This window comes from Lotus japonicus, chromosome 4, assembly GCF_012489685.1.
Source record: "Lotus japonicus ecotype B-129 chromosome 4, LjGifu_v1.2".
In the NCBI taxonomy this organism is placed as follows: domain Eukaryota; kingdom Viridiplantae; phylum Streptophyta; class Magnoliopsida; order Fabales; family Fabaceae; genus Lotus; species Lotus japonicus.
The window spans coordinates 24,240,140-24,300,123 of record NC_080044.1 but is presented as its reverse complement, the minus strand read 5'-3'; the positions used below and the strand labels follow the sequence as shown (position 1 = coordinate 24,300,123).

The 59,984-nt window shown below is 36.9% G+C and overlaps 5 protein-coding genes across 6 annotated transcripts; 2 read left to right on the top strand and 3 right to left on the bottom strand.

Moving 5' to 3' along the window:
• Nucleotides 1-7,427: 7,427 nt before the first annotated feature.
• LOC130712517 (uncharacterized) lies at nucleotides 7,428-8,342 on the bottom strand. The gene has a single exon (XM_057562351.1). The coding sequence runs from the start codon at nucleotides 8,340-8,342 to the stop codon at nucleotides 7,428-7,430; it is 915 nt and encodes a 304-aa protein (XP_057418334.1).
• Nucleotides 8,343-11,258: 2,916 nt separating this feature from the next.
• LOC130711249 (uncharacterized) lies at nucleotides 11,259-14,461 on the top strand. The gene is made up of 4 exons (XM_057560787.1): nucleotides 11,259-11,877; nucleotides 12,075-12,615; nucleotides 13,437-13,689; nucleotides 14,023-14,461. Exons 1-4 carry the CDS (start codon nucleotides 11,447-11,449, stop codon nucleotides 14,157-14,159), a joined length of 1,362 nt encoding a protein of 453 aa, XP_057416770.1. The 5' UTR covers nucleotides 11,259-11,446; the 3' UTR covers nucleotides 14,160-14,461.
• Nucleotides 14,462-14,924: 463 nt separating this feature from the next.
• Nucleotides 14,925-20,995, bottom strand: LOC130711248 (plastidal glycolate/glycerate translocator 1, chloroplastic). Of its 2 annotated transcripts, XM_057560786.1 has the most exons (9): nucleotides 20,804-20,992; nucleotides 20,520-20,730; nucleotides 19,774-20,089; nucleotides 18,788-19,049; nucleotides 18,475-18,590; nucleotides 17,453-17,562; nucleotides 17,109-17,286; nucleotides 16,765-16,894; nucleotides 14,925-15,317 (listed from the first exon to the last, which is right to left on the bottom strand). In XM_057560786.1, exons 2-9 carry the CDS (start codon nucleotides 20,607-20,609, stop codon nucleotides 15,167-15,169), a joined length of 1,353 nt encoding a protein of 450 aa, XP_057416769.1. In that variant the 5' UTR covers nucleotides 20,610-20,730; nucleotides 20,804-20,992; the 3' UTR covers nucleotides 14,925-15,166. The 2 variants fall into 2 exon arrangements, with proteins under 2 accessions (XP_057416769.1, XP_057416768.1); XM_057560785.1 differs by having other exon boundaries at nucleotides 20,520-20,995.
• Nucleotides 20,996-27,241: 6,246 nt separating this feature from the next.
• LOC130712100 (bZIP transcription factor 16-like) lies at nucleotides 27,242-34,794 on the bottom strand. The gene is made up of 13 exons (XM_057561938.1): nucleotides 34,411-34,794; nucleotides 33,955-34,065; nucleotides 33,806-33,862; nucleotides 33,649-33,723; nucleotides 32,982-33,071; nucleotides 32,816-32,875; nucleotides 32,522-32,691; nucleotides 30,423-30,477; nucleotides 29,230-29,272; nucleotides 28,867-29,123; nucleotides 28,699-28,776; nucleotides 28,487-28,612; nucleotides 27,242-27,641 (listed from the first exon to the last, which is right to left on the bottom strand). Exons 2-13 carry the CDS (start codon nucleotides 34,021-34,023, stop codon nucleotides 27,525-27,527), a joined length of 1,197 nt encoding a protein of 398 aa, XP_057417921.1. The 5' UTR covers nucleotides 34,024-34,065; nucleotides 34,411-34,794; the 3' UTR covers nucleotides 27,242-27,524.
• A 16,106-nt stretch (nucleotides 34,795-50,900) lies between these two features.
• Nucleotides 50,901-56,944, top strand: LOC130713769 (uncharacterized). The gene is made up of 10 exons (XM_057563567.1): nucleotides 50,901-51,251; nucleotides 52,063-52,132; nucleotides 52,951-53,075; nucleotides 53,367-53,475; nucleotides 53,567-53,630; nucleotides 53,718-53,773; nucleotides 53,920-54,027; nucleotides 54,775-54,924; nucleotides 55,940-56,110; nucleotides 56,472-56,944. The coding sequence occupies exons 1-10, from the start codon at nucleotides 51,010-51,012 to the stop codon at nucleotides 56,703-56,705; spliced, it is 1,329 nt and encodes a 442-aa protein (XP_057419550.1). The 5' UTR covers nucleotides 50,901-51,009; the 3' UTR covers nucleotides 56,706-56,944.
• The last annotated feature ends 3,040 nt before the right edge of the window (nucleotides 56,945-59,984 follow it).

The window sequence follows — 59,984 nt, the reverse complement described above, 5'->3', positions numbered from 1 at the left end:
AACATATATCCATCAGAGCAAGTACACTAAAGAACTTCTGAAGAAGTTCAATATGCTGGAATCTACAGTGGCCAAGACTCCAATGCATCCAACATGCATTCTGGAAAAAGAAGATATAAGTGGTAAAGTATGTCAGAAGCTCTATCGTGGCATGATAGGTTCACTTCTATACTTAACTGCATCTAGGCCAGACATATTATTTAGTGTTCATTTATGTGCTCGTTTCCAATCAGATCCAAGGGAAACCCACTTAACTGCTGTTAAGAGGATCCTAAGATATCTGAAAGGCACCACTAACCTTGGCTTGATGTATAAGAAAACATCAGAGTATAAGCTTTCAGGTTATTGTGATGCTGATTATGCTGGAGATAGAACAGAGAGAAAAAGTACTTCTGGAAATTGTCAATTTCTGGGAAGCAATCTAGTCTCATGGGCAAGCAAGAGGCAATCAACCATTGCACTATCAACTGCAGAGGCAGAATATATCTCAGCAGCAATATGCAGCACTCAGATGCTCTGGATGAAACATCAGCTGGAGGATTATCAGATCCTTGAGAGCAATATCTCAATCTATTGTGATAACACTGCTGCAATCTCATTGAGTAAGAATCCTATCTTGCATTCAAGGGCAAAGCACATTGAGGTAAAGTATCATTTTATTAGAGATTATGTACAGAAGGGCGTACTTCTTCTGAAGTTTGTTGATACTGACCATCAATGGGCAGATATCTTTACAAAGCCCTTAGCTGAAGATAGATTTAATTTTATTCTGAAAAATCTAAACATGGACTTTTGTCCAGAGTGAAGATGGATCAGAACCTCTGACTATGATACTTCTTGATCAGAAGATGTCTAGTTCAGAAGGTAACTCAATCAGAGTATGTGTGCCCACTGGTACTGACTCTGAAGCTGAGACAACAACACGTGCGTCAGAATTTCTGATGCATAGTTCCTTGTGCCCGTGTGACAGTCTGTTATGATTGCGTGTAGATATGCTTATCCCCTGTGTGTGATTGTGTATTTTACTGTTACTATCTCTCTTTAATTTTCAACCGTTGATCTTAAAGTGTTTTTTGAATCAACAACGGTTATTTGATAAAACCCACTATACACACACGTTCTCTCTCACTTCCGGTTTTCACTCTCGCACTCTCTGCTTTTCAAAACCGCCTCCTTCTTGATTTCTCTCTCGATCTCTCCTCATCCTTCAAACTTCATCTTCTACCTCAAACCTTCAACCTCTTCAAAATGGTGAGACAAACCAGAAGATCTACTGCAGATGCACCTCAGTTCCCTCACATGGTAGTCGGTTTGGCAACGGGTCAACAGGGCTCTGAGAACCCAGCACAAGAACAAGCTCAAGCTCAAGAGGAGATTGTTCCTATTGCAGAACGGGGTTGTGCCGTTCACTGTGTATTTCCTCCTGAGGAACTCCAAGTCCTGGCAGAATGGAGATTCAACCTCGACAACTTGGCTGCAAATGGGTTTGATCTTCGTCCTGAAGTCCAAGCTCAAGGTTGGGGAAACTACTTTAATCGACATCGAGGACCGGTGTATGAGAAGCTGGTAAAGGAATTCTGGAAGCACGCCGACTGTGATGACACTCAGGTGGTCTCTTACATACTGGGTAGGAAGATCATCATCACGGAGAAGTCATTCGTGAATCTGCTAGGTGCAGAAACTGCTCATGGGTATCGGTTCTCACTGACGGAATCGAAGCTGAAACCCAGAACCAAGGACATAGTCAACAAGGCCCTGTACACCACCTTCAAACCGGGCAAGACGAGCTACAAGGTGATGGACCTTCACCCCAAACTCAGGATCTGGCACAAGATCCTGCTCAACTGCATCAATCAACGACCAAAGGGCAGTTCTCCAGACTACATCAACTTCAACCAGAAGGCGATGCTGTTCTTCATTCAAGACAAGGAGAAGATCTGCCTTCCCTACTTCTTGTTCTCCTATTTGAAGGAATGCATCCGGAAGTCTCGCACCACCGCCTCCATCAAGTCTGCAATCAAATATATCCCTTTTGGGAGGCTGCTCTCAGACTTTCTCATTGAAAGCAACTTGGTGCAAGATTTGCTCGATGCTGGTTGCACAGAGGACTTGAGCACAATTGTCAGCGATGTCTTCACTGCCAACTCTCTGAAGAAGATGGGTTTGGTCCAGAAGAAGATTGCTCCTGCTCATGAGGACACATCTTCTGAGATCAGAGGAAGAAGAATGCCTCTGAATGACTACCCTCTGTGGACTCAAGCAGACCATCCTGAAGCCATCAGATGCTATGTTGAAGACCTCAGGGCTCAAGGATTCGAGATTGACCTTGATGATTTTGTCAGCAGACTTCCACCAGCTCCAGAGTATTCTTCTCCTCCAAAGAAGAAAACCAAGAGGAAGATGGTTCTGGAAGAATCCTCAGAGGAATCTGATGTCCCTCTGGTCAAGAAACCGAAGAGCAAGCCTGCTGCTGATGATGGTGATGATAGTGAGGATGGTCCTCCAAAGAAGAAGCAGAAGAAAGTCAGAATTGTGGTGAAGCCTACTCGGGTGGAACCAGCTGCTGCAGAGGTCAGAAGGACTGAACCTCCTGCCAGAGTGACTCGATCATCAGCACATACAAGTAAGCCTGCACTTGCCTCTGATGATGATTTGAATTTATTTGATGCACTCCCAATTTCTGCCTTACTCCAACACTCTTCAAATCCCCTCACTCCTATTCCTGAAACCCAACCAGCCGCACAAACCACCACTCCACCACATTCCCCAAGATCTTCCTTCTTTCAACCTTCTCCTACTGAAGCACCTCTCTGGAATTTGCTTCAGAACCAACCCTCTAGGTCAGAAGATCCAACCTCTCTCCTTACCATTCCATATGACCCATCTCTTTCTGAACCACTCATCCAAAACCAACCAGAACCCAAACCAACAGAACCACAACCCAGAACGTCTGATCACTCTGCTCCCAGAGCATCAGCACGTCCTGCTGTCAGAACCACGGATACAGACTCTTCATCAGCCTTCACACCTGTATCCTTCCCCATCAATGTGATTGACTCTCCTCCATCCAATACCTCTGAATCAATTAGAAAATTCATGGAGGTTAGGAAAGAGAAGGTATCTGCCTTGGAAGAATATTACCTTACATGTCCAAGCCCTAGGCAATATCCTGGCCCTAGACCTGAACGTCTAGTTGACCCAGATGAACCTATCTTGGCCCATCCTATCCAAGAGGCAGATCCCCTAGTTCAACAAGCTCACCCTGTCCCTGACCAACAAGAGCCAATTCAACCAGACCCTGAACCCGAACAATCAGTATCTAACCAATCCTCGATTAGATCACCTCACCCTCTGGTTGAAACTTCAGACCCTCACCGTGGAACCTCTGAACCCAATGCTCCCATAATTAACATTGGTTCTCCACAAGGGGCCTCTGAAGCTCATAGCAGCAATCACCCAGCCTCTCCTGAGACCAACCTCTCCATAATTCCCTATACTCACCTTCAACCCACATCTCTCTCTGAGTGCATCAATATCTTCAATCATGAAGCTTCCTTGAGGCTCCGCAATGTGCACGGTCAGACTGACCTCAGTGAGAATGCTGAACATGTGGCTGATGAGTGGAACAATTTGAGCACTTGGCTGGTGGCTCAGTTTCCCATTATGCTGCAGCTCCTGCATGCAGAGGGAAGTCAGAGCATTGAGGCTGCAAAGCAAAGGCTTGCTAGGAGGGTGGCTCTTCACGAACTAGAACAGAGAAACAAGCTTCTTGAAGCCATTGAAGAAGCCAAGAGAAAGAAAGAACAAGAAGAAGAAGCTGCACGTCAAGCAGCAGCTAAGGCTGAACAAGCCAGACTTGAGGCAGAGCGTCTTGAAGCTGAGGCTGAGGCAGAGCGACTTGCACCAGTTATGTTTACTCCTGCTGCTTCTGCTTCCATTCCAGAACCTCAAGCTGCTCAGAACGTTCCTTCCAGCTCTACTCCGACAAGCTCATCCAGACTCGACATCATGGAACAACGTCTTGACACTCATGAATCCATGCTGATTGAGATGAAGCAAATGATGATGGAACTTCTGCGCCGCACTGACAAACCTTAGTCTTAGGATCTCTTCTTTTTCTTCTTTCGTTTACTTTGTTTTCCTTTTTGTTAAACTCTGTTTCTTTTTATTTATTTACTTATTTTCATTTGTTCGTTTGTGATTCTATATGCATCTATCTATATATATTTGTGTCACATATGCTTGCAAAACCTGTTTTATTCATAATTGTTCTATGTTTACATCATAATTCTTTCCATCATACATTATTCCCTATATCTAGAATGGAGGATCCTTCCTCATTCTTCTGCATTCTTGGCGCTGCTCCACTCTTTCCTTCTCCAGACGATCCAATGTATACTCTATGTTGCCGAGTTTGATGCTCTGCTCATCTTTTTCTAGACTATCTTCTGTCGTCTTAAGTCTCTTTTCCACAGTCTCCTTCTCTTCCAGCAGATTCAGCTCCCGCTGGCAAAGCCCCTGAATCTCCTCCACGAAGCAGAGGAACTCCTTCAGATCTTTCTCCATCTCTGGACCAAGATCTTCTTCCAGCAGTGTCTTCGTCAGCTCTTGTATGGTCTTTGTACCATCGGGATGTCTAATATTGAGGAACATATCTTCCTCAAACGCCTTCCTTCTGAGCTCTTCTAATGCCATTCTGTATGATGCCATTTTTTTTTTCTTCCTGAAAATTATTCGAGGTGTGAAGCTTACCTTTCTCTCCAACGTTTTTTTATAGGCTTCACTTTCTCTCTGAAAGTTAATGCTCCTACAGTTTCTCGAGGTTAAGTTCTTGGTAACTGACCCTTCTATTTACTCACTTGACCGGTGGTAAACGTTCATCCCTTGCATTAACTCTTCTATTTCTTATCGCCTAACTCTGAATCTTACATCGTCTTCATTTTCTTTAAACTTAGACCTTCTCTAAGGGGGAGTACCTTGTACTTCAAGCTAAGTTTTTCACACCCCAAGCTTTTTGCTTATGACAAAAAGGGGGAGTAAACCCAGTTTTTGATGTGTAAGATGTGTTAGTGTGACTTATTTTTCTTTTGGAGATTTTAAGAGTTCCACCTTCATGACCATAGATATGTCACTGGGCAAATACAAGGAATACATTTCACTTCTTCTGAAGTGATTCTAAGTTGACTCTGATACCCAAGACTCTGATACCTTGTCCATGACTCTGATCACTTATGCGCTCTGATTATTCGTTTTTCATCTATGTCATAAGCTTTTCACTCTGAACTCTTATATGTTTTAGCTCAGAATCTAGACTTTACTAACGTTTTCATCAAGTATTAGATTCAGGGGGAGCTAAGCTCAGAATCAAGCAGTGACTTGAATTCAGAATGAGCAAGATAAACTATTCACATCAGGATAAGTCTTATTCTATATCTCTAAACTCTGAGTGAATTCAGTTTAATGTTTAAGAATTGTTCATCAAAAATCTTAGTTTTGTCATCATCAAAAAGGGGGAGATTGTAAGATCAAGTTTTGATCTAGTAGTACAACTCTATGTTTTGATGATTACAAGTTAACCTTTTGATATGAACAATTGTGGTACTCTAACGTGTTTTTCTGAGTGTGCTATTTACAGGCTCTGACCTCAACTCAATCTCACACAAATCAGAAGCACTGTGTATAAAGGGTAACCCAAGCAACGCTTTCGCATTCACCATGTTCAGTATGAACAGTGGAAAAGCTTCAGAAGCTCTGAAGCTATACAAACTCTGATGAGGACTCAGTCGCTAGAAGCTCTGAAGATCCAGAAGTTCTGATAGCCAAGAAACACTGAAGGTTCAGATGTTCTGATGGTGTAGAAGACTCTGAAGATCCAGAAGCTGAATAGTGGAAACTCTGAAGTCCAGAAGCAAGAAACTCTGAAGGCCATGTTCTTCCCTCTGAGTTCAGAATCAGAAGATACAATGGTCAGAGGATCTGTGCTTTCCCTCTGACTCTAATCAACCGGCTTCACAAGTTCCAATATGAAGCATTCCCCTGATCAGAAGTCTCCTAGGTTAAAAGGTCAAGTCGCTATCCAAGTACAAAAGCAAGTGTACCTTCCTGACGACCTACCTAACGTTCTCAGCCACAGCAGAAGCTGGATTTTCCAGAACTGCCCTCCAACGGTAGCATTTCCCATGCAACGCTCAACCCTAATCCTTGGAGTATATATAGAGGCTGAAGATTGAAAGAAGCTGCGAGAATACTAGAAGCAATACACACGCGCAAGATATTCAAAATATTCTAAGCTTTCTTTCATCTGAAATTCATTGTGTTTACTATTAGCTTTTTAGAAGCAAATCTCTTGTAAACATTTCTTTGATAAACAGTTTGTTTAGTTCCTTTAGGAGATCAAGGTTGATCGGATCCTAGAGAAGACTAAGAGAGTGAATCTTAGTGTGAGCTAAGTCAGTGTAATTGTTAGTCACTTGTAGGTTTCAAGTGCAGTTGTAACTCTTACCTGATTAGTGGATTGCCTTCATTCTAAGAAGGAAGAAATCACCTTAACGGGTGGACTGGAGTAGCTTGAGTGATTTATCAAGTGAACCAGGATAAAATCCTTGTGTGCTTTTCTATCTCTTACCTTTAGCACTTAAGTTCTCGAAAGATTTGTCAAAATCTTTAAGGTGGTAGTTTTGTACTGAAAACGTTATTCAAACCCCCCCTTTCTACCGTTTTTCATACCTTCATCATGAACATTGTGTAACACCTCTGTCCAAGGCGAACAAGAATTTCATAAGGCATTATACTATTGTAAGACATAAGGCATGAGAAGTAATTGAAATTTCCCTATTAATTCATGCAAGACTGCAAGTAATTCACTTGCATGAGTTAATAGGAAAATTTCAATTACTTTTCATACCTTATGGCTTTGGATTTGGATGTGCAACCTTGAGGATGACACTACAAGTTACAAACAAAAATTTCAATTAATATGGTTTGCACATGGTTGCAAATCCATAGCAATAAAGCATGAGATGAATCTTCATCCGTGTAGTGAATGCTAGTGATACACTTTCTTATTAATTGAAATTTTTGTGAGACTTATTACTAATTTAATGGCTTTCACTATCTTATCTGGGGGAATTCACATTAATTTATAATTTTTTTTTTGGTCAAAGGAAACTGATTCTCATAAATTGGAAGGGGAAGCCCTTACAAAGAGACAAAGGGGACAAGCCCCACACGAGGACCATAAAGAGCAATTACATCAAATTAGGGAAATTAAGCTCAATTGCTAGCCTAAGTGTAAACACGTAAATATAAGTCATAAGCACTAAAACTAAGGGAAGGAGCATAGAGTGTATCGCCTACGCTCTTCTGACCTAAACCATTCCAAAACCCGTAGCAGCTACTTTGGCCAGGTCGTGGGCATGGACGTTGCCCTATCTCGGAGTCCATTGTACTCCCAAGCAATCAACCAAGTTACGCAGGCGCTGGATGTCCCAAAGAATTGGAGCCAGTTCCCATTGTGATCGCCTCTCCTGAATCAACTTGACTAAGCCTTGATTGTCTAATTCAATAATGACCCTCTCCATGTTCAAATTGTGAGCCAAGATTAGAGCCTCTCTTACTGCCAGAGCTTCTGCTGCAATTGGTGAGGTTGTTACAAGCCTCTTTGTGTGGGTGAGCACTGTACCTCCTCTCTCATCCCGAACCACGACAGCTAGCACACCATGCTTTGTTTGTTGTTGGAAGGTGGCATCGACATTGAACTTCAGTTTCCCTGGGCCTGGAGGGGACCATCGTGCACTTTCCTGTCGATTAGCTCTGTTCCATGGAGGGACGTTGTCATCTCTGGCTAAGGAACGAATGCCAGAGGTGAGGGGCTCTCCAGGTTGGTTCAGGCGCGAAACCATGGACTGAAACCATTGATCAAAAGATTGGTTGCTAGCTCCAGTTGTATCGACCTGTAAGTGTGAACCAAACCACACTGGGATAGTCCAGGGGCATTGAGTGATAGCATGCAGGATCGTCTCTGGGCCTTGATTGCAAATGGGGCATGAAAGGTCATTAGTGAGTCTTCTCCTATGGAGGGCTTCTCGTATTGGGAACGCTCCAAAGTAGCATTTCCAGATGAAGACCTTGATCTTCTCTGGAGTGGGCGGATTCCAGATAGAGTGCCACAATCTGGAGCTGTCATCATCTAGATCATGACCGGTTGTAGAGTTGTTTGAGTGGCTTTTGGCGTGCGCTAACTGGTATCCCGTTTTGACAGAGTAGTTTCCATCCCTCGCGTGTGGCCAACAAAATTGGTCCTCCTCACCAAGGATGCTTATAGGGATGCGGAGAGCTTGCATGGCTTCATGTCTAGGAAGCAACGAAAGAAGCTTATGACTGTCCTAAGCGATTTGACTCTCAGCTAGGAGGGAATTTACTGTGAGGCAAGATTTACTACCAACTGGCATAGGGATGAGCTCATTACCTATCCACTTATCATTCCAAACATTTATCTTTTTTCCAGTCCCCACTAGCCATCGACCATGTTCTAAAAGGAAGTCTCTCCCTTGCACCAAGGTGCGCCAACCCCACGAGGCACCCCTTCGACACTTAGCTTGCAGGAAGTTAGTTTGGGGGTAGTAGAGGCCTTGAAGCACTAGAACCCATAAGGAGGAGGGGTTTTTATACGCTCTCCAAGCTTGCTTAGCAAGGAAAGCTGTGTTCATTAAAGAGAAATCCTTGAATCCTAGTCCTCCTTTGCCTTTAGCTTTCGAGATGAAGTTCCAAACCTTCCAATGAGTCCCTCTTTCCTTTCCCGGCCTCCTCCACCAGAAACGTGCAATATGTGAGGATATTGATTTGCAAAAGGAGCTTGGAAATCTAATGATAGCCATTGCATACGAAGGTATGGCTTGTAATACAGATTTGATAAGCACATTTTTTCCAGCTTGGTTAAGTAACTTTTCCTTCCACCCATCTAATTTGTCTAGGACCCTAAGTTTCAACCAATTCAATGTTTGGCTCCTTGATCTCCCCCACTCTGCTGGGAGCCCTAGATATTTCCCAGGGTAGTCCCACACTCCCATATGCCAAGGATAGAGACAATTTTTGCTAAAGATTACTCCCGATTTCTCCACACTAATCATTTGGCCAGTGGCTGTGGTGAAGGCATTCAGAATGTTTACAAGCTGGTAAGCTTCTTCCTCCGAGGCCTTACCAAAGAGTAGGGCATCTTTAGCGAACAAAAGGTGAGTGAGGGAAGGGCAACTTTGGGAGATACGAAAGCCTTTGAGGGACCCTTGTGCATGGGCTTGTTGAAAGAGGCATGAGAGTGATTCAACAGCTAGCACGAAGAGGTATGGGGAGGGGGTCTCCTTGCCTCAATCCCCTCCCTGGGAAAATTCTACCACTAAGTTCCTCATTCACTTTGAATCTATAATTAGCTCCTCTTACACAAACCATGAGCCTGTTGATCCATTTTTCATTGAACCCGTGAGCCTCTAAGAAAACTTGGAGATTGTCCCACTCCATACGATCATAAGCTTTGTTCATGTCGAGCTTAATGGCCATGGTGTCTTTAGCTTGGCTTCTACCCCCCTTCAAGGCGTGAAAGATCTCATGTGCCACAAGTATATTGTCTTGGATTTAGCGCCCTCCAATAAAAGCACTTTGAGCTTGAGAGACCAGGCTGTTCAAGTAGAGCTTGAGTCTAGTGATAAGAATTTTTGTAATGACCTTATATAGAAAATTACAGCAGCTAATTGGCCTTAGTTGATTAATGCTTTTGGGCTTGTCAACTTTTGGGATGAGGGCAACTTGGGTTTCATTTATGAACTCAGGAAGAATTCCTTGCATGAAGAAGGCTTGAATCGCTGAGCACACTTCCTCATTGATGGTGGTCCAATGTTGTTTATAAAACAGGCCATTGAGCCCATCAGGGCCCGGTGCCTTAAGCTCACCAAGCGATTCAATCGCTTCTTTTATCTCCATCTCTGAGGGTTCATCTTCTATAGCATTGTTGCATTGGGCTGACACTCTCTTTGGAATTGCGTTCACACTTTGGGTCATGTCCCTTGGGCCTACCGACGTGAATAGGGCCCTGTAGTACTCTTCCACACTAGTTAGAATCTCCTTGGTCCCTTCAACCCAATCACCACTATCATTCTTGATTTTTATGATTCTGTTTCTATTCCTTCTTTGCACCGTGGTAGCATGGAAAAACTTAGAATTCCTATCACCCCATTTGAGCCACTTTAGTCTTGGACGTTGCCCCCAAAATTTCTCCTCTTGCTTCCACAACTCCATTATCTCCTTTTGTATCTTTTTCATTTCATTCTGATCCTGCAAATGTGGGGGGCTATTTGTCATTTTTTCCAGCTCTTTCTTGAGGCCTCTGATTTCAACATCTGCCTTTTTAAAGGTTGCTCGACTCCATCCCAGTAATGCCATGCTACTGTTCTTGCTTTTTTTGGAGAGATTCTCCCAAACTGAGCCCTCATGGTTAGTGTCTTGCCAACTTTCCTTGAAATATCTCTGCACTCCAAGTGATCACCCCAGTAGGCCTCGTACTTGAACGATCTTGGGGAGCAGCCTCTCGGTTCAGTAGAAACAATTATTGGCCTGTCAAATGGGAAGCCCAATAATGACCAGCATACAACCACAATGGGCTTCAGAATCAGTTTTTTTTTTCAACTTTCAACCTTCACTTAACCAAAAAATGAAAATGAAAGGAAGTTCATCATTCCCGAACCATGAACAGTCTTCCACACTAACTATAATCTTTTTTAGAGCTTTCTTTCAAAAACAACATCAAACAAAGCCAATAAAAGAAGTTATATTTCCAATACTCAAATGAGTTTAATTTTGATGCACCGACGGTGTAAAGTTTTTTTACACCGTCAACCAATCAGATTTCAAGGATGTGACATGTCAATTAAAGAAATTAAATGAAAAGAGAGATTTTCTCACATCCTTGAAATCTGATTGGTTGACGGTGTAAAAAAACTTTACACCGTCGGTGCATCAAACTTTTTCTATGCCCAACAAAAGAAAGGATAACTGTTGATGTGTATGCAAAAGTGAGGGAACTAGATTGATGATGTGATGAAATAAAGAGAAAAATAAAAAAGAAGAGTATCAATAGATCATGAGAAATAAAAGAGAAAGTGGGTGTTTAATAAAAAAAATGACTGCGTGCAAATGAAAATGACAACCTAAACCTTTTTCAATCCAGAACACAGACACCGTGATCTCATATACCCTTTAGTATCCTCTAGTACAGGGCAAACAAAGAGAACACTCACGAGACAAAGCAATGTATCTCTACCTTTTTCCATGTCTCTTCTCATTCACTAGTTCCCAACTCAGTTTTTTCTAAAACTGATAATTTTGATTAACAACAAAAACAAACACAAAATTTGCCAACATTTCCTGATCAAAACAATTGACTATATTTTCCCTCTCTATGAATAATCCCTCCACCAATGAAACAAGCATTGACATTGGTAATTCCTCAGGCAGAAGAGTATCTTTTGCTGCTGAGAACCATCCCCACCCAAATGGAGAATTAACACAACACCACGAGAACAACAATGTTCCTTTACTTCTGCAGCCATCTTATGCGAGATCAAAATCTTTGGTCTACGATGAACTGCGAAACTTTCGCATAAGCCTCAAGTGGTGCGCTCTTGATCACTCTTCCTGCGTTGGAAAACTCATTTCCTATTTCTCATTCATCTTCCTCACTGTAATTGTTCCACTCTTCACGTCCCTCTTCGTTGAAGTCCCTGCGTCTGCACCTGAAGATGACCCCTTCTCCTTCAACAAGCTTGTCCAAATACCAGAATCTGGCCTCGCCATCATTGCCTTCTTCACTCTGTCATGTTTCTTCCGAAGGTACCAAAACATTTAACCACACCTCACCTCATCTAGTAAATGGGTACTTGACATATGAACATATAAAAGTTAAAAACATCTTGTAATTGGATTATGCTGTTAGAATCATATAATCATAGCCTTGACCAGTTTTTACTCGAATTGAAACTCAAATTAGCTTCTTCATTTGTCATCTTTGTCTATGTCCTCAATTGCAGGTATGGCCTAAGGCAGCTTCTGTTCTTAGATGCATTGGAAGACGACACTACCTATGTTCGACGCGGGTACACACGTGAGCTTGAGAAGGCATTCAAATACTTAGCATACATAGTCCTACCCTCCTTCTTCGTAGAGCTCGCGCATAAAATCACATTCTTTTCAGCTGTTAAGATTTCAACACCATATAATACCAGCCCTGTGTTACCTCTGAAGGTGATTCTGTTCGTGTTGGTGTTGGTTTCTTGGGTGTACAGAACAGGGGTGTTCTTGTTGGTGTGTGTGTTTTTCAGGCTAACTTGCCAGCTTCAGATTCTGAGGTTTGAAGGGGTTCACAAGCTTTTCGAAGGGTGTGGGTCTGATGCAGGTGTAATATTCAGAGAGCATGTTAGAATCAGAAGGCAACTATGGGTTACAAGTCATAGGTACAGGTTCTTCATCGTTTGGTGTGTGGTTACAATGACTGTAAGTCAATTGGGTGCTCTGTTGCTGGTTTTGGCTTCCAAATCTGACAAGACATTCTTCAATTCTGGTGACCTTGTGGTAAGAATCATGTTCTATTTGATACATGTAGCTGAATGGTTTTCTTTTATATAAGAGTGAAAGAGGTAAATCTGGATCATTAGACGTTGGGTGCGTTTGAGTAAACGGCTTAATTAAGCACAGATGACAATAAGCGTTTATTGCATAAACAATTATTCATAAGCTTGAGAAGTTTATTCAAATAAGCACAAAATAGGTTATAAGATAGTGATAAACTCTTACTTATACGCTAATTTGATGAAAATAAATTCAAAAGGGCTTATATGTGTGTTACATAAGATATCTCAAAAACTTGCATAAATGCTTATACTATAAAATAAACTCAAATGAGCTCATTTAAGCAGGTTCTTCGCCTAAAAACCATTCTCATTTTATATTTCACACACAATATAGCTTGTAAATTCAAATTTACTAATTTGTTCTTTCTAAATTACCCAAGGGAAATTTGGTAAGTACTCTTTAGAGTATACCAATAGGTCTCATGGGCTTCTTAAACATTTAGTTGAGGATTCGATCCCTGAACAGTGTGTATGGAGAAGGATTGTTGAGAGAACCCTATGTGATATCCGAGACCTAGCCACTTAATGTGATATCCGAGACCTCGAGAGGATTAGTTTGTGGGAATAGTTTGGAAATAAAAAGTACTTCAGATTAATATTAATGTTTAGAATTCATTAAAATTTGTCTCAATATTTAATTTTTAATTTAATGTAAAACACGTACATGTGTTGTTTTTTAATAGACTAGTCTAATGTTTTAAATGAACTACTATAACTACATAGAAATTTCTCCCCATAGTGACAGACAATTTTGTGATGCAGATTTGTTCAGCTGTACAGTTGAGTGGGTTCTTTTTGTGCATTTTGGGTGCCGCAAAAATCACACACAGAGCTCAAGGAATAGTATCAATTGCCACAAGATGGCACATGTTGGTGACTAATGCTTCTGTTGAATCAGAGCAATGCAAAGCTGAAATTCCTGAAGGGCTAGCCAGTGACAATGATTCTGATTCCTCAGACATACATATATCAGTAGTCCCACGCCTTTCCTCTTTCCAAACTAGGCAATCTTTAGGTGAGTATTATCTCTAATAGTGATTATACACAGTCGCAAACATATAGTAGTTTTCTGTCAACATCCAATCGACATACATGTCAGTCGTGGTTCAAGTATTTAACCACTGCAAGTGTTTGAGTTGCAGGGTTAAAAACTAACCATTGCTAATGTAGATGTCGACAGAAAACCGTCCATCATCTGTATTTCTAAATAGGAACCATTTTAGAGATAATCACAAGATAACAATTGTAGATTCAATTTAATATATACACATAGGATTTATTTTATTGATATACAATGATTATTTGATTTTTAATGCTCATGTGACCTTTATAATTTGTATTTCTGCAGTGACTTATTTGCAGCACAATCATGGGGGGATAACAGTGTATGGGTTTTCACTTGATCGAGGATTGCTTCATACTTTGTTTGCCTTCGAGTTTTCTCTTGTGCTTTGGATTTTGAGTAAGGTGGTTGTCTTGTCCTAGCAAAATATTCAAGTCCTACATAAGGACTTGCATCAAACAAAAGGAATGTGTATCCCTGTATCTTATTGTTACTTCTCTTTTTTAAAATTACTTCCAATGTATGATGTGAGTATACAAACTCTTTCATATAAAAGAGTTAATCTACAACTATGTAAATATGAATTACAAGCTGGTATTCTTTAAATCTCAACCGTAGATTTCTCAATAAACGGTTGTGATAGCTTATTATACCTTTTAAAGTGACTTCCTCCTTTTAGAGGAGTCAAATCCGCTCACCACAGTCTGAACATGCGACTCGAACCACTACATGAAGCAACAATCGCCACAATGACAGTGGACCAGTACAAACCTCCACTGAACAGTCATTCTAATCTACCTGGTGAATAACCACCATCTGCATCGCGAGAAAGAAAAGCAAAATGGAAGAAACTAGAGATGAAAGAAAGCACCTTCACTGCAAGTTACTATGCTCCTTCCCAAAATTAAGAACCAAGCACCACTAGAGAACCACCATGTGACGGTTGGAAGCACTGGAGAAACCGAAAGCATCGGAAAAATAGAAGGCACTAGAAAGGTGGAACCACAATGGAGAAGGAAGGAGAGAAAATTTGATATTCAAAAATGAATTTCTAAACTTGCTTGTTAGAGCCTTTCTAATGAGATGGGGCAAAATGGGAATTTTAGCTTCCATGTATCATGAGTAAATGTCATGATTGTAACACATGATTGCCATCACATTCAACTAATCCAAACATAGCATGAAGGTAAAGAATTCTCCTCACTTTGAGAAAAAACAAGTACACCATAAATAATTGTCATTGTAGTATATGACATAAATATACCCAAATGGATTATTGCTTCCTATACAATAGACAAAATGGTGCTACTAAATTTATTTGCGGATCTTAATATTTCTCTATACATATGTGCAGCCATCAAATAAACAATGGAAGTGATAGCATATAAAGGAATGAAATTAGTACCATATTGTGATATTAATGACAATTTCAGCCAATAATTGCAATCAAGCTTTGTCTAACAGCTGGAATTGAGCATAGTAAGGATCCAAATATACCATTCAGAGCATAAGCAATGGCACAAAATGGGAGAGCCTCAGGTTCCTTGGCAGACAAAGCTGCTGTTCCAAGCCCGTGGGCACTGTAAAAAATTGATTTAAGAGCAAGCAAGCAAATGATCATGTATTCATGAAGAAGAAGAAAATTTGTGTATTTATATGATACCAGAATTAATACTAATAGCATCAACTAGGGGGGCAATATGGGTTGGCGGGTTGGGCCCAGGCCCAACCCGCCACTAACCCGTTGAAATGCGGGTTGGGTTGGGCTAGCCCACTTTTGGTATTTGGGTTCAAAGTCTCAACCCAACCCATATTTTGGCGGGACGACGGGTTCGCGGGTTAGCCCATTTAGAAAATGTAGTGAAATAAAAAAAGATGTGCAATGAGAAATTTTAAGAAATCTTTCACTTTTCATATGTTGGCACATGAAAAAATTAGAATTATACTTGTTCTTTATCTTTAAATGTTATGTGTTCAACTAGAAAATCTCACCAATAGCAATACCAAATTTTTTTTATCATGCGTGGTTATTAAAAGTTGTAAAACTGTAACCTCAGTAGCAACTATCAAGTGTAAGTGTCAATAACCTTCTTCAAATCATTGATAAATGTCATTTTTCTTTGATACACACTCACTTAATATTACTTAACATCACTAGATGTGTTTTACAATCATCAACAAAAGTTTACTTTAGCCAATTATAGTCAACCAACAATTATAAAAGATAATATCGAGCAGTTATGAAAGTTTTAGACAAAACATAACCTACATATAAGAGCCGCAACTTATATAGGTGAATCCATGGATGGTCATCATTGACTAATGACTAGTTTTCAAAACAGTTTTTTTTAGTTTAAGTCTGTCCTAATATATCAACACCTTACAATAATCTACTTAAAGACTAAAAATAGAAGAAAAAAAATTCAAAAAAAAGTGAAAAATGGGTTGGCGGGCTAACCCAACCCAACCCATCATTAACCCGCCAAAATGCGGGTTGGGTTGGGTTGACCCACTTTTAAAATTTGGGTTCAAAATTCCAACCCAACCCACCAAAAAAGGTGGGCCAAACGGGCCGGCCCAGCGGGCCAAACCCATTTTGCCACCCCGCCATCAACTTCCCTAATAGAACACAGTAGCCCTTCAAAACTGTACCATGCAAAATCTCATCAACTTTGTGCTCAGTTTTTAGTAGAAAAATGGAAGCCGCAAGGGTTGAACTTCAAACCACTTAGTCATAGACTCAGATACAATGTCACAAACCAACTTTCCCTAAAACTAGTTGGATGAAGACAAATGAATGGTTTTATACTATATGTGTAACCCTATTTTCTTCTAATAAATATCATTTATACTTGTCCAAAATACTAATCAACTAGATTAAAGTGAATAACATGGGGAACCTAAAAGGCCCGAGCCCTCCACCAGAACACAGAATCTAAAACACAATGTGAACTTATGTTGGCAATGGAAGTGTGGAATACAGAGAAAAAGGATATTTGGTTAAGTGTTATGGATTACAGAATATACCTAGAAGCAGTTGCTATTCCTCGAGCAATTGGATCTTGAAAACGGAGTTTATCAAGAGTTGCTTGCACAAAATTTGCTCCAACTAGACCAGTTACTACAACCACAGCTGCTGTGAGAGATGGATTGGCACCTACAGACAGGAAGGGAAATTTTCAAAGATAGAACAAGAGTACAATCAAATACAATTAAAAATTTAGAGCATCCATTTCTCTGTGAGTGTATTCTTTAAACAGATTACGAATTTAAGAATGAATAACTTTGGATTTGCTCCATTAATTCTTATCAAGTTCCACTGCAGATAATATTATAAGGATAAATGGTTGCAACGCAGGCATAATATTTACCGTCAAACAAGGACACAATGCTAAGGGCCAGTGCCACTGTTATACATCTTGGTAGAATGGACACGGTTAAAGATGGCTCTAACTGAACAAGACGTCCAACAAGCGCGGTTGAATACAGTGAGAATACTGTTGAGATGATGACAGAGGTGAAAATCTCAGCTGCATGCCTTTTCACAAGCTGGATATGATAGACAAACCAATGGTTAATCATTAAACGATTTAACCAATATTTCATTAAGGAATGAGATAGAAACTGGTGCAAAGCATGTTTTGTATCTCAGTAATGATTGGCAAGTGGAACATTAGCAGCACAGATTTATTTACTGGGAAAGTTAGATGGTTACCTTTCTTTGCTTGAACATAGAGAAGGAAAAGGAGAGAATAACAGATCCCAAAAATCCCATTAAAATGTCACCAGCTCCAGGATTAGTAGATGCATTTGTGAGGTAATATCCTATGAAAAGAATAATAGACAAAAACAAGTATAGTTGTATTATGCTGAAATGATATTGATAAAAAAAGAATTGCAGTGGAGAAGTGGACTAGTGGACTAGGGAGCAGAACCATGTTGTGCAAGACAAAGCAAAAGAAAAAATGACTTGAAATTTGTTCTAAATATTTATCAATCAATGACTGCCTGTGATGATTTTGACCTGATTTACTAAAAGATGCTTTCTCAATATGAACAAATCGGTAATATCCCCTCTAATTTATAAATGGATTTGAAAGAAAACCTTTTCAATTACTCACATTATCTTTACGGTGTCCTAATGTCCTTTCTGGTCTGTAGCATAGTTAATCAAATGCCTTCTCCACTCATATACTCCTAGGGGCCTTGTTTGACCTTCAATATTCTATTTCCTCTTAGAACTATTACATATATCATCTTGAGTGAAGTGATCCAAGCGCTCCAATGATATGACATGTTAAAAGGAACTTTAATTTAAAATAAAATGTTCATATGCTCCTTCTTATTCATACATAAGCTTTAGACTTATAAAAGTTAAAAACAAATAGTTTTCTTTGGGCTTCTACCCTCGACATTAGCAAAAAAATAAAAAAGCTAAAAACAAATTTATGTCATTAAATAGTACCTTCTGACAAATTTCCATCACACTCAGGCTACATAACATAGAAATCCCTTAGTGACACAGCTTTACATTAATTATTACAATTATCAAGCTCTCAAATACTCATTAGTCAACTTGCCAGCAGATTTCAAATGTTTGTCAAGGTATCAAGACATAGAATAGAAGTTTTAAACTAGATATCTTGAGCTTAAGTTTCTTTTCCTTGTTGAAGTTAGCAGCCAAATTCAGAAAATCTTACATATTATAAAAATTATATAGTGATCTTCCAATCATACCTAAAACAGGATCAAGACCTGACTTGGAAAAATACCCAAAAGCAAACGCTGTCAGATCTGCTGATAATGCACAGCAAATTATAGGATGGAAGACCTTCTTCACATTTGATGGCAATCTGAAAACAAAAAATAGGAAGACTGAATAAACTTCTAGTAAAGAAACAAAATTGCAAACCATAATGCTAGTAATAAAAGTCTAATAACATTAACTTGTAACAAAAAAAAAATATTTACTTTCATTTAAAACCCCACGAGAGTTGGGATTAAGCTATTGTCAAAGTGTATCTACAGTAGCGAAAAGAAGTATATTTACCCAGAACCAACCATGTATCCTAACACTGTGGCTGCAAGCAAAAACGGAAGGCAAGTTCTGGCACTTGTCCCCAGTGATGTTGGGTAAAATAATGCAGAAACAAACGATATAAGAAGAACCCCAGTCCATGCCCACACTTCAATAGAAGAAAATGGAGAGGGCTTTCCCATAGGCTCAGCCTCTGTCATTTCAGTTTTCACAGCTTTTCTTACTGCTATAGCCGTGAAACCAGCAACACAAAGTGTAGCAAGCCATCCTCCAACTGGACAAAATTATAAATATAAGCCTTCAAATATCAAACATGCAGTGACAGAAAAGAAATACAAATTTGAAAACAAAAGTGGAGAACTTGTTATTTCAGTGTTTAAAAAATAATACAATATGTTTTTTGTAAATGACAAGGTAATCAACTAATCTAATTTTCAGCATGCCAGTGATCATAATACTCAAATTTTAATAAATAGCTGACTGCAGTAAACTAAACTAAATAAGCAAACAACATATTTCTCTGAATTGTGGAAATTATACTGAAGGGAATGTGCATTGCTTCAATGTAATTCAACCTCATTGCATAGATCTTGAAGACTAATTTGAATGATAGAATGCATGTTGAAGGATTAATTTGACGTTTAGATACATATTAGAGGACTGCGCAAAGTCAGTAACTAAATCACTGATATTTATCTTCTCAGAACTAATTTGACTATTTACTACAGCTTCCCGCAACATGAAAGATGCAAACTCATAGAAACTTATCCAAATCAACAATAAACAAAGACTGAGTGCGCTCGAAGAGCTCGCACACAATACACCCGGGGGAGTGATGAAGATTCGTAACTGTTACTAAATCCCGAATACCGGGTGGTTTACGCACCCAAAAAAACTAATCATAAACAAAGAGTAAAAAGATAAGCAAAGCAAAATTACATGTACAATAAAAGAAATCCGAATAATGAGTTCTAGAAATATGCAAGATATGCACCAACCTACAATAAGGCTAATTTTGATGCCAGAAGCAGCAGGAATATCTTTCACAGAAAGGGGCAAGACAACCAAAGACGGAACATAGAACAAAGGGAGCCATCTCTGTATGAACAGTAAAGCCGGCTCAAAGAAGTTCATCAATGCTTTAGCAGCAGCAGGCACAGTGGAGTCAAGAATAATCAAAACTGAAAATATACAGAACATTCCAAACAATGCACTGGGGAACTTGATGGCAGCAGCTACAAATGCTTGCTTCAAAAACTTGTCCATAGCAATAATAAGCCCTAGGGACACAATCAAATGAGATAGCCCAAACACCTGAAAAAAAAAAAACAAATGAAATTACACAATACCCATCATAGGAGATTTTATACAACAACAACAATAATAATATGCCCATTGTTACAAATTCATGCATCAAATGAACACAATCAAAGGAAATAGTCCCTGAATATTAACTCAAGTGGTAAGAGCTGGTACGAGCTAGGGGACATAAGGGTTTGGGAGGGTGAAGGGTCCACGGTTCGAACCCTGAGGAGGACTAATTTACTAACATTACTAACAACTAACATTTGCCTATAAAAGAAACAATCAAATGAAATAGCCCAAACACCTGAAATAAACAAATGAAATTACACACCATAGGAGATTATAAACAACAACAACAACAACAACAATAGGGCTATTGTTAGAAAATACAAATTCATTGATCAAATGAAAGTAAACATGGGGAAACAGAGAGACTCACACTTTGGGTGAGTGAGGAAGTGCTGCCAGTTTCACTTCCAGCTGAATTTGTTGAAATATCTCTACTTTGGCAATTTCCCTGAGACCCCATTTGTAAGAAACTTGAATTGAACCTAAAGGGTCTTATTGGGGTTGCTGTATTGGACAAAAATGACCTCTTTTCAATGCATAGAACTCCATTGAGAGCAAGGGGAATCGAGTTAACAGAGACTCTGCGATGGAAGAGAGATGGTGGTTTTAGAGAGTGGTTGGTGAGGACTGAATAGGATAAAACCTGTGCGGTACCTGAATGGGTCGCCATTGAAGGTAACAGTAAGGTTCTGCTGCGCCTTCAACAAGTGGAACCATTCAATTCACGTGTATTTTTGTGGGACCTGAAGGAGAAAATGTGAGGACAAAGAAGAAGATGAGGCACCAGTTTATATCCATAGACTCTGATGATGATGATCAGAATGTTTTTTTTTCCTGAAACATTAGAATATGAAAGTTTGTTTGCTACGTAGGAAATGGTTGGTTAATTCATTCAGTCATGAAATATGTTACTATAATGGAAATTACGGCGCTCAATGGAATGGAATTTGATGTAAAATAGAGAATGTGGAGAGAGACTGTACCCGTTTGGTAAGAGTAATGATTGGTAAACACGTTAAGGGGGAAGGGTCGGTGAGCTACGGGAATGAAGGGATTTGCAGGGTGAAGGACCAGGGTTCGAATCTGGTGAAGGAACTAATTTACTAACAATTAACAACTAACATTGACATATCAAAAAAAAAAATAGTGCGAGACACTCAAACACTCTTGACTTGCGGCGGTTAAAAACCATGGGTGTTTGGGTGTCTATTAGGACTTGTTTGGTGTGGCGTATAGTATAAAGTTTGATAGTATTAGTCTGATAGTATAAGTCCGGATAAGTTTCTTATACTATCAAGCGTTAGCGTTTGCTCATACACTGTATAACTTACAATATCGTTTAAATTAATGCATATGTGGTGAAGTATCCAATAATGATAGATAATAAATGTGGTTATGGCGGTGATAGTACTGAATGTGGGGATAGTGGAGGGTGGTGGTTGCGGGTATATATAGCGGTAGCAGTACTGGCGGTGGAGGTAAGATGTTGGTGGTGGCGTTAGCGATAGCGCGGTGGTTGGGGTGGTGGTAGGGTGGTGGTGTCGATGGCGGTGGTGGTGTCGACGACGTGGTGGTGGTGATGGTAGTGGAGGAGGACGGTGGTTGTGGTGGATGTAGGGTGTTGGTGGTAGTGTTGGTGGCGGTAGGGTGGTGGTGGTTGTGGTGGAGTAGGTGGTGGTGGCGACAGTCGAAGGTGGTGGTTATGGTGGCGATGGTGGTGTCAGCGGTGGGGTGGTGGTGGTGGTGGAGGACAACGACGGTTGTGGTGGCGGTGTTGGTGGTGGTGCTGGCGATGGTAGTGGTGGTGGAGGGCGGTGGTTGTAGTGTGGTGGTGTTGGTGGCGGTGATGGCGGCGACAATGAAGGATGGTGGCAGTCGCGGTAATGGTGGTGGAGGGTGAATGGTGGAAGAAGTGGAGGGTGGTGGTGAAGGTGGCTTATACGTCAAATATTATCATGCATTATCCATCACCTACATGGTAGATTAAATAATACATCATTTTGATGTATAAGGGTGGGTTGATGGATAAACTTATACAATACAATGTTAGCACCAAACAATAGATAAACTCATAATATATCGTATAAGCTTATATACAATCTTTTTTTGTTTGGGAAATAGTTGGATGTCTTTTTCAATAAGTCTTTTACAAGATTCAAACTTGTGTTTTGATTCTTACGAAAATCTAAATTGACATCTTGTTGATTAACCTCATTCTCTAAAAAAAAATAGGATTCAAATTTGTATTACAAATAATAAAAGGTTAATTTACTTAATCAATCGATATTATTAGCATTAATTACTTCATAATCAAATTTTCAATCAATCAATACTTAATATTTTCTATCAATCGACATTAAATACATTAACTTATTTATAAACAAACATTAAACTCTCTGTCTTGATTCAATATGAGGTGTCTTCTATGCGATGGAAACCTGTGCAAATTTTCCAAAGAGGGACCTGAAATATCCCATATATTTTTTGTTAATGATGTTCTCTTGTTTGCAAAAGTAGAGGTATGCCAGGTTAGGGTGGTGCAATAGGTACTTGATCGGTTTTGTGGAGCATCTGGGCTTAAAGTAAATTTTACTAAATCAAAGGCAACGACTTCTTGGCGTGTGGATGGGAGGCTAAAGGAGAGGATTATTGTTGTCACTCTCATATCCTTTTCGGATACTATAGGTAAGTACTTGAGTTTCCCTATGCATCATGGAAGAGCTCGTAAGGAGGATTTCTAGTTCCTGGTTGATCGGGTGTCGTCTACGTTAGCTGTCGGAAGACTAATATGGTGAACAAACTTGCTCGTGTCACCTTGACGAAATCAATCCTCTCGGCTATTTCGGTTTATGTTATGCAGTTGAGTTGCCTTCCACAATCTATTTGTGATCAGTTGGATGCAGGTCGTGTGTTGGTTTGTTTGGGGAAACTCCCATGGGTTTGGGGTCCCCATGGTTGCTTGGGATAAGCTCATCTAGCTTCGTAAGCATGGTGGTCTTGGCCTTCAGAGTGATAGGATGAATAATGTGGCATTGTTGGGGAAGCATCTTTGGAGCTTGGTGCAGAAGGCAGATAAATTCTAGATTGACATCGTCGAAGCGAGGTATGTTGTAGGTCTGGACATTTTCTCATCAGACATTCGTGATGGCTCTCCTTTTTGGAAAGCACTATTGAGGACCAAAGGGGTGTTGCGTGATGCGTGCTCCTTCAGAGTTGGGCAATGTGATACATCTTTCAGGTTTACCATGTGGTCAGTCATGGGGAGGTTGTGCGGGCTAGTGCCTTTCATGGATATCCATGATGTGCATGTTTGTTTGCGTGATGTTTTTACTTCGGGCAGCTTTGATGCTTCTTTTCTATACACTGTGATTCCTCAATTTCATTCTACTTCCAGAATGTCGTTTGTGATGATGATATTACAGATTGTTTCATTTGGAACCAGAATTTAGATGGGGCAAACACCGTGAAGGCGGGCTACCAGTGGCTGCTGGAAAGGCATGGGAACCCAGTTCAGGTTATTCAACCTTCGGCAGATTTATGGCACCTTCCAACTCCGGAAAACATGAGGTTTTTAATGTGGCAGGCTGCACACAATGTGATTCCTACCATGATTGTGTTATCTCATTTAAAATGTATGTAAGAGGTGTAATGCAGCACCTGGAACTTTGATGCATTGTCTTCGCGATTGTCCTCTTGCGGAGAGGGTTTGGAGGGATGTCGGTTTTGTCCTACCATCTCAGTTCTTTTCTTCTACAGACTTCTGAACGTGGTTGAGTTTATCTTCTGGTCGTGGGTTGGTTGTGGTGTTGGCCACAACTTGTACGGTTTGGAAACGACGTTGTAGGTTAATTTATAGTGGAGAATTGTAGGTTTTGCACCTAGTGGTTCACAAAATTCATAGCTTGTGGCAGGTGATGGCGAGGGTGTTTTCGACGACGGTGCATGCAGTTGTGGAGCGTTGGGTGCGGCGACAACTGCTTCGGGATGGCTCTGTGTGATTGAACACTAACGGTAGCTCTTTTGGAAATCCGGGTCCCTCTGGGTTTGGTGGCTTGGTTCGTTGGTTATGCAGGTCATATTGGGATTTCATATTGTAATTATGCGGAGTTACTTACAATCCTTCATGGTTTGGAGATTTGTTGGCAGTATGGTTTTCGGCGTGTTGAGCCCTTTTCTGATTGGACTCTAGGTTTGGGGGTTATCACAACAGCTCATTGTTCGGGGTATCATCGCTATGTCTCGATTATCTCTCAAGTTAAGGGGTTGTTGCGCCGTAATTGGGAGATGGTTTGCCATCATTTGCTCTGTGGGGGGGGGTAATGCAGCAACATATTTCTTGGCAGAGATGGGTGATGAGTCGTCATCTCCCTTGCTTGTGTGGGATGATCCTCCAGCAGGGATTGCTTCAGTGTTGTGTGTTGATCTCCTAGTGACTTCTTTCCGTACGAAGTATGCGTTCTTTCTTTTCTTTTTGTGGTTGTTTTTATTTTGTAACAAAAAAAAATTTGTCTTGATTTTAAAATATATCACACCGCTTTCCCTAGCAAAGTTGTGTTCGTTGATGCCATGTCCCTCACACCCAAGCCACCCAACTCCTTACTCTTTGTCACTGTGTCCCATCCAACCAAGTGTCAACCGCCTTAGACACCCATCTTGTACCAAATAAATGATCTCATGGTTCTCTCAATACGATTTAGAACGCCTTTTGGGATCCATAAAGCTTGCATAAAATAGGTTTGAATCTCCGCAATCACGAATTTTGTCAAACAGACCCTTCCCACCATGTTCGGCAAATTGGTTTTCCAGGAAGCAAGTTTATTTTGGATGTTTTCCAGCGGAAAATTAAAACACCCTTGAATAGTATGAGCCTCGTGGAGGGGGAATCCCTTATATTTACCCAAACTAGTTACAATGGGAATAGGTGCAATATTAGAAATTTCATCCCTAACCTCTTGTCGAACCCCTTGGGAAGCAATGGCCTTCGACTTTTGTGCCATATGTTACATTCCCCTAATAAGCTTTGGGTGAAGGTCCTATCTCACAAGTATCTTGTTGTTATGTCAGTGTTCCAAGTACCTCATCGAACCTCTGACTCGCTGATGTGCAAAGGTATCCCTCGAGACCGGGACCATCTTAGGCAAGGCTTCTCCTTCAAATTGGGCAACGACGGAACCTCCCTTTGGTACAGGGATTAGAGTTGCCTCAGAATTTTAGCTCCACATATCCCTTTTGTACACATCTCTGATACGTTTCTGCAACTTCAGGATTTAGTTAGCAATGTCATATGGGTGTTAGAGCGTCTTTACACAAATATTCCACCTGAAATAAAACAATGTCTTCTTCGACTGGAGTCGGTGATCAAAGAGGGCAATGCAGATGTTTGGATCCGGGATACCAATGCGAATGGGTGTTACACGACGAAGGATGCATATGATTAGCTGAGGTCCACTCGACGGGTTGAAGACTCAAGCGCAAGTTCAAATTGGATCTGGAAGCTCCCCGTCCTGGAAAAGGTTCACTTGTTTATCTGGACCATCATGCATGAGTCTCTGCAAGTAAATGCTTATCTTTTTGTTTGTCACATGGCTTTGTCACCGACCTATCCCCATTGCTCAATGGAGAGTGAAAGCATCTTGCACTGCCTCTGACACAGTGCACATTCTGGGGAAATATGGTTGAGATTGAGAGCTTTATCGTGGAAAAATTTCATGCTCCAGGTTCGTGGGGTATTTGGAAGCGAGCAAAAGCAATGTTTTGAAATTTCTGGCTAGTTTGTGGGGTGTTTGAAAGTGGAGGAATATGATGATTTTTTAGGCTCAGCCTTGGACAGTTCAGGAAGCATGGAGACGAATTTGCCATGACCATGACAAATTCGCGGTGTTTCGGGATGCTCAGAGTTTAAATCATAGTGGAACTCACATGGAAGCAATGTGGGAAGCACCACAAGTAGGTAAGTTTAAACTTAATGTGGATGACAATTATAGGGATGACAGTGTATGGGGGAGGTGTCGTGTTTTGTGATGCTCATGGGGCTTGGGTGGTTGGTTTCCATTCTCGTGAGGTGGGGGTAACGCTCTTTTAGCTAAAGTAGGGGCTTTTCGGGATGACTTAGCGGTCGCTTGGATGCGTGGCTTCAGGGACATTATTTGTTAAGTGGACTGGCGTAAGCTCCTCTATTCTTTGGTGGAGGATGCGAGCCTGCGTTTCATGCCAATCCTGATGCAGATCAAGGAGGGGCTTGGTCGAGATTGTTCAGTGGAGCTTCAGTGGGTTCGCCGTGATTACAACGTTGTGGTGGATTATCTAGCTAAGATGAGGAGGTCCCAAGCCCGATTGGGTTGTGTTTTGGTTGAGCAACCTCACGCGGAACTTCAAAACCTCCTCTTAAAGGACTCATTTGTTGTTAGGTAATTTTTGTCCGGTACTTTTTCGAAGAAGAAAAAAAATTCAAAATGAAACTTCCAAAACCAATTATGTATATAAATCAGTTTTGTATCTAAAATAATTGAAGAACATGTGCAATGCACAGAGATACTTGCTAGTTTTTATTTACCTTTAAAGGATAAATAAATAAAACTGCTATTCATCTCACTCCAGCTTTGTAACAGAGATACTTGCTGGTTTTTTATTTACCTTAAAGAAGTTTTTATTTACCTAAAAGGATAAATTAATAAACTATTTTTGGTTACATGAGAGAAAGAAAAAGGATAAATAAATAAAAAAGATATTGATCTCACATTCTCACTCCACTCCAGCTTCGTATCTGTTGAATAGATTCCCAAAAGTTGTTTTAAATAGCTTATTTAAACTAATCTTATTTATGCTCTTTTGAACAGATAAGATTATCAGTAAGCTTATACTTACCTATAAGAATTTATTTTAATAAGATCCTGACATTGATAAAAACTTAAGAACAAACAGTTGATAAGGGCTTAATTTACCTGTTTATCTAATTTTTGTGTACTTTCATTTAAGTTTGAAATCCTCGATGGTAAATAGCTATACTCAAACCCCTTACCACCTACTGAAGGCTGAATCATTTCTTAACTACATTTTCCGAACGAAATATTAGCACAGAAGAACGACAATCCATAATGGAAAATACCCAGGTTCATTAACCATATATCTTAATTTCTGAAGTAACACATAAGGTATAACCCATTTCTCAACCTACCTACAAACCAGGATGTTTTTGTCGGTAAAAAACGCGATAAATTAGGAATGAAGGATCATATAACAAATTGATCCTAACATTACATATGATCGATCACCCTCAATACAATTTGAGCTAGAATCTACCAAAATACAAAGGCGAGTTGTTATTTGGTGTTAGGTTATCTTCATGAAACAGAAACATGCAGCAAGAAGCTTGATCCTAATGAATGCCCTGCACAGCCACTGTCTGATCACTCTGTTGAGTGTCACTACATACAGGCTGATCATTCTGGCCCGACCTGAGATCTTCTTTCCCAGGTATCTGCCCAAGTCGCTCCTGTAAAATCATTATATCATGTATCAGATAGCAGGCTCAGTCTTTGCATAAATCATTTCAGATATTAAGAATGGATTTTGAAAATTAGAATGGTCATATTAGTTCATTTAGAATTCTCTCTCTCTCTCTCTCTCTCTCTCTCTCTCTCTCTCTCTCTCTATATATATATATATATATATATATATATATATATATATATATATATAGTGTGTGTGTGTGTGTGATAAGAGCATTTGGGAGAACAACACCACAAAAGCTAGCTGTTGTAATTGGAGAGCCCAATGCCGTGGTCACCCCCTGCATCTCTTGTTTGCAGATGAGATACATGTGGGCTTTAATACCAATTGATAAGAGTATTTGGGAGAACCACACCACAAAAGCTAACCGTTGTTGTTCCCACATACTTCAATGTGGGACTCAAGTCTCATACCTTGTAAGAGAGTACACTTATTCACAAGGAGAGTCTTCTTTCCCCTTTCCAAGGGAAAATCTCTTTACAATTCCAATACTTCAAAACATGAATCCTAACTTAAAGAGAGTACACTTATTTATAATAGACAAGTCCTACTAAGCAAATAACACTGAACATAGGCCCAACTCAAATAATAAAAGTAGACATAACCAAACAGGTCTACGACTAGCTGAGATAGATAAAATCAAACTCAGGCAACACAGCAGGCCCACTAATAATATTATGACTATAATTTAGAACCCTAACAATAACACTGTTCAAATACGTGTTAATCGTTATGGACTTAATTCTATGTCACTTGTATTGGGCAATGCTTGCCAATTAGAAATATAGAAATACAATATACCAAAGTATGTTAAGATTTCAAAATCACCTTGAGTACTGCATTCTCAGAGAGTAGCTGCTCGTAGTCGCTCCTGATCTGGGTCACTTCAGATCGGAGAGAAGCATTTTCTTCTTTCAACACATCAGCACGCTGGGCTAGTTCATCACATTCAGCCTGAGAACCACAACACACAAAAAATAATTTTAAATATGTTAATTGTGACAATGCAAGCAGTATTAGGAAAAGGCTATATCTGTCACCTGCTTTCGCAACCTGGATCTGCGTGCAGATTCCCTATTAGACTGCTTGCGCCTTTGTCTTTTAAGCTCTCTTTCATCCTAAAAGTTAACAAAAAGTGATAAAGATTAAAAGAAAAGGTACAGCAAAGCAACAATGCAACAAGAAAATACCCAGTTGAGTTAGTTAACCTGTAGCCACACTTGTGGCTGAACACCCTCACGTGACCCGGTATTAACTATCCCACCAGCAATTGCAGGAGAAGGGACATTTCCATGCAGTGCAGTTGGTGCGCCCCAATAATCCATTCCAATATTCAAATTAGTTGCAGGACCACCAGAAGCAGGTATAGTTGCAATGGCCATAGTTTGGTTAATAACCGTATGAGGTGTATGAAGTACCCCATTTTGTGGAGCATGCACTGAACTGCCATTTTGAGAGGGTTCATCTGTAATACGACAAAACATGTATTTTAGCTGTAACATGCATACCTCATTGATATACACTAAGCAACACACATATGGAAAACATCTCTAAATGTAACTGTGTCAGACCTTCAAAAGAATCCTGCCTCTCCCCAGATTTTAATTGAGAGTCCTACAAAAACCATTGAAATAAATACCAAGCATACCAGGCAGTGGAAGAGAACAAAACACAAAAAAATATTTTAGGCACCACCCATAATTATATACACGTCATTATGTAAATCATATAGAATGCCCGCTTTATTTTAAGATACAATAGACATCAATTCTGAAAATCAATCTAAACTGTCTTAATTTTAAGATTTCTATACAACAAGGCAGATGCTCATTGTTTTAAACATGAACATGTTATCCATGTATGGGTATAAACCCACACAGCTTTAAGAATAAAAATGAACTAGAAAATGCACCTATTATGCAGTTACAAAATAATTATGTTTAAAAGCTTTGAAACCTATATGAATATATATATTGAATTGGTCAGTTCAATGGTAATTGCTATGAAGCCTATCCAACTTACAAGTTACAACTGACAATTGGTTTTTAAATTTCTAGCTCCTTTAAGATTTTCTCTATGGGTGTGCTTGGACAACATTAGTATGTCATTAACGAAAGTGATATTACATGCCCAAATAGTTTAAAACAACTAGGAATCGGCTATTGTTTGACAGCTCAACCAGGATCCATATTGATACTGTGTATGGTCTATACACTTCTAGATGCATCTTGCATTTTCTGAAAGATTCCATTTTAGATAAGACTTATCAACTGTGCTAAACCCTTCATTCCTGAACAGGCTAAAAAGAGATACACCCTAGACCCACACCATATTATTTACCCAATGTTCAAACACATTAGACACTTAATTATCATTATTATGTACCTTAAATATTGACTTTAGGTGATAACATGTCAAAGCATTTACTACTTCTTAATGCTGTTTTATAACAAACTTGTACTAAGTCACGTACCTTTCTTCAATTTCTCAGACTTGAAAATTAGCAATTGAAAACTAATAAACTATTAATTTCTAGTTTCTTAGTACTTACACACAGAAAACTTTCAAGAGCCCTATGTTCAAGCCCTAGAGCATACTTTCAGAATTATATTATGCCCAAGTTTTAGGCCACTCACTCCAATCTTTATCTTTACTCATTAATAAGCATATAAAGAGCAAACAAGGATATAAGGTTTTTGTCACTGCTTATTTGGATAAAAAAATTGACCATACATAGCATACCAAAAAATGGCACAGAACTTACATTCTGGGAGTTCTCATCACTTCCTTCACTAGTACCTTCACTTGCACTCTCACCACTGTAAATCCAAGTTTCCATATCAGAATAAGCAGCTAGTATACAATTGCAAATAGCAAGCTAATGTACTAAACAGACATAGATAAAGTTGCTGATGTTAGAGCAAAGTAGTCCAAATCGAGATCTTACCTAAAGATCAGAGAGAAGTAAAATATTGTGTATCAAAGGGTCGAAACACAGATCATAAGATTTTACCAAAAATAAAAAAATATATTGATATAAAAATGGTGATAATATAACTAACCGATACATGATAAAATATTTAGATTTAAGATATTAGTAGTGATTATTAAGGATAAAGGTAATACACGTTCACAAGAAGCTGAAGAGGGAATACTTTTTGAAAACCTAGAACAAAGCCCAGTTTTCAGAAAAGAAAGTGAGAGAGTCAAAGAGAAACAAGACAAATAAAAGTTGAAGAGTCAGGTAGTTAAGAGGAAAAAGGAAGACAAGAACACAGACAGAGAAGTCCATGAAGGAAAAACAAAAAGAAGATGATGAGTTAAAGAGAGTTGAAAGATAGTGAAAAGGGCTGAGATACAGAGAACAAAGGGTGGCCTTTGTCTGGTAGACGGGTCGTTGTCATTGGGTCACTAGTAAATCAATGAGTGTCGTTGCGCAGCTCAACCAATACCAAACCCCACACCTCACTATGGCCAACTGTGTCCTCCCCTTTATGCACGAGAACCTGCACCACCATAGCCATCACGTAGCGTTGCCATCAAAACCAGAGTTAGGTTCCATCAAAACCAGGGTTAAGTCGTATTTGAAATCTGGAGCAGAGCATCGGAGAAGATGAAAAACAGAGTCCCAGCCTGCTCCACCCATTAGAGATGTGAGCTGCCCAATTCGTGAGCATCAGGGATAAAAGCAATTTAACCATCTTCCTCAACGATCCCACAAGATCCTACCAGCACATGAGTTTTTTGTGTGAACAGGATCGGATACCACTCAAGTCGTAGAATGGCGATTTAAATCAAAATTTGACTGCTTTGAATTAGAGGGTTTTAGATCAGAAAGGAGGGAAGCGAAAAAACAAATATAATGAAATTATGATTATTGTTTTATTATACTATGGAAAACAAAGCAATAACCTTAATAAATAATAATATTAGACTCCGAATCCTAATGAAATACAGATACTAATCATTATAATTACTAAATTCCAAATCCTAATTAAATAAGGAAACAAATGGGGAAACAAAAAGAAATTTGGCAATAAATACTAAGAAATAACTTAAGAGATTCTCTAAATCAAAGATCGAGATATTCTAAGATATTTTTCAAGCACTGCAAGTCTGCAACATCTCTTCAATAAAAAGCTTATAAAACTTTAAGCTTATTACAAACATATCCTCTAGAATAATAATAAATAGTAAATTAATTGAATGAATTTTTTTGATTGATTATACTATGAAACAGAGTACAATATATATACAAGAGTAATGCCGTAAGTTTAGAGATAGCAATCAACTAAAATAAGGAAAGAAATAATATATCTATCCTAATTATGGTAATAAAGATATAAATAATATATTTACTCCCTATTTAAGAAATATCTCAACACTCCCCCTCAAGCTGGAGCATATAAATTTTACGCATCCAGCTTGTCACATATATTCTATCCCGTGACCCCCATAAAGACTCGGTTAAAATGTCAGACAACTGATTTTTAGAGAAAACGTAAATCTTGATAGTAACCAAGCTTGTCAATAGTGCGCTATAGCGGCGGAGCAGCGCAGAGCGGCCACCATTCGCGAAGGAAGGACCTGTAGCGGAGCGTTCAAGGTTAGCATCCATTCGCACAGGTGACCGCGGCCTGAATCGCGTCCGTCACGATACGATCGCGCCGTGTTTCTTTCCCTACACTCGGAATCCCCTTTTCCCCTTCAAAATGTCCCATTAGGCTAAAATTTTAAGGGTAAAATTGGTTTTATGTTCCAAAAATGTATTTGGGCAGGGATTAAAGGATTACTTTGATTCAAATAAGAGAGGACATCATTCAATGACTAGATTGATCAATACATAACGGCATAACGCCTTACCTTTGGGAATGAATTCCATTGGCAGATGTTGCTGGTGTTTTACGAGGTTCATTACTTTTTCTTGTAATCATATTCAAACTACCCAAACTGCCTTTTGATCTTTTGATTGGTAATTTTTCCTTCATCTCAGGAGGCTTAACATGAGCTTCATTGATGACTGGAGTATTTCCCTGTATGTCAACTCATAGGTTACTTTTTCCTTTACTTAGTTAAGGACAAGTTCAGCACATGAGAGAGAAAAAGAGCAGGACCAGGAGAGAGAACGGAAAAAAGCTAAAGGATAAAGAAACTCACCGACGCATCTGCAACACCATTTGGAGAAGGCATGGCGTAAGGACTAAAAGGATAAGATCCCTACTTAAATTCAAAGATAAATGCAAATATTGGTTAATGAATTTGAGATTATGATGAATAAACACAATAAGATAACCTCAAGAAAGCATAATCTATAAAAGAATACCGGAGGCATGGATGGATGAGCATATATGCCACCATGGGGATACATTGCAACATAGGGATGTGGTGGGGTGCCATAGGGAGGCACAATATGCTGCAAGTCAAAATTTCATCAATGAACCAAAGGAAGCAGGTAGGGGAATTCAAACTAGACATTATGAGGTGCAGCAAGGCATAGACAGATTGCAGGCATAGTTGAAAATAATTAACGAAAGTGATATACGAAGTAGGTCCCATTCAATAATATATGATGATATCTCGTCAAGGAAAAGCAACAAACAATTGTCATACCACATACCCGTACCTATATCTATACTAGTTAGTAGTTACTCACACCCACATCCATGCAATATAGATACTCATATACAAAAATGAACTAGCTACTTCGCATTTCAGAACAATGGTAATATCATGTCAAGCAACAGCAACAAACATCTATATTCACAATTCGGCTACAGCTGAAGTATCAAGAGATCTGAGTCCCATTGGGTTAGATTTGGTTATTATAATAGGAAAAATTATTGATAATAGTTACACCCGTGATGTTAATAACCGCATCAAAAGTTCACCACACCCCTTCGGAATTCTAAAACAAACTCAAAGGTTAATTACGACATTCTACACTATCGTAAAAGTGATATTGACCAATCATTATGCAAGCGGTTAATCACCTGGACACCCCACATATATGGGTGGGCTTGAGGACCTGATGCCATGAACCCATGTGGAGGTATATGAGAATATGCCTGTCAAATGAAGGAGTTGGTGATCAAAACTCAACCTTGATATTAATAAAAATGATATGCCAACAAAAAATACATTAAAAACCTGAAAGTTAGCCCAGTCGGGATTAACCGGTCCAGCTCCAGTTGTTGGAGACTGCTCCTGGAAAAGACCAAAAAAAAAAAAGTTTACGGCATCATGTATAAAGTAACTTAATTATAAAAATGGACAAAATAAAAGAAACCGAGATACACCTGTGACGTCGACGGAGGTGTTTTGGACTCCTTCTCTTTCGGGGGTTTATCCGCGTCACTGCTACCCATCCTTTTATACACGCACCTTCCGAATATTTAGACTAAACCATTCTGCACCAAGAGGAACCTTACATTACAAGGCAGCTAAAAGAACACCAGACTCGATTGAAACTATACTCCACCTTAAAAAGTTCACTCTTTTCGACAAACATTTGATGAACAAAACCCGCTACTAAGCTGAATTATTCCACAAAGTACTGATATTTATACCGCGAGAATCGATTATATTTTCAGGAAATCAACCAATGTATCACAATTCAAACCCTTTTCGCTCAGAAGCAAATAACAAAAAGAGGAATTGACATATAATAAATTAATATCTACTCACCTAGCAAACAATATGAATGAATAATTCAAATTATAGACCTAGAAATAAAGCTAGTGACTTCAAATTACCGTTCAGAAATTGTCGAAATTGAAGCAGAAGAACCACAGCAAAAACCCGATCGTCGAAAACAAGCAACACAATTGAGCAATAAACGAGAAGAAAAATGGAATTTTGTGTCTGCGGCACGTGGCTGCGAACGTTAATCAGGGGAATTTATGTGGGAGACGAGTGCAAAGGTGATCATGGATCTACGTGACTGGAGCAGGAGAGAATGGGAGAAATGAAATAGAATTGGGGAGAGATCATAAATTAGGGTTTTGTTTGGGCTGGGTTGGGGTTTGTTTGGGTGTTCACGGCGAGGAACCAATGCGTCGTCGTACGGTGTTGCTGTTCACTGGAGTTAGATGAGGATTTGTTGTTTTTTTGTTTAATCTAATAATAAGCTTTCAAACTGTGGGTAAAGATGAGGGTTTGTTTTGTTTGAGTGAATGTATATTGTTTGCTAGGATTTAAATCAGCTGCTGTGGGTAACACAGTTGCGGTTGCCGCGCCTCCCGTCGACCCGCCGTGGTTTTCTAGTGGTATTTTCCGCGTGTAAAGAAGGCTCTGTTGATGGGAAAATGGCGGGTCGAATATTTCCCGGTAATGATGAGGATGCAATTGTGGGTTTCCATTTGTGTTTTCTTTAGCGGTTTTGGTGGTTTTTTTTTTTTGCCGTTCAACCTAGGGTTGAGCACGGGTCAGTTTCGGACCCATTTAGCCTAAATTGACTGAAATGAGAAGAGCTTATTATGTCTCATTTTCGCCCTATTGATAGTTTGGGTAACTCAGGTTAGGTTAACACGGTTAGAATGGATAAGAGGGTGGGTTGGATCAGTTTGTGCTAAGAAAGTGGGCTGCATAGTTTTTAATGGGCCTGCTTAAGTTTTTTTTATTTTTGAAAACATGTATTCAATAATTTTTTAGAAAAAAAAATACTCAACATAAAGTGGGTTGAAAACTTTCTGAAAGACCCAAATTATCAAATGATATAATTTCTACTTGATTTTATCATAATAATGATTAAAATCTCATTCATCTCTAATTAGAAAATCTCCGATCATAGAGTGTAGCGATAAATAAACGTCAATAATGCATCATTGCAATTACTCTTGAAGTACTATAAAAGTGTTAAATGCAATGCTAAGAGTCCAACTAATTAGAAATATTAAATGGCTGAGTTTAAACAGTACATTAAAGCATTAAAATTTAAAAGAGATATGTGATATGTAAGTCATTTTCATATCAATAATGATTCTTGAACATTAAAACAGTAAAAACCACCTTAAACATCGTTCACATGTGGCATGGGTGCTGCGTCAGCATGTAAGTGGAGGGGGCGGGAAGTAAAATGTAAAAGTTGAGGGACTCAATGTATAATTTAGAGGAAGGTTAGAAATTTGGGGGAATTTCAGCGGGAATTGAAACTCAAAATCCCAAAATTAGGGATTTCAATTCATCGTGCTCTGTGTTTGTTCTTCTCTCTCGCAAACCCACACTTCACTCCTCTGGCTTCCTCTTCTTCTCTGATCGCCGGCGCCGGCCCCTCGACCACTCGTTGTTTGCCTCACTTCCTACTTCTCCTCTCTCGTGAAAGGGAGATCGTGGGGGTTCTGTGTGGGGTTTCTGCGTAGGTTCTAAAGGGGTCCTCACTGTGGGAATTGCCAGACTAGGTGTTGGCCTCTGTTACGTCGGTGAGAGGGTTCTACTCGCTTCCTCTTCTGGCTTCCCCTCGCTCACACTCGCTTCCGCTCCTCCGCAACTGGTTCTGACGACCACTCTCCCACCCCCTTTCGCCTACACCTATTCAAACGTAAACCAAACTTACATCTTTGATTCTTATGTGCTTTCTGGCTTTCCATTAACATGCTATATCCCTGACATGGCATCCAGTTACATGTTTTGTGTACAAAGTTTTGGTTTAATGTGATTGCACATAATCCAAAACATGTTCACTAAAAAACGAAAATTTGTAACTTCTAACTAGAATATATTTGCACATAGTCATTCAAGTGGTTTTACAATTACAGCAGTGAACCCTACTGCATACGTGCCCAACCTGTGAAGTAAGATTTCCTTCTTTGTCAGAATATTGTAAGATTTCACTAAGGTTATACCAACAACGTTTATGAGGGTTGAGAGTTGAGAGATAGCAAAACGTTATTTCATCATTTCAACAAGTATAATTTAATACAAAGTGGATTACAAATATATAAATAATAACACAAGAGGATAATGTTATACTAATGAGGAAGGATACAAAAGCAAAACTCCTCACTCACTGGGAACACAATCCATGTAATCGAAGTTCCACAGACAGGAACCGGGATGCACTTACAAAAAAATTGATTCAATGAGAGAATTGAATAAGCTCAATCCACGGTTTATGTCCATGTAATCGAAGTTCCACAGACAGGAACCGGAATGCACTTACAAAAAATTTGATTCAATGAGAGAATTGAATAAGCTCAATCCACGGTTTATGTTTGTATAAATGAATATTAAAATTTTTGTGACAAATTGACAATATATCAGAGCTTGTATTCCTTGGTAATGACGTTTCTTTCTTTTTCTTTTTTCTTTGAGATTCTAATGATGGATTCGGAATACAAGGACATAAGAAAAGTTATAAAAAGAATGATACTTTGGTTTAATGTGGCTGCTTCTTTATCTTTATCTCTATTTGTTTTGTTAATAAAATGAAAATGGTGTATGTTAAAGAAAAGAACTATTCAATCAATTTCTATGAAAGTGGCTGATAATGATTGGTTTCATTTGAAAAAACAAGGCTGAAACCTAAATCGTAAGTGGAGGAAATCTAGTATGCTTCAATCCAACATAATGCGGAGGAGAATCTCGACGCAAGGGGTGAAACCCAAACCAAGTTCAAAGCTCCCGACCATGGAGGAAATTGGGGGACATGTTTGTATTAACCTTTTGAATATTGAAACTTTTCACCGTTCATTTTAAAGTTTTACGGTTTGTAAGTTTGTTAATTGTTTTCCCCATTATAGAACTAGCGTCTTCATATATTGTAACATGATACTTCAATTAAAATCACTTCTGATGATTCATTGCCATTTTTTATTTATGTGTTAGACACAATTGTCAACCACATGATCTTCTTGAGGTCAATAAGAATCTCACTAGCCTTCAAAAGACTCAAATAAATGCTACCCCGTTCTAATGGTTAATGAAAATTCCCAAAAAATTACCAATCAATGGGAATTTACTGTATGAATTAGTTAGTCGGTGGGTAGGGCGTCGTTTGGGTTTTACAATACAAAGTACGGTAGTTCCTTTTACCCCTTTAGATGTTTACTTTGCAACTGGGCTGCGCATTGTAGGGGAAAACGTGATTTTTTATCAAGATGAAGAATGTTATACTAAAAGTTTGTTCAATGGGGGGAAAAATCATGATCCCAAGAATAGTTGAACAACTAAAAAAGTTTAATGGTGCTGAACTTGTCAAAGACTTTTGTCGGTTGTATATACTTCTTGGCTTCGCAGAATTTTATTTCCCTAATACCAACTCTATTGTGCATAGTGGTTTGTTGAGGACTTTAGACGACCTACGTTCACTTGATAAATATAGTTGGGATTTTTTGTATATGATGTTTTGGTTTGTGGCTTGATTCAAGCAGCTAAACAATTTCGTGACGTAAAAAATCCACACAGAATGTTTGTAAGAGGTTGTGCAGCAGTTTAACATGTACAAGATTTTAGATCATTCTTGCTTATATTTGTGTTTATGTTTCTATGATTTGATCATGAAGTATATGATGCACATACAGATTTGGGCTTTAGAGCATATGTCATTGCATCACAGATTCACAGTGTCAAATTTAGTTATGGAACTACATTTCCTTAGTTTTTGACATTGACCTCATTTTACCTTAGGGAGGAAGAAACTGTCCACAATGTTTGAAAACACTTCGATAAGAAAATGAAGCATTGTATTGAATCTTTGTTGTATTCTGCTAATTTGTAATAGGTTTCCTCTTCTAATTACTCTGTCAACAATTAGCTGCACCAAATGAAGATCTTGAACATTAAATTTCGAGGAAAGCCATGCAAAAGGTACCTTGTTGTTTTCTCCAGTGGCATCATCCCATTTACCAATCAAGATATGCCGCACATGATATTGATGTGTTAGATGCAAAGGTTAAGGACCTACAAGATAAGATATTCATCCTTGGTGAAGAATTGAGAATGATAGATCTTAATCTACAAACATCACTTCAGTTTAAATATCCAACCACAATTAATACCAATTTGGGTGGAAACATATGTTTGAAAATATGAATGATGAATCCCCATATGTGCTTGGTGTTTCCATATGTAAGCCGGGCGTATGAGTTCATAACAAATTACTCATAACTCACTCTTATAGATTTACTAATTTATATATATATTACTTTTTTTTTCATTTGATGTAGGTGAATGCCATAATATACTCCATGATAGCTTGACATGATGTATGCACAATTCCGTCTAATGTTTTTGCTCTAATTAGGCAAAAGATATTTTGAACGTGCTTGTTTGACCATTTCTTGTGCAAGTACCTGAAGTGAGTGCTTACATATTATTCCTCTAAATTGAAAAGGTAAGCATGTGCACTTCATGTCATGGTCATTACGATTGAAGACGACTTGAAAGACTCATTCCTTTAGACGCCCAACCATATGCATTTCTACCATTACTTCATATATGCAAATTGGCCTGTCAATGGTGATTATGCAGACATAACAAGTCATCTTTGCTCGGAATACAATTTGCACTTCATTATATTTAGAATGGGTATATTCCTGCTGAAATTGCCTCTCAATATAGGAATTTGAACCATAAGGGACAATAATGTGGAAAGAACGAAAATATGCCTTATATTCTTTTTCAGCTTTGTCCTTGAGGGCATTATCATACTGTATAACAAATTGTTGCAATGATGTACGAGAGTTTACATATCCATCAAATAATGCATTCATACTTTCACTCCATTGTGTGGTTGACATTCCAGCCCAAAAGTTCTTCTTTATAAAAGAACGGACCCATCTTGGCCGCTCCATATAGAGGCTAGATAGCCATTCATTGTCTAAGCCATATTTGTTTACAAAAGCATTACATGCATCTTGAGGTGTGCATGGGATAAATAATAGATGGGGATCATACCTTCAAGCTTTGCTTCCAATACGATGTACAAAAAAAACCTTCAATCTTGAGGTGTGCATGGGATAAAGGGAAAATGTGATCATTTTCCGCTGAGTGAGACTGGAGAACGACGAAGACTCTTTTTTAATGAGATATTTTGGTGTTGGTGATTTTGTTTTGCACACCTATATATTATTTTTTTAAAGAAGATAAGTATTTTTTTAATGTAAGAGAAATATTGTTAAATACACACAAATGCATATTTGGACAATATATTAATTTTCACAATACCTTTAGATCTCCTTTAGTGGTTAGGATATGGTAGAGAATTCAATAAGACCATGATCTGATAAGAGCATAATAGACTCTTATCATATTATATTATGTGTTTGAGGTGGACAACAGAAGAGTGAGATATGATAAATAAGTGCATGGTCAGTCCTTGTACATATATATATACAATCCACAATTCAATTAAAATTACATATTGAACGATTCAACTAAAATTACACGTTGAATTATCTGTCTTTTTAAATGTAATGGAAGATATGCATCTTCCAACACTATGATTTGGCGACTATTCATGGATGCAACACCCATTTACAAACAAATTCACAACGAATTTGATTGATTTCAACCTGAACGTGCAATTGTAATTTAATATATGTTTCCAAATTGTTATATAATTTTGTTTATGTAGAACAAAAATAAGATTAATTATAAACATAATAATAATAATAATAATATTCTGAAATCAGAATAATTTTGCATTGTTAGACCTCCCCATCTTGGGACATCGTCCAAATATCCATGTATTTTAATACATGGAAACCGCAATCATGCCCATACGAGCACATATATGTTAATTACCTTAATGTACACAACATAGACTTTTTATTCAATGAACATATGACAATATAAGCACGTAAGTGTTGACACTTTAAAAAAGTCACCCATTGTGCTGCTGGGCAAGTTATTATACAAAATTTGCAAAGTGAAGTTATGTTTATCCAACGTATTGTCCAGCATGCACAACAACTCCTCAAATCAGCCCTTCTAATGAACAATGTACAAGTTTTAACAAGGAAAAAGCAACGAAATTGGTCTTCATAAGTAACATATTAAAAATTACGCACATAAAATCTGACTAACTTATCTTAATTAGATGAAATATGAATTTTAGTAGTTGTCATACCAATAAACTATTGAGCATCATCAAATCCGCACTTGACTGAGGATGTTTCCCAAGTGAAACTAACACATACAAGAGTTTGTGATTCTTATCCACCACGTAGCAGAACCAATGTTCCTCAAATAATGCAGGTGCAATTATCTACAATCAATAAACGACATCAACTTCACATTGCTCAATTTTGTATATGCTTTACTGATAGTTGTATTGGATACTTATTAAATTACAACGCCTCAGACTATTCAGTGCATTATTATCATGAGGAACTTTTGTAATGGTTCTCTTACTCTAAATTGGACACAATTCAGGCCGAAACAAATCCAGCTCATTTTTCACCTTATTCTACCAACAAAAAATATGCAATTAGTATCTACATAAGATAATTTAAATGACAACATTTACTTTGAAGATTACTCACGACTAAGAGATGACCAAATATGTAACGGGTAACAACTCTCGTTCGTTCTCCTTCATTACGCATGAAGACCTTGGATGCTAGTAAGAAAATCTATGACATCACATACGAAATAAAACAATTTGCATCATATCAGTAATGCAATAGTAGTTATTCGGCCAAATGCACAAAACTATTGAAGCATGATTGTCAAGTTAGTAATCACCAAAGTGTTGACGCAACTTCTTGGTCTCATGAACAGCATGTCCTGACGGCTAAGGTATTGATCAAACATCAACAATGATCATGCACATTGAGCATCACTAGCATGTAATTAAGATACCGACTAACAAGCATGACGTGTAAGTCAAAAAAATTATATTGAAACATACTCTGATTTTCCACCATCACTCAGTATCTTATGAGTGCAAAAACTATGCAACTTCTTCAAAAGTTTCTCTTTTGCAAATGGAGGAGGATTTCACTCTTAATGGTTGAGGTAACTCATCATGGCATGCAGACTTATCATCATGAACTTAATCGGGGCATGCAAGTTCATTGTCATGTTCTTCATCAGTTGCTGTAGTGGGCGTTTACTACAAAATTAAAAACGTTTTTATTATGTCCACCTCTTGCTCAAGTATCAATACTTTATATCCAAGTTCCTTAAATTGCTCACTCAATCGCTCATGTTTACTATATATATCCTCATTGTCACGAGTGAGACATTTCTAGTGACAAAAATCATTGTTTGCTTTAGTCATCGCTTGCCTGAGGAACTCATACTGATCAATCTCCTCTTTAGAGGAAGCCAAGTGTTCAACAAATTAGAGCATCACAATTTGAATTGTAAATTTATTAAATATCCATCAACAATATTCAAAGTTTCTAAAACATGTAACTAATTAGAGGACTTTTTAGGGGTTATTACAGGATTCTTTTCAAATGTTGTTGCAATAGTTGTGCTCCTCATATTAAGTTTTTGCCACTGTAAAAGGTGTGGAAATGAAACACTTGTTGGTTGCTGACATTTTTTTTTCCAGAGACACACGTGCTCCAACGCCTAGATCTACAACATTGACCATGACTTGTAGATAAAATTGATTCGTTGAACAAAATAACAACTTATGTTGACGGTGTATTACAAAAAACAACATAAACAAAAGAATGATATACTGGGTCTTGTACATACAATATGAGGCCTAAGGCGAAGATTTCAAAGTTATTTTATTTTGACAAGAACTTGAAGAAATTTAATGTACCATACAAATTATCAATTTTTATACTAACCTTCTAGGTTTTCGAAGTCGCAAAATCATTTATTAGAGTTTCATAAAGAATTATTTCTAACATTTCGCTTCAATAAATAAGATAGTTAATTATTCAATCTATCTTGTAACAATATTGTTGATTTAACTAATTTTAATTTTGAAAAACTTCTTTTAGTAGTATAAACCGTTACAAGATTGTCCATAAAATTCAATAGACAATATATACATTTGAAAAAGAATTTAAATTCTTAATAGAACTTGAAACGTAAGGAATGAAACATTAAGAGATTTTGCAACACTTTAATATCAAGTATCTTATTTGATAATTCACTTCAAGGTATAAACAATGAATTTTTTTAGAGAAAAAACAATGAGTGAAACTACAAATACATAAGTAAAAAAAAAAACTAACGTTTATGACTAAACACAATTAATTTTTTAATTTTGAAAATGTAAAAATAACAGGTATTTTGTTTATTAGTTTTTTGGAAAATGTAAATTTGATAATTTAAAACACTACTATTAATAATTGTTAAAAGTTACACTTCCCACATTTCACTCCGAGTTCTCACATTTCATTGTCATATTACAATTGAGATGACATAATTTTTCACTATTCTATTACCTCTTTTAGGTATCAATAAAATATACTACATAGGTAAAACTTTTTTGGGGCCTTAAGAAATTTTTGGGCCTTAGGCAACTGCCTAATTTGTGTAAAGCCTTATACGACCCTGATGATATACCTGTAAGGCTGTAACACAACTGCGCAACCTGTAATAGTAACTTAGTCAGAATTCATACCCTTACTAACATACCTTGTTGATCAAGTTAAGCTAGCAGATCTTGAATCATATATAGCAGCACCCCAATTGTACTGGTTAAGAGAATGTCGGTTATCCAACATACTTAACAAAGCACCATTCACAGGAGATGTTGTCTTTGAGAAATTGAATACAAAAAAGGCAAGAAGTAAATACAGCCTACAAAAGTCATCAACGTCTTCATCACGCTCAAACAATTTTAGTTGTTCAACAATAGTGGGGTTGCTTATATCTTTTCCTTCAAATAAGAATCTTGTATGACTTTTTCTGGGCCATGCATCAATACTCTTTCACCAACTATACACAACCCTAGAGAAAACATACATGTAGAAGAGTAAATTTAAAAACATGGCTTTATACTCTAAAAACCTTTGAGGTGCTCATCCCACCGATACAATAATTCAAGTAGCAGAGGGAAAGATAGTACTAATCTTTCTCTCATTTGGATGGTCCATCTAAATGGGGTGGACTTAATCCGAGCCTTCTGCGCCTGCGCTGCAGTAAGATCACGGTTAACTTCAACCAGGAAGTTGGTTCTACACTTATGCCTCAAATGAACCTGTGAAAAAAATGATGCATAAAATTTGACAATTTAAAGACCTTATTCCAAAACCCATAAAAGCATTGCCATATATTGTTAAAGTTTGGTACGTAGTTATTTGCAATGTTTCACAAAATAAAGCATTCATTGTTAGTGCACAATAATAAATCAACTCAACTTGATAATCAATTTTACGTTATAATGTTACGTAATGCATCACCCAAAAACCTACACATTAATAATATAGTATCAGAACCATGATAATACCTAGAGAATTCAATTGTAAACATGAAATATGAAAACATAAACTTAGAATCTCATGAAGTACATGCTTGATGAACATCTAATTTAGGGGGAAATCTTTGAGTATAAGTGCTGCCTAACTCTTAAATCGTAAAACACCATTCACTCCATAGTTCATATTCTTGAAGAAATTTCTTAGTTTTAGTAAATAAATTGATTTAAGAGAAAATTATAATGTTTTATACATTGTATTGATTGCACAGGACCAACCAGATAGTTAAAATCAATGTTATTTTCTTTGACTCTCTGTCCAATACATATCGTTGTGGATTTATAATGTAAATTAAAAGATTTGTCATAGAGGAGTAAGTTAACTACAAATATAAGTTACCTATCCATGAAAGTTATACTAACCAGTAAGCATGCCCCAACATTTTCTATTCAAGTAAAGTCTAACTGGTTTAAGAAAAACATAAGTAATTGAACATAGTAATCAAAGTATCAACACGAATAATATCATTATCAGCACATGAATAAAACCAAGAACATAATAAAAAACATTGTTAAGTTTTATTTTAGATTAACACAACAGTATTAGCAATTATTTTATAGCCAATTTTAAAATAGTTACCATGTTCTTCCTTGTTTCCTTGTTTTCTTGTACGTCATTTTTTGTAACATGTAAAAATGAAAGATCAACATTATGACGTACATTGTAAACCACATGGGTGAAGTCACCAGGTTTGTAAGCGATCAGCTGAAGACAAAAGGTAAGTGAAAATAGAGAAAAAGACAAGATCAAAAAATAAGAAAGACAACAGGAGAAACATATCCAATAAATTTGAAATTTCATTTTCAAAAAATAGAGAATTGCAAAATTTTGCAAGGGAGGTGTTTTGAGTGGGGGCATTTTTCTGAAATGGTGACACGCCCCGAATTTGACACTACTGTCATCTAAATTAAACTTTTAATTTAAGTTTACAATTAATAGAATAACGGTTTTGGTGTAGAAGATATGTTAAGAGAATATATATACACAGATAATGTAAATGGCTTTACAAAATAAAATAAAAAACTATACATGGTTAAACAAACTAGGAACCATGGAGATTCCACCATCGTCAGTCACACTCAAGCTAATATTGATACTATCCAAAAAAAAAAAACAAAGGAAAGCATAAATCACAAACCCAAAACAAAGATAATAAGAGATATCATAAGGGATTTAATAAATAGAAGTGAACAATAAAATTTCTTGGATGCATCATAAGGGATTTGATAAGCATTTACACTAGATTTTTTAATTAATCAAGTTGCTAAATTCTTCTTTGTCTAAACATACTTAACCTGTGTCAGTTTGTTTTCTTTGTATAATACATATATGCGTTGTAAGTTGTAACTTTGCGTTTAATTAGGGCTCCACTTGTAAAAGTAGGCACCTGTCAAGCACTTTCAATAACTTCTCCCTAAAGCAAATAATGAATTGTTCAACTGCAATTATTGGGTTTAATATCATCCCTCACATATCTTATATAGTAATTAAGTAATATCATGCATCCTTGTAATTGCTCTTTAGGTTTTTTTTATAAGCAAATAATATATTAAATAAGCACAAGGTTGCTAACCCAAATACAAAAAGAAGAAGGAAAAAGAAAAGGAATAGAAAAAACATATTCAAAGAATGTTCCATAACTTAAAAAGAAGCAATCAAGACTTAAATAAACTTTAACAAATAATTTCTTGTTTCTGTTTTTATGACCTTGAAACTTCACCAACATCAAGAAACTAACTTATGGCTTTTCAGGAAAGCGGCCCAATACTTTCACAAACCAACAACAACAAGCCAACAACAATGTCTTTGCATAGCTAAACCTGATGAGAATTAATTTACACTACATCAAACAGCAGTCATAAGTAATCAACTAAAAATGATAAAAGGAAAACCATCAATATGTTAACTATTTACCTTTTCTAATATCAAAGCATAATAGAAATGAGTTTCTTGGTTGTATAGATTTTTCCACACTTGTTGCAATCACTGAGAAGTCAATACCAATATTGAATTCCAACCCTCCAAAAAGTCCATAATTATCAGCATGTGGCAAATAGCTCCAAAATATTAACATGTGGTCATTAAGGAAGTTGGTGTAATGATTCCAAAAATGACTACTACTACTAACTATTGAGTCACATGTGTAATTTTATCCAACATGTAGTTGTGACTGAGAAGATTTTCCAGCTCGTGTTGATCCTCCATACCTCCCAAAACTTGTGACTCCTTGTATCTCTTGATGACATGAAAAGATAACAACAAATGGTAAACATTTACTGTATTAAAATTTTAAAACACAATGAAAAGGAAGAAGTCAATACCTTGCACAATCTTTTCAGTATTCTCTAAATCTTCATTGAGGTTGATATCTTTGAATTGATACATAGAGGGAGTCAACCAGTTTTGGGGACAAATTAAACCCTCTGCCACTCTTGGACTTAGACAGCTTCTAAAGCTGTCCAAAATTCTATCACTAATTCTAAATGCACTCTCAGGTGCCACAATTGAAACAAGTGTTGCTAGAACATCTCTGACCATGGAAGATAATATGGGGAACCTATTGGAATTTTGCCCTCACCAAACCAGCAACTCAAATTTGTCATTTCTAATAACACAAGCTTCATCTAAGTATGTTGTTCAAGCTCATTTTGTCTATTAATAGAACTTTTTTTCATCAAATTCTTCTTAAAAGCATCTGCCCATGCTAAATATGTTGGAACTTTAGTAGGAACAATGTTACCCCATGCTTAACATCCTCTAATGGGCTATGAGATGTATGTCCGGTCTCATCATGTTCCTTAAGGGTAGCAACACACTGGTTATATATTCTAGACAGACTCTTAGCCACATTAGTTGAGATTTCTTTTAAGAATATTGGGTCTTCTCCATACATTTGTTGAAAAGACCATTCAACATAGCTAAACTTGTAATGAGGGTCAAAGATAACCACAAAGTACAATAGTTTATTCATGCCTACAACTTTGCCTCAATACTTGTCATATTTCAGCTTCATCTCCACACTCATACTTCTCAAAATAGAGTTGGAGCTTAAATATATAAGACTCTCTATGCTCACAATGGATTAAAAACAATTGGTGAAAAACTGAATGTAGAGTCATATGAAATGATGAAGAAAATATTTTTTTTCCTCATAGAAAATTCTTAGAAATTTAACAAACACTCTTGCAATCTCCTAATCCTCAATAGTAGGGGGACCAACAATCCCAAAATAGTCCACATATTTGAGTCTTCAAATACAAGCTTTTCAAAAGTTAATTGAAATTTCTCAGTTGCTTCTAACATCATGAAAATGGAGTTCCAATTAGTAGGAACATCAAGACATACTAATTTTTTTTTAAGAAATACTTACAAACTCAATACACTCTTTGAACTTTGCAAGTCTTTGATGGAAATACCTCACAAACCTAATAGTATTTCTAATGCCTGAAATAGAATTGTTCAAGGCTTTTAAACCAGTTCATTCATATTCTTCACTCTCCTTTTTTTGGAAAATTATGGCTACATCATTAGATGATGCATTACCAACTATTATTGTAGACAACTTCCTTAGTCCCCATTCCTTCAATACCTCCTCTACTTGTCTATCAATGGTACACCTTTATGGTTTAGAACTCAGGAAAAACTAATAATGCTCTTTTGGTACCTCCACTCATTATCTATAAAGTGTGCAGTGATAGTTAGATAACTAAAGTTTTGAACAGAGGTCCATCAATATGTTGAGAGTGACACGTTGCAGTTGGATCTAAAAAAGGCTCTCAACCTCACCTTTTCATCTAGGTACAGTTGGAAATAATTCCTAATGACTGTAAATCTAGAGGGGACACTAAATTTTGGTTTGATGACTCGGGGATATTCTAGTACTTTTGGGTCTTTTCTTTTCTTTAATTTGATTCATTTGGAGTTCTTTGTTGAGTTTTAGTATTCTTGGGTCCTTTGTGTGGTATTTATGCATTTGCATTGTTAGATTAGTTTTTAGCCACCGCTCTTCAAAGCTAAAACTCTCATGAAGCATGGCACAATGTCTAAGTTTGCTGAAAGATTCAGTCCATTGGAAGTATATGGAATTTTTTTTGAAATACATTATTCAAACACTCTTTCTTTAGTTCTTGTGTTTATTTTCAATTGGTATTAGAGTTTGCCTCTAGGGTAACACTTTAACAGGTATATAGGAGATACAACCATGGCCGTACACAACAAGTTGCATCCACAAGCTCTTCCACTCACAAGCCTCCCTTCATTGATGGCTCAGACTACTCCTATTGGAAATTGCATGAGACTATTCCTGGAGGCCAACAACTACAAAATGTGTCTTCACAACCTCAATTGACAATTCAGAGGATGATGCAGAAAATCAGTTACAAACTGAAACCCTTGATGATGCATATGAAGAACTACTTATTAACTCTGATGCTTTAGCATCCAAATATAGGGATGTAAAAAGAAAGTTCTCTCAACTCCAAGAAGAGCTTGAAACATGCACAAAGGGAGTACCATACTTGTCTAAGAAAATGAATAACTTACGAAAAATGATTCTTCTGAAGAATTGGTTTCTCTTAAGAAGAAAGTAAACATTCTAGTTGAAGACCTTGCATCTTTTACCTCAGGGCATGAAAATTTTACCACAACTTTTACCACAAGGAAATCGTTTACCATGTGGTTGCCTCTTTACCTCATGAAAATTTCAGATGATGTTGGGTAGCAATAGAAAATCTTATGATAAAACTTGCATTGGTTTTGAAGAAAAGAATGAATCATTGTTTAAGAAAACAACATCTGACATTACTTTTGTATTCATCTACCTCATCATTTGCTAAAAAAACTGTTTTTTTGCAAAAGTTAAGATACATCAAGTTGTTCTCATGCTTTCTATCTTTCAATATAATTATTCTCCTTTCGAAGAAAAAAAAAAGATAGAGCATACTGCGGATAAACTGCCTTAATAAAAAAAGGATAGAGCATACTGCGGATAAACTACCTAAAACCATGATTTTAGGACAAAACGAACACCAACAGTGATTCCTGGACAATGGACGCTCACGACACATGACAAGAGAATTCCTAAAGCTCCAAGTTAGAAAAGATGGTGGATCAATCACCTTTGGTGGGTACTAAAAAGGTATCATCATACGTGAATGTAAAGTTGATAAAGCTCCACTTTCAGTGTTAAGTGTTCTTCTAGTTAAAGGTCTAGAACATAATCTACTCAACATAAGTCAATTTTGTGATAATGGGTTCACCTTCTCTTTTAACAAAATAAGTGTATAGTCTCTAACAATCTTGGTAAAGTCATATTTGAAGCTCACAAACAAGGAAATTTATATAAGATTAACTTGAAAAATCTTGCTAAATAAAATGTAACATGTCTAGTATCTTTAAAGGATGATAAATGACTTTGGTACATGAGACTACAACATTCTTCTCTAAACACCATTACAAAAATAGTTAAACATAACTATCGATTGAAGAAATTTATAAGAGTAGCCTAGAAAGGATAGGATGTAGATACAAAATCATAGCATGTTCAATAATATATATACATATACAATCAAATCATAATATTTACGTACCTGGTACAAGGGAAGAGGAGTCCATATTCTTGAACCGTGTGAGAATATTGCTCTCTTTTCTGATAAGCGTGTAGAGTAGATTAAGTTAACTGTGGTCTGCTAAAGCTTTCCCAAATAATATGTTTTTCAGTTTTTTGTAAAATAATGATTTTTTAAAAAGTTGAAGCAAACATCTTATAATTATAGAAAAATATTTTTTAATTTCACACAAATTATTTATTATCTTAAAAATATAACATTAACTTTTACTTATTTAATTTTCTATATTTTTATTAAATTAAATAGAATAAAACAAATCATTTGTAATATAAAGTTAGTGTTGTGCGGGAACAATATGCATATGAGATAAGTGTGATAACTGATATGTAAATAGGTTTGATAAGTAAATAGGTTTAGTAAAAAACATAGAAGGCTAAAAGTGAAATTTTAATAAAATAATAGGGATAAAAATGAGAATATATTTAATAAGCTATAAGCTACCTGAGTTAGCTTATAGCTTTAAGCTTTAAGCTACTGAAATAAGCTTATTCACCAAACATTTTTAAAGAGCTTTTAAGCTAGTCAAATAAGCATTATGCTAGCTAAAATGACATGTCAAGCATAGTCTTAGTATTTGGTATGCTAAAGCTTTCCCAAATAATATGTTTTCAGTTTTTTGTAAAATAATAAATTTTTAAAAAGTTGAAGAAAACATCTTATAATTATAGAAAAATATTTTATAATTAAAAAATGAGCTAAAAGAAGAGCTCTATGTTTTTTTTTTGGTAGATAGAGCTCTCTAATAGTATAGTAGTTTTTGAAATAATCAATTATTTCTAATGCATTTTTAAGTGATTCTTTTTATAAGAAAAAATTTATTTATGTTTGTCTTATAAATGGATTTTACACTGTTTGGATACAACAAAATTCAAATGTAAATTAGAAGCATTTTTTACTTAATTTGTAAAAATTTTAAAAGAGTGTTATGTTGTTTTTTCTCTTTCACTCTACCATTTTCCACATAACTTAAATGTCTCATTTCAAGAGTGTTATATCATATTTAATAGTATCATCTTAAAAACATGACAAACACATAACTCAACTCATACATTATGTGTTATGTTCACTTTTTATATGTCTAACAAACACTACCCTAAAAAATTTATTAATCAACCACCATAGTGCACTAATGATGAGATATTGATTGAGAGGAGATATTAATCCGTGGCATATATGCTGAGCAAAAATATATATAATAAAATAATTTGGCATTGCGTGGGGTGTGAAGAAATAGAAGAGAGCGTAGTGACACCTCATTTGATGTTGTTATTCACCAATCTGGTTCCACTTCCAGTTAGTTGTTTTTGCAAGAAACGCATTGACTCACTTCGCTGGTATGGCTACCACGCTTTGGACACCAATCTACAATCTCAAACTCCAACTCCAAACCACTACTACTACTACTACTACTACTACTACTACAACACACTCCCATAAACTAGTAAACGCAAACCCCTCTAGAGCTACGCAGCGTCGTTTTGGTTCCGCAATCAGAATCCGTTGCAGCAACTCTAACAACTACAACAACACAAAACCACCCCAATCTGAGTCCATTCAAGTTTACTCGCAAATCGAGAGGCATGTATTGTAACTCCCCCTTCACTCTTTTACTCGCAAATCGAGAAGCACAATTTTGTACAATCACTGTTGAGTTACTTGATTTTTCTTTGAGTTCAAAATTCCCTAATGTTTTGAGTAGCTGGAAATTATAAATTTATTATTTGAAGGGAAAATTGTTTAGTGTGCTCTTGGGTTGAGATTTAATCATGTTAGAATTGCAAGATGACAAGAAAAGTGAGTCAGAGAATTTTTTTATAGACAAATGTTACTTGTTAGTAATGTTAGTAAATTAGTCTCTCCTCAGGTTCGAACTTGGACCCGTCACCCTTCATTCTCCCAACCCTTATGTCCCCTAGTTGAGCTAACGCTCGGGGATGAAGAGAGTAAATTGAGTATCATGTATCTATGATCAATTTCTAGTTCTAGCAGAAGCTACCTTCAGAATAACTAATCTTAGCACACTGAACCATAACTACCAGAAGTACAGCTAGTATGTAACTGAAAGCTAATTGAGCCATAACAAATCACATGCACATGTGAACAGTTAGCAACAGAGAGGGTATAGAGGCACATGTCTCTAACAATTAGCAAATTTTATTTTTGTAACATAAATTTATTTTTTTATGTTTAATCTAAGGACTATCTAGGATTCAGTGTGTGTAAGAAATTCTCTTTAAGGCCCGGAAATTTAAATGGCAACCTGTATAAATGTGGACGGGGGAATAATCTCAAAAGATCAGACCAGTGATAACAAAACTAAGCTGTTCAAATTAAAAACTGCAGTTTTTAGCTGATGGGGCGTGTTTTTTTATTTTATTTTAATTCGCAGATTACTCACGGATTCTGTTAGACAATCACAGGGTGCATGGTGGAGTTCCGCAGACTGGACTGAAGTTGAGGTATATAGTTTTATAGTGTGATACATTATTCAGTATCATATAATGAAAGTTTTACTCATGTTGAGCAGTTTGTCCTTGTGTATTTGGTACCTAGCTTTACTGCTTTAGGCTTGTCTAGTTATTGAAAAACATTTTTTTTTTCATTTCATATTTTTACTAAAAGTTACAAAAAGATACCTGCATTGTTTCACTTTTCTTTCATGTATTTGTTTGGGAAATAGTTAAAATAGTGCTTTTAGTGTTTTCAAACCATTTTCTTAATGTTCCTGTAAGATAGCTCAAGTGGTAGGAGCTGGGGGACATATGGGTTGGGTACGGGGAGGTCTCAGGATTGATTCCTGGCACGTGCAATTTATTTTTCCGATGTACAAAAAAAAAACCATTTTCTTAATAAATCCTTGAAAACAGGAAACAAATTGTTGTAATTTTATCATTATTCGTGAAAACACAAAAGGAAAGCTAATCAGTTATATATTTAGTTATTCTGGAACAGACTATCCTTCCTTGAAGCAGCCTGATAAAGATGACAGTCATAAATACAAAACACCATAGTTCAGAGACATATTTTGTTGGCAAGCAGTTTCTGGAATAGCCTAGGATGTTTTATTGTAGGATTGACTTTTTATTGACACCTTTGGAGCCTCATTACATGAATGACTTTATATATCTTCAATATTTTATTTAACACCACAACCAGCAATATGGTTTTCGCTCACCACTCCAGAAGTCTCTTGGAAGAGAAAATTATCTTTTATTGTCCTTAAAAGTTAAAATGTTATGCTCTAAAAACTTAGTACATACTCATTGTATAATTTCAGGGATCATGGGTTCTCAAACCCAAAAGCTCCAAACCCAATTTCGTTGTACACTTTGTCGGAGGTATATTTGTTGGAGCTGCTCCTCAGCTCACCTACCGATGGTTTCTTGAGCGTCTCTCCGAAAAGTAAGTCCTTTTTGTTCTGTTCCTGAAATCCACCGAATTATGTTCTTATCACACAAATTGATTGTGAGGTATGATAATTACCTTTGTTGTGTGCCTCATGAAGGCTCTTTCCTTTTCTCTTTTAAATGCATATCTGGTTATCTTGGTGTACTATCTCTGGATGTTCCAATTCCCGGTTGAACTCTTATTTGTTTTATTAAATATCCTCAAATCTGGATCATATTCATTTTAGACTGGGATCCAGGATCTATGCATGCAAAAAACTAATTATAGAACCTTTTCTGTTACTAGGGGTGTATTGATCATTGCGACGCCATACGCTAGTGGGTTTGATCACTTCCTCATTGCAGATGAAGTACAGTTCAAATTTGATAGGTGCTACCGCTTACTGCAAGAAACAGTGGGTTTCAACTTATTATCAGAGGGCTAGTTTCTTTCTGTTTCTAATTTTTTGTTTATGAGGAAAATGTTTAAAATACTCATTGATTCAGATCCAAGACCTTCCTATTTTTGGTGTTGGCCATTCCTTGGGTTCGCTTGTCCACCTTCTGATTGGTATATTAAAGATCTCACGCTGAACTTTATTGTATAAGGTCAATTGATTTGATTTGTGGATACTCAATAAATTGGTTATTTTACCAGGATCAAGATATGCAGTGCAAAGGTCTGGAAATGTTCTCATGGCATTCAATAACAAGGTATTTCATCCAGCAACCAACTTTCTCTCTCTCTCTCTCACACACACTATCTGCCTTGGCAGAAGGCGTATTTTCTCAGTAGTTCCTATTTAAGAATCTTCTTTTTGATTCAATCATGATTGGTTAATTTTCTTACATTGTTGCAGGAAGCAAGTTCAGCTGTCCCTTTGTTCTCTCCAGTTCTTGTTCCAATGGCTCAAAGCATTGGTCCACTTCTATCAGATATTTTTTCTTCACCAACTCTACGAGCAGGGGTCAGTATTACTACATAATTGTCTAGCCTGAAAATGGAGGAAGAGATCTATTAATATTTTCTAGGAGAAATATCAACAACCTCCCTCGAGGTATTTCAAATAGAATTTGGCTCCTTTTCTGTTTAATGTCATATTACAACAACCTTCCCTTCAGGTTGACAGAAAATAAATTAACTAGGGGCAGACATATCCAGATGCAGACAAATTCTATTTGCTTTGGTATATCTTGCAAAATGCTTTTCAAAGAGTAGTGTGAAATTCAATTGCAATTTTTCACCAATAATTGCAGAGACGAAGAAGCATAGGATTTCATAAGGGAAGTTGTTGCTATATGATATTAAAACTGTGAGTCAAGTGCTACATTAGAAACATCAGAACTCAGAAGTACTCTTCACTTAATCATGACAAAAGAGAGCTTACTATAATTTCTTCTTGAGATAAAGTAATTGCATGTAGAAGTTTACAATACTTCATGGATAGAGAGATTGTTATGTTTAGGGAGACATGTACAATATTGGAACAAGCTGGCTTGTCTCTACTCTCTTTCATTTGACCATATATCATGTAATTGCTTTGTTTACCTTGTTCTTTCAGCAATTTTTTGTTCTGACAGCCGTTGCTGTCTTATCTAGTCTGGAGAAATGTTGTGGTAGATTCTGATATTATCTTCAAGCACCACCAAGTACTTGCATAATATTAATCTCACTCCTTTAGATGGCTAATCTTAGATTCATGAAACACTTGCAGGCAGAGATGACTTTGAGACAATTAGAAAATGTTAGCCCTCCCATTATGAAGCAAGTTCTTCCTTTAGTTGAGCAGCTTCCTCCATTGTATATGGACTTGGTCAAGGGAAGAGAGGATTTTATTCCAAAGCCAGAGGAGACACGTCGACTTGTACGTAACATCTCTGATTACTAATATTACCAGCAATTTGATTCTTGTGACTACTGAAGGGTTTGTTTTATCATTCATACTGCATAATGTCTCACCTTTGCATTTCAATTCGATGTCAGTGAGCATATTTATTTTAGGCTTTAAAACTAGAATTCTCCTCTTGTATAAATTCTTTCTCTGATTATCATAAACGTTGCAATGGTGTCTGTAACTGCATCAAATTCTTAGGTTGTTGGATTTAGAGATTTATATATTCACATCTTAAAAGACAACTTTAACTAATGTCATTTTAGGTCTACGTTCTTGATATTTCCTTTTAGGTCATCGTAGCCTTAATTGTGCCGGCTTAACTGTGTAAAACTGTAACTAACTAAGTGCTTATCCAAAAAAAAAACTGTAACTAACTAAGAAGCAGCCGTTGTTAGTTAGGTAGTTGCGGTGAGCAGGCTTGTTAATAGCGCGCTATAGCGTATCGCCCTGGGGGCTCACCGCTACTCCACTATTCACCGCTATTTGCCGCAATTGCGCTCAAAATAGCGTTTTTTGGGCTTGCCGCTACACTACGCTATCCGCCATTAACAACCCTGGTGGTGAGTGAAAGTTAAATAGGAGGGAGAAGGAATTTGGAAGGTTATCTGAGTGTATCTGGATTTTAAATAGGAGAGAACTGGTCGCTCGAATACCAGTGAGGGGTGTGATACTGTGTGTTATCATTTTCTTCCTATCTGTGTGCCCATTGGTGCAACAGTAGAGTTACAGTATAGCAGTTTCAGTGATGAAGTTCATTCCAATCTGTCTAATCTGATCCAGTTCTATCACTGACTAGATATTTTTTTCCTGATTATTAGTAGTGAGTTTGTTTCTTTTTATGTAGCTTTGTACCATGTTATAACTTATAAGTTCCTTTGTAATATCATTTTGGAATCTTCAATGATAATAGTTCTATTCTCACTTTCAATTGCAATCTTCCAGGTTTGCATTTAATTTTCTCAATAATTGTTTCTTCATTCTTCAGATAAAATCATACTATGGTATATCCAGAAATCTTCTGGTTAAATTCAACGACGATTTGATAGATGAGACTTCAATTCTAGCACAGGTGCTTAGTTCAGAATCAGCCATTAGCTCAATTCTAGACATGTCAATACGCAAGTTGCCTGGAGATCACGGTCTTCCATTGCAGCAGGTAGGTACTTCTAGCAAATGTAACTTCGCCTCTTCTAATGGGGCTAATATATGTAATTAATATCATCATGAACCAGCTACCCAAAAGCTCAAGTTATTGGGCACACATGACTGGTTTCATACTTATTTCTAACACACTGCCTCAAAAATAGTCCATTGAGCTTGAAGCGTGGACAATGCATAGAACCTCATACCTAGAGCTGAAATTAAACTCTTTATTAGCATAATTGGAGGTAATAGGATCAAACTCTAGACCACTTAGTTATAGAGGCTCGGATACCATGTCATGAACCTATTATCTCAAAGCTTCAAGACAGAGGAATGATTTTGTAATATATTTCTAACAATTACAAACCTTGCAGGCCCTACCAGATGTTCCACCAGCCATGGCTGATGCAGTTAATCGTGGAAGCGAGCTTTTGTCAAATCTTACTGTAGGAACACCATGGGAGACAGTTGCCAAAGAAGTAGGGAGCACACTAGGCATGGATTCGAAAGTCCTTCGTTCCCAAGTATCAAAGGAGATGGATCTGCTTGTGGATGTGATATCATCCTGGATAGCCTCCAATGCAGGGCCTAAACTTCTGAGGCCATAAGGTCACACAACTAAAAAATTCATCAATAATGCAAATAGAAAAGATGTATTGTAGAAATGTATAGGTTTATTGAAGTTGGCATTAACACTTGTTCCATCCTCTCTTGTATAATGTCAATCATATTAATCAATACGAGAAAGCAAATAGAACTCTGCAAATCACCCGTTGCTGTAAAAGTATAATCTACATTGTGACGGAAATAGTTGTGATATTGAAATTATTAGTTTTTTTTTTCTGTATGCAGCCATTCAAAATTGTTGTTTGTCATATTGTTTAAAGGCACAACTGGATATTAACTTTGAATTGTTTTTTAATTTTCTTAAAAGCAACTGCTTACACAGTTCGGGGCTGAGTTGATTTTGAAATCTTGTTGATCTATGTTGAGTGTTTATGAAAATTGACTTAAATTTTGTTGGATTCGAACTTATTTGATTTTATTCTAATTTTATATTGGTAATCAAGAAACTATTTAAACAAAAAAACAAAAAGAAATCCATTCATAGTCTATTTAATTTTGATCCATATTTATCATGTAAACTTTATATTATAATCATTTGGTTGTATATCCCAATGTGAAAAAAAAAAGTTGACTGCCACAATTACTATCATTTTAAAGCAAGGGCAACTTCACTCTGCATTAAGGATTAAGGTTTGTAATCGAGAACAGAATAGGATGAAATATAATGTAACAGAATGGGTTAAAAATGTTTATAAGTTTAATTACAAATATAACCCCAACAATTTTTCAACAATATAAATTTTTTACATGCATATTATATATATGTACTGTATATGAAAAATATATTCCATTGAGTACTATTTTTTCTTAAATATTTTACCAAAATTATCATTTTATAAATTTTAAAACTATCATATAAAAATTTTAAAATTATTATTAATATTTTAATAACTATCTTGAAGTAATATTTTAAAATGATGTCATATCATAGTTGAACAAATTTAGGCTTTTAGCGGCAATCAAAGGTAATAGTATGTAGGTGTTTCCAAAAGTCACGTTGGGGCATTTGGCTCACCCTCTCTCCAAGTAGATCTGTCATTGAGTGTGTGTTTGGGACTTTCTGCATTGTCTTAACTAACAAGAGATAAAGAAATAAGCTTAAGGGATTGGAAAGTTAGAATACTTACTAGCAAAAATTAAATGCAACTCAACTTCTCAAGCTTTCAACTACTTCACACACAGCCACAAGTCATGTGGAAGAGCTTCTTGGAGGAGAAAAGGATTGCTCAAGGGATTTGAACACTAGAAAGTAAAAATGAGATTGTTTTTATTATTCAACGGGTATGTGCTACTTTAATCATTCTATTATCCAATAAGCAATTGGTGTTGCTCTAATCTAAGTAGAAAAGAAACAAAATGTTGAAATGAAGTCAGATCATAGATGGACAAATTTAGGCATTTAGTGGCATGGCATCAGAGGTAATATTGCGTAGTTACGGAGACATTTATTTTTTATGATGGGATAACTAAATATAATATTAATAAAATACTCCCTCCGTTCCTTATTAACTGTCTATTTTGAAGAATTTTTTTTGCTCCTATATATCTGTCCATTTAAAGTTTCAAGAGAGCATTAAATGATGTTTTTCCAAGAAATGCCCTTGCAGGAACAATAAATGAGGAAAGATAATATACATATTAAAGGGTGAAATAGAAAATCAAATAATACTTTTATTAAAAGTAACAAAATTAATTGCACTCCTTAATACGTGTGTTTCTTCTCTTCCTGGACAGTTAAATAGGAACGGAGGGAGTATGACACAGTATGTAGGTGTTTTCAAAAGTCACATGCGGGCATTTTTCCCACCTCTCTTCAATTAAATCTGTCACTGAGTGTGTGTGTTTGGGACTTTCTGCATGGTCTTAACTACAAGAGTTAAAGAAATAGGTTAAGGGATTGGAAATTTTAAATACTTACCAACAAAAATTAAATGTAACTCAAATTCTAAAGCTTATAACACACTGAACACACAACCACAAGCCCCGTGGAAGAGCTTCTTGGAGAAGAAAATGATTTCTCAAGGAATTGGAACACTAGAAACTAAAGGTGAGATTTATTTTATTATTCAATGGACATGTGCTACTTATTTCATTATATTATGCAACATACAGTTGGTGTTGCTCTAATCTAATTAGAAAATAAACAAAAAATTGAAATGAAGTTAGATTATAGTTGAACAAATTTTGGCCTTTAGTGGGCATCAGAGGGAGTAATATTGTGTAGTTATGGAGCATTTATTTTTTTGGTGGAGTCAACTAAATATAATCTTTAATAAAATATGGCATAGTATGTAGGTTTTTCCAAAAGTAACGTGGGGGCATTTGCCCCACCCTCTCTCCAAGTAAATTCGTCCCTAATTGTGTGTGCTTGAGACTTTCTGCATTGTCTTAACTACAAGAGATAAAGAAATAGGCTTCAGGAATTGTAAATTTAGAATACCTACCGGCAAAAATTAAATGCAACTCAACTTCTCAAGCTTTCAACACACTGCACACACAACCACAAGTCTCGTGGAAGAGTTTCTTGGAGAAGAAATGGATTACTTATGGGATTGAAACACTAGAAAGTACAGGTGTGATTGATTTTATTATTAAATTGGTATGAGCTACTTTATTCATTCTATTATCCAATAAGCAATTAGTGTTGCTATAATCTAAGTAGAAAAGAAACAAAAAGATGAAATGAAGTGAGATCATAGTTGGTCGAATATAGGCTTGTGGCATCCGAGGTAATATTGTCTAGGTATGGGGGCATTTATTTTTTCTGGTGGGGCAACTAAATATAATATTACTAAAATATGGCATTGTATGCAGGTGTTTCTAAAAGTCACGTGGAGGCATTTGCCCCACCCTCTCTCCCAGTGGATCCGTCACTTACTGTGTGTGTTTGAGACTTTCTGCATTATCTTAACTTCAAGAGATTAAGAAAGAGGCTTAAGGGATTGAAAATTTAGAATACTTAATAGCAAAAATTAAATGTAACTCAACTTCTCAAACTTTCAACACATTGCACACACAACCAAAAGTCTCGTAGAAGAGCTTTTTGGAGAAGAAATGGATTGCTCAAGGGATTGGAACACTAGAAAGTAAATGTGAGATTGTTTTTATTATTCAATGGGAATGTGCTAATTGTTTCATTATATTATCCAATAGGCAATTGGTGTTGCTCTTATCTAATAAGAAAAGAAATAAAAAGTTGAAATGAAGTTAAATTATAGTTGGACAAATTTTGGCTTTTAGTGGGCACCAGAGGTAATATT

What these genes read in the sequence shown, in the direction of transcription:
- LOC130712517 (XM_057562351.1), bottom strand. Translation starts at nt 8,342, where the DNA reads ATGCAAGCTCTCCGCATCCCTATAAGCATCCTTGGTGAGGAGGACCAA.
- LOC130711249 (XM_057560787.1), top strand. Translation starts at nt 11,447, where the DNA reads ATGAATAATCCCTCCACCAATGAAACAAGCATTGACATTGGTAATTCC. An exon ending in TCAATTCTGGTGACCTTGTG is followed by an intron (nt 12,616 to 13,436) that starts GTAAGAATCATG and finishes TTTGTGATGCAG; the next exon opens with ATTTGTTCAGCTGTACAGTT. An exon ending in CCAAACTAGGCAATCTTTAG is followed by an intron (nt 13,690 to 14,022) that starts GTGAGTATTATC and finishes GTATTTCTGCAG; the next exon opens with TGACTTATTTGCAGCACAAT.
- LOC130711248 (XM_057560785.1), bottom strand. Translation starts at nt 20,819, where the DNA reads ATGGCGACCCATTCAGGTACCGCACAGGTTTTATCCTATTCAGTCCTC. An exon ending in CTTCCTCACTCACCCAAAGT is followed by an intron (nt 20,090 to 20,519) that starts GTGAGTCTCTCT and finishes TTTTTTTTTCAG; the next exon opens with GTGTTTGGGCTATCTCATTT. An exon ending in CATTGTGTCCTTGTTTGACG is followed by an intron (nt 16,895 to 17,108) that starts GTAAATATTATG and finishes TCCTGTCTGTAG; the next exon opens with GTGCCAATCCATCTCTCACA.
- LOC130712100 (XM_057561938.1), bottom strand. Translation starts at nt 34,023, where the DNA reads ATGGGTAGCAGTGACGCGGATAAACCCCCGAAAGAGAAGGAGTCCAAA. An exon ending in CATATATGTGGGGTGTCCAG is followed by an intron (nt 33,072 to 33,648) that starts GTGATTAACCGC and finishes TTTGACTTGCAG; the next exon opens with CATATTGTGCCTCCCTATGG. An exon ending in GTGATGAGAACTCCCAGAAT is followed by an intron (nt 29,273 to 30,422) that starts GTAAGTTCTGTG and finishes TGGTTTTTGTAG; the next exon opens with GACTCTCAATTAAAATCTGG.
- LOC130713769 (XM_057563567.1), top strand. Translation starts at nt 51,010, where the DNA reads ATGGCTACCACGCTTTGGACACCAATCTACAATCTCAAACTCCAACTC. An exon ending in ACCGCTTACTGCAAGAAACA is followed by an intron (nt 53,476 to 53,566) that starts GTGGGTTTCAAC and finishes TCATTGATTCAG; the next exon opens with ATCCAAGACCTTCCTATTTT. An exon ending in ACGGTCTTCCATTGCAGCAG is followed by an intron (nt 56,111 to 56,471) that starts GTAGGTACTTCT and finishes CAAACCTTGCAG; the next exon opens with GCCCTACCAGATGTTCCACC.